Source organism: Marmota marmota, unplaced genomic scaffold, assembly GCF_001458135.2.
Source record: "Marmota marmota marmota unplaced genomic scaffold, marMar, whole genome shotgun sequence".
NCBI classification, from domain to species: Eukaryota; Metazoa; Chordata; class Mammalia; order Rodentia; family Sciuridae; genus Marmota; species Marmota marmota.
This window is the reverse complement of record NW_025999863.1, coordinates 4,394,535-4,465,376: the sequence shown is the minus strand read 5'-3', so window position 1 is coordinate 4,465,376 and position 70,842 is coordinate 4,394,535. Positions and strand designations below refer to the sequence as shown.

Genomic DNA, 70,842 nt, shown 5'->3' with positions numbered 1-70,842 from the left:
CCATTTAGTCACTCTTGCCATTATTTCCTGAGCTTTAGGGGTCCTATTGAGAAAGTCGTTGACCATGCCTGTATGTTGATGGGTTGACCCTATGTTGTCTTTGAGAAGTTGCATATTTTCTGATCTAACTCCTAGGTCTTTTATCCACTTTGAGTTTATTGTTGTGCAGGGTGAGAGATAGAGGTCTAGTTTCGTTCTTCTAAATATGGAGAACCTGTTTTCCCAGCACCATTTGTTAAAGGCTGTCTTTTCTGTAAAGAATGTTTTCAGCACCATTGTCAGGGATCAGATGACTGTAGATGTGTGGGTTTATCTCTGTGTCTTCTATTCTCTACCATAGCCTATCTATCTGCTTTTAGGCCACTACTGTGCAGTTTTTGTTACTATAGCTCTGTAGTTGAATTAGAAGTCAGCTATCGTGATGCATCCAGCATTGCTTTTTTGGTTTAGAATTGCTTTGGTTATTCTTGGTCTTTTTTTCCTCCTAAAAAAGACTTTAAGACTTTTTTCTGGGTCTGTGAAGAAAGTCATTGGTATTTCAAAGGTGATTTCATTGAAACTATATATTGTTCTAGATAGTATGACATTTTAACAATACTAATTCTACCTATCCATGAACATGGGAGGTTTTTCTATCTTCTTGAGTCTTCTTTAATTTCTTCCTTCAATGTTCTATAATTTCCATTGTAAAGACCTTTCATTTTATGGTTAGTTTTATTCTTAGGTATGTCATTATCATATATTTGGTCTTTTTTTGAGACTTGTGAATCTATACTTTTTTAAAGACATAGAATAAAATTCAGCATCTATTGAGACCACTCCTTCAGTCTTATCCCATTGATCAGGCACTGGGAACATTGGAGGGAGTTGAATTTTTTTCAAAAAGTGATCCCATAGAAGTGGAGAATAAATCAGTTTATCAGAGGCTGAGTGAACAGGGACTGATGAGGGGTGGGAGAGGTGGATCTATGGTGCTAAGTAACAGTTAGACAAGCGGGATTGACTGGTGTGTTCTTACCAAGAGGATGACTACAGACAACGATGATGACTGTGTCCTTGAATAACTCAGAGAAAGGGTTCTGCATGTTCTCACCATGTAAAGAGAGAAACGACTGAGTAGACATGTGTAACTGAACCTAGACACTAAACAACGCGTACGTACATGAAAACATCACATGGTACCTCATAAATATGGACAATTTTTATATTTTATCTCTCAGTTAAAACAATAAGTTTAATTTAAATTTAAGCCTTTGAAAACATTTCCTTCATTTAAAGTATCAGAACAAGTAAGACAAAATGCTTAAAGGTAAACAAAATTATTGATTCATTGTTATTAATTTAATAGGACAAAGATAAAAATCAATAATTGGACAACTCCAGCTGTAAAATTTCTCTGCTATATTTAGCCCATATCAAAGTAGTCCTTCATGGACTGAAAAAATATTTTTAGCAATTATTTATGGAAAAATAAAAACATTTGACCGTATGTTTTAGTGACAGAAAATATCCTTGAATAGCAACAATACAGATAAAATTACTGGAAATAATGGGAAAACAGATGTAATTAAAATAAAACATTGTTACTTGGTAACTGCTTAAAAATGTTTCACCAATATTCAGTTAAAGAGTTCCTACAAAATAAATGATTAATAAAAACCGTATATGGAAAATCACAAAATCAAACCATAAGCAACAATGGATATGATCTAAAACACCAATAATATAAAATTAAGTCTAAATAATTCATGAAAAGGTGAAGCTTTTTGAATATTTAAATAAGACTGCAATTTAAGATATTCTAAAAAAACTAGGTCAATTCTAAACAATTAAAAGAAATTCATAAAGATTAAACAAAATATGAATTCTGTTAGAAAAAAACAACAATGGCCATATTACAATTCAACAACCAATATTTTTGGAAAATCTACTTAGAGAAAAGCTTCAAATGTTCAAACATAAAATGAGAAAGAATTTACTAAAGAGAAAGGGAAATATTTTAAGTTGAGTAATCAGTTTGAAGACTATGGAAATAAATTGGATGTTCTCATCAAATATTAACTTTCAAAGAAAATATAATTGGATAAAACAGCTGTGATAAGACAATAGAGAAGAATATAGAAAGCATCCACTCCAAGTGCCCCATGTGGAATGGCGTAGAGGATCCTGATCCCAGTGGTTTGAAGAACTGGCAAGTGAGCCCCTTTGAAACACTTGCAGACACATAGAGTCCAAGTGCTTGAGTCTTGGGGTCTGCCTCTAACTAGACACAGACCACAGGTTGGGAAGCACCACGGCCTTTGCTAAAGGGTTTGCCAAGGGGAGAGTGCAGCCCTCACTCGCGTCCCCAGAGGAGGACACCTTGCTGTCTTGTGCATACGATGATGCACCTCCCATTTATAGGACACTGAAAACCAAATCTGCCCACTGGGCAGCTGCATGACCCAGGCAAATGTCACCTCACCCACTCATGATGCCCTGCAAGGCTCTCAGTTTGCTTCCTGAGGGGGAAAGAGCCACTGCATGGTCTTCCCGTGCTGGGGAACCTTCCTCTCACCAGCTCCATCTCTCAGGGAAGGAAAATCTCTGAGGTGGATGCCTGAGTCTAACCCAGATTGTCTCTGTGCTTGACAGAGGAGTTACCCTGGATGACATGATTGGGCCATTTTCTCTAATTCTTCTTCTGTGTTTAGCTGGTTTTGGAAGAACTACCAGTATGTGCTGGCTTTCTACTTTGCCATCGAGGAGATCAACAAGGACTCCCACCTGCTCCCCAACCTGACCTTGGGGTTCCACGTCTATAATGCCTTTTCCAGTGACCAGTTCACCTTGTGGAGCACTCTGCTTTGGCTGTCTGGAAAAATGCAGACTCTCCCTAATTACAACTGCCAGACACAGAGCAAGTCTGCTGCCATCATTGCAGGGACCATGTCAGCATTCTCGGCTGAGATTGGAACCCTTCTAGAGCTCTACAGGACCCCACAGGTAGGTGGCTGTAAATTCTGGAGAGAAATTTGGGTCTCTTCCAATCACAGTCCCTCATATCCAATCAAAGGGAAATTTGACTGCTGGGATTCCGTATCCCATGAGGGATAAAACAGATCCCAAGGAATTGTATAGGTTGCAAGATACCTCCTTTTATTCCATCTTTATTCCCACTACTTTTCTGGCTTTTCTGCACCGCACTCTTCTTCCATGATGTCCTGTCTCACCATGGACCCAGAGAAATGGAGCTGACTGTCTATGAACTGAAAACTCTGAAACCATGAGCCCCAAAGTAAACTTTCCTCCTCTAATTGTTGTTGTCAGATCTTTTGGTCACAGCAGAGAACATACTGACTGAAACCGCACTCCTTCCCTTTCCCCAGCAGTAATCCATTTGTGAGCCCTCACCTAGAAAATTCTGCCGTGCCATGCCCTAGAAAGCAACCCCATGTCCAATTGAACTTAGAATCTTGATATCTTTCTTTGCTCGTTCAGGTCACGTATGGACCTTTTGATCCCATGCTAAGTGATAAAGACCAGTTTCCATCACTCTATCAGATGGCCCCCAAGGACAGCTCTCTGGCCCATGCGATGGTCTCCTTATTGCTGCACTTTGGCTGGACGTGGGTGGCACTCTTCCTGTCTGATGATTTGAAGGGAGAGCAGTTCCTGAGGGATCTGAAAGCAGAGATGGTAAAGAATGGTATCTGTGTGGCCTTAACAGAAAAGCTCCCTGTCACTAAGATAATGTATGGGACAGGGGATATCACCTTCATGAGTAGGATCAGAGTCTCCTCTGCAAACGTGCACATACTCCACGGTGAAGCAGGGAGCCTCGTCACCGTGGACATGGCAGCAGACTTCTTTTTAACCACAGGGAAGGTGTGGATCATGGCAGCGAAGCAGGAGATCGTCCTGCATGAGATGAACCACATGCTGCACTCTTTCCACGGAGGCTTCTCCTTCTCACCTCACAAGGGGGAAATCCCTGGCTTCAGACACTTCCTCCAGACAGTGACCCCTTCCCGCTACCCAGAGGACTTTTACTTCACTAAATTGTGGTTGCACCTCTTTCATTGTTCACCGGCTGGGTCACTATGTGGACAAATTTATAATTGCCCTCCAAATGCATCCTTCGAGTTTGTGTCGGGAGTAATTGACATGATGACCCTGACTGACTCCAGCTACTTCATCTATAATGCTGTGTATGCCGTGGCCCACGTCCTACATAACATGCTTGTTCAGAAAACTGAAATGGGATCTTTAGAAGACCAGCTTAAGCTTCATCCCTGGCAGGTAAACCTCCTTCAGAACCAGGTCATGCATGCAACTGAGGGCATCCGTGGGTATTATACTGATGTATTGCATAGCCATGTTTTCATCTTAACATCAAAGAATCAGGAAAAATGAAATATCAGTTCTTTGACACTGGATATATTACAGATAATTGTCATATACAGATAATTGGATATGTACAGATACTTGTTATCTGTATCAGGAGAATTCTGCTAGAGGAGGCTGTGGTTTCCTAAAATTAAAAAAAAAATGTTACATCAAAAATACTTGCAAATGTAAGATAAAATTATGTAAAGTATCCAAACACAGCCCATGACAGAACAGATAGGGCAATAAGTAATCAAACCTATACATTTCCTTAGAGTGCACACAAATGTAGAGAATACTGACATGGTGGCCACATCTGTCAACAGCTGTTCCAAACTAAAATACTATGTATTGTCCCAAGTCCTTTAGGAGATACATTCAGTGAAAAGAGAAATGGCTCCTACATAGTATCCTAAAATGACTCTAGAGAATGAATCAATTTTGACATCACTATTCATCAAAAACTTGGAACAAGCTTGGGAAAGGGATTATGGTTCCGTTTTTAGATGTTATGCCACCAATGATACCTGTCAGCTCAGGCTATTTCCCTGGGTCCTGTATGGATTTTTCTGAATTTCCACCTGGCTTATCTGAATTCATAACCCATTCAAGGAACACATTTATAATCTCTCATGAAAAGGAACAAATTGTTTAATGAAATTTATCAAGTAAATCAATTAAATTTCATTTACAGAGGTGGTTAAATATGTACGTGTGAAATGTTATGCCATCGAGTTTAATTTACCATCCGTATATTTTGACTAACAATAATATTTGATATGCCATATTGAGTTTATTTAGATGTAATTCTAAGAAAACTAGTTGACTTTAACAAGATAAACTCAATGACATAATTGTGGATTATTTAGAATGCTTCAACTCCACAAAACTGAAGACTTAAACAACATTTATTTAAAGAACAACAGGCATTTACCTTCCCAACATAGTGTCACGGATCCCAGAGATTCAGTGTTACCACACTCTATGTAAAATCATTAGAATCTGGAGTTTCAGTTTTTCTATTTTAAGGCAAAGACCACTACCTGCAATATTACAAGATGGCGACATTTTCCAAAAAAAGGTTGAGGGCATAGAGAGAAAACAACTCACATCATGCTTTCTTAATCATTATCGAAGTATAATTGACACATAAGCAATGCTCATATTTAATGTAAACATCCTCATGATTTTTGACATATTCATGCAGTCATGCTACTAACACCAGCAACACATCAGTCCATGTTGTGACCATTTCAGTGTGCAAAGATTGACTCCTGAGAAGCCCTAAATGGATCTGATTGGTCAAGATTGCAAGGAGTCCATGCCAAGGCCACCCTGGTGACACCATCCTAGAATTTTTTGACTGGATTAATTCACTCCAACATTGTTTTCAGAGTAAGAAGGGTTTTTCCCAGTTGAATCCATGAGATGGTAGCCGCCAAACAGAACCGAGACACTAATGCCAGTGACTTCAGAGTGAGGGGAGGTGGAAGAGAAGGACTTCCTGGTACATATGGTTTTCCATCTTTCATTTGGATGCACTCCTCATGTCCAACTCTGCCTCCTGCAGCTGCATCCATTCCTGAAGAACGTCCGGTTTACCAACAGCGCTGGGGACCACATCTCCCTGGGTGAGAAGAGCAGCCAGATGGCCCAGTATGACATCCACAACGCTGTGAATTTCCCTGCTGGTCTTGGGCTGCTGGTTAAAGTAGGAGAGTTTGTCCCCAGGAGTCCACTTGGTCAAGGCTTGGTCATCAGTGAGGAGATGATAGAATGGCCTATTGGATTCACAGAGGTACGATCCCAGTTCAGTGTTGGGTACATGGGAGGGATCTGGATGGGGCCCTGAGATGAGCCTGACCGTGACCTTTAACCTGGCACTAAACTCACCCCTGCCATCTGTACTTGTAGTATGTTTCTTCCATTTGCATATTTTAAGCTGAGCTCTATACAAAGAGCAAGTTTATAGAAGCCACCACTTTTTTAGTTTTTGTAATTAGTTCAAACAGCAAATGAGAGAATGAAATGAACAAAGTTAATGAATGGAGATAAAGGGGTAACAATGGAGATGAATAAATACCAAAAATGTCCCTCCACAGATCCTTAAACCCTTTATTAAATATGGCCTGGATCTTCATTAAGCTTTTATGCCCTCTGAATATGAGTGAACTGTGGACTCACTTCCTTGTAGAGACCATTCCCATCCTCCTTTGGCATTTTATACCATTCAGTCCTCAGCCTTTCTTCTACTCAACATCCCAATGTATTGGCAAGATTTTATGTCATGTTTTGGCCTTGAGATGATCCCACCCAGTGTTCCAGGAGACTGAAGTAACAATCATGACGCACTGTTCACTGGTACCAGTGGTGCCCAGCTGGGTGGGGTGGTGCATGCACATAATCCCAGTTACTTGGGAAGCAGAGGCAGAAGGATCACAAGTTCAAGACCAGTGTGAGCAACTCTTCAAGACACCATTTCAAAATATAAAAATAAAAATGGCCTAGGAATAGAACATCATTGTATTTCAGTTGCCTAGAATTCACAAGACCCTGGCTTCGATCCCCCATACTGCAACCAACCAACCAACCAACAATCTATGCCAGGATGATGATGCCCACAGCAGAATAGACACAAGCCATGGTGTTAATGCCCCCTCATCACTTCTCTCTTGACCTTGCTCCTTTCAGCAGCTACTGTCAACAGTGCTCCTACTTTGCTTTATGGGTTCATTCTTAGCGTTCATTATAGTGGGATTCATTATGCCGTATTCATCCATGGCCACAGCATAGTTCCTCAGTCTCCTTCCCCAGTGCCTCCCTTCCCCCCTCCCGATTCCTTGTCCCTTGCTCTACTCTACTGGTTTCCATTCTCTTGACATAGTCATTTATTATTATTTTAATTAATGCATTCTACTTCCGCATGAATGACAGGTTCATTTGGGGCGTATTCACACATGGACAGAGCAGACTGACAGAATTCATTCCCAATACTTCCCGTGCCCACTGCCCCTCCTTCCTGTCCATCTCCCTTCTATTCTCTGTAGGTCTCCCTTCTATTTTTGTAAGTTGCTATTTTTATTCTCCCCACCTCCCAGCCTCTCTCCACACATGAAATAAAAATTTCAACCCTTGACTTTGACTCTGGCTTATTTCATTTAGCATGATGTTCTCCAGTTCCAGCCATTTACCAACAAATAACGTAATTTCACTCAACATTATGACTGAGTAAAACTCCATCATGTATATCTACCACACTTGTTATCCTTGTGTCTGTTAATGGGCACCTGGGCTGATTTCATAATCAGCTATGGTAAATTATGCTGCTATAACCTGGAATAGGTGAGTCATACAGTAGTTACATCTGGGTTTTGCGGAATCTGTAATAGTACTAATTGTCAACTTCCCCCACAGTGCATACATGGACCTTTTCCTCCACATTCTTGCCAGTAATTAATGTTGTGTGTGTTCTAGATGACTCCCAGTCTAACTGAAGTGAGAAGAAATCCCAGTGTAGTTTTGGTTTCATTTTTCCAACCAAGAATGAAGGTATGGTAAAAATGCCATCAGGCGTAGAAACTCTTGGAATCATCAGCACGTAGAACCTTGCATCCCAGAGCTCTGGGGGAAAAAGTTAAATACAAAGAGGGAAAAGGCTGGGGGTGCAGCTGGTGATGCAGGAAAGAAAATGACCAGGAACCTGGAGAATATTTAGTAAAACAAAGTCTAGGTAGCACAGGTATCCAGGTCAAGAAGCCGAGGCCATGTCAACACGGTGGGAGCTGGTGGACGCTGTGGTGAGGACTTCCTGCCAACATCAAGGATCTCTTAGGAGACACATGGACACCTTTGAAGCTGCAGGTAATGTGCAGAATCGTGACAGGTGCTCTTTTCCCTCAGACTCCTCGATCTGTGTGCAGCCAGAGCTGTCGCCCAGGATTCAGGAAGATCCCCCAGGAAGGAAGGCCCGTCTGCTGCTTTGCTTGTGTGTTTTGCCCAGAGGGACACATTTCCAATCAGACAGGTAGGTGATGCGGGAGGAGCCCATGGTCACTCTGCCTCCTGACCAGTCCTAAGTGAGGACACCAAGGCTGTTGGCCTCACAGTGGGGCCACAGCGCACCCTAGTCTCCATCTTCCCACTCACTTACTCTTTCACTCTTTCCATCACTGTTGCCACCCGGTTAGGTGTCAGCTCTGTCATCAGGGCTTTTCCTGTTAGGCACCCTGTGGTGTTGGTCCAGTGGTCACAGTCCTTGACCATCAGTGCGGGTGAGACCGTGTCCATCTGAGATTTCCCAGCGCACCAGGCAAAGTCTGTCCATGCGTGTAAGATGTCAAATGCACAGAGCTCCCTGGGGGTGCACAGAGGCCTTGAAACCAACACTTTTGCATACCAAATGATAAGTATATAAATCATCATAAAAAAATTCTATTCTGTTTTGTGCCACGTCATGAACTCTGAACAGTTTTGTGCCAAACACACATACTAAATATAAATATAACTATAATGTCAGATTATATAACATAGAACAAGAAAAGGAAGAAGTGAAAATATAAAGTCACAGCATCCTAACAAGACACAATCTGGGATCTCTGAAAATAAGTTCTGTACACATCTCCAATTTCAGGAATTTTATGTCTAAATTAAATATATTCCTGGAAAATAGAAAACATAGCATTACTCATTCAAAAATATTTCCGTTTTTCAAGATATCAATAATACACATTATAATGACTTGAACCCCCATAAATACTGTTCAGTTGCCATCATCTTAACAATAAGAATCATTTTATTTCAATCACATGGCAAAGTCAATAGTTGTCTTCAGGTAAAAGTTAGCTAACAAAATCTCACATTGAATTTTTTTAAAATACCAAATAAGTGTGTAAAATAAGAAAGAGAAATAAAGGCACACAGGCTCGGCACCCATTATGCAACATACACACACTTGTGTGTGCCAAGTCCTCTCTGAGACAGATGCCAGGAGCCCTGTTCACTGTGACAAGGAAGGAGAATCTCAAGGAATATGAGAAACAGTCACTATTGATTAGTTTGGAATTCTGTATTATTGCATGAGCACTTCTTATGAAACCTAAATAAGACTGTTAAGAGCAGGGAAACTGCCGGCTGGTTCTATCATAAAACAGATCGAAGCACAGACAGGGCCATTCGTGAGCCCACGGCAGAGGCTGCATCCTTGCTGTGAGAATAGGTGTGAGCCGTGGCAGGGGGAGCACAGGGAACCCAGGACAAGATGCCCATGACCCGCCACCTCACAAAGGAGGGTCGCCACCCACACTGTCTGTTTTAAATGAACAGAAAGGTTTAAAGATATGCCCTGTTCTTCAGTAACCACATTACCATATCAATTAATATAAAAATAATCACATAGCAGCCATATATTCCCATTCAAAATTCAAATATTTCAATCACTCTCTTCTCAGTACTTATATGGAAAATTAGAACCAAAATGTTCACAGGAAATTATCATTTCCAATAAGAAAAAATTTTGAACTATCACCAGAAATTATGGTAGTGACAAAGGTAGAATGTACCAGAAGGGCTGCATCACTGACTTCTCCATTGGGTGTAACCAGGAGAGCTTTCTTAGGGGAATAGTAAATGTCATAAGTGTGTCAACCGGGGGCTCAACAGGAGCAAGACTGTGGGCAGGCAGAGAGAGGGTGGAAGAGTCAGGTCCTTGGGGACACTACGCAGCCCAGGAGGGCTACCTCAGCCCACAACTTCTGAGGATCCCATTGGAGTGGGTGTGGTCTTCTCCTGGAGTCAGGAAGAGAGGAAATTCTCTACGTATCTCAGGACTATGTCAGGCAGCTGTTCTCACAGTGATAGTGCAAAAACAACCATTTCCTTTAATTTAAAAGTGAGGATTTTGTGAAAAAGAAACAATGAACCTGTGCTTTGTCCCCAGATGCAGAGCGGTGTGTCCAGTGCCCTGCACACGAGCACCCTAACAGTGAGAGGACTCACTGCATCCCCAAGGTGGTGACCTTCCTGGCTTATGAAGACCCCCTGGGCATGACTCTGGCCTGCACGGCTCTCTGCTTCTCTGCATTCACAGCTGCTGTCCTTGGGGTCTTTGTGAAGCACAGAGACACCCCCATAGTCAAGGCCAACAACAGGGCTCTCAGCTACATCCTGCTCATCTCCCTCACCTTCTGTTTTCTCTGCTCTCTGCCCTTCATTGGCCGTCCCAGCACAGCCACCTGCATCCTGCAGGAGACCACATTTGGACTGGTGTTCACTGTGGCCGTATCCACGGTCCTGGCCAAAACTGTCACTGTGATTCTGGCCTTCAAGGTCACTGCCCCAGGGAGAAGGATGAGGCAGTGGCTGGTGTCAGGGGCACCTAACTTCATCATTCCCAGCTGCTCCCTCATCCAGCTGACTCTCTGTGCAGTCTGGCTGGGGACCTCTCCTCCCTTTGTGGACACAGACACACACTCTGACCATGGCTGCATCATCATCACGTGCAACATGGGCTCAGTCACTGCCTTCTACTGTGCCCTGGGATACCTGGGCTCCCTGGCCCTGGGGACCTTCACGGTGGCCTTCCTGGCCAGGAACCTGCCTGATACCTTCAATGAAGCCAAGGTCCTGACCTTCAGCATGCTGGTGTTCTGCAGTGTCTGGCTCACCTTCCTCCCTGTGTACCACAGCACCAAGGGCAAGGTCATGGTGGCCGTGGAGGTCTTCTCCATCCTGGCCTCCAGCGCAGGGCTCCTGGGCTGCATCTTTGTCCCCAAGTGCTATGTTGTTTTATTAAGGCCACATAGGAGCTCTCTATGTGGGTCCAGAGAGAAAATTCACTGTGGGAGTAACAAGCCTTCTTGAATATTAACTCACATTTGCTAACGTTAACAAGTGGCCTTGAGAAAATTCTACTCAAATCTAAGAGTCTGATTTTAAGTTACAATGTGGGATTTCCTTCAAAGTCAAGAGACTCTCTCCTAATGCTATAGTCACTATGAAATACAGCCGTCAACTTTTCAATTTTCAATCTAACAGCATTTTTTCATTTCCTCCAATTCTTCTCTTACTGCTTAATCGTGTGTAGTATTCACCTTTACGTGTCTCCCACTTGGATTTTTTATATATTGTCTTGTTTTGCATCATTGATATCCGTAAAAATCCCTTTTCTTCATCTAGCCATAATTACCCAATGATTCAAGAGCATTTATAAAGCCTTCTTTCAGTCTTTCGGTAATTTGAAATGTTCCTTTTTAATACACAAAATTCCTATATGAATATCACCGTGTTTTGGGACCCCTTGATATGTTACATTAATTTAACTCAGGTTTTGTTCATAGAGAAACCATACTATTGCTAATCAAACTAAATTTGGCCCTAGGGGACCTCCATACAGAGTACGTATCATGATAAACTGCAACCTAGCTTAGTAGTCAGCCTAAGGTAGAGTGTACTGCTTTGTAGTAATTGGCTGAGCAGCAGCCAATCACAGCAGCCAAGCCCTTGGGGGGTCACTATTCAAACTTCACTGAAAAAAGGCAAATGCATATACTGATATATCTGATTGTTTTGTACAGGAATTTATGATATGGAAAGATTTGTTTTGATAGATGTCTAAATGTACACTGCATTTACCTTGCGTCTACTCTGCCCCTAGAAGCCCACCTTCCCTCACCATTTGTTAATTGGTGGGTGGGCCTCCACGGCCAAGCACTTACTGGAGTTAGACCTTAGGTCTGTCTTCCAGCCATTCCTCCAGGATTTCTTACCCTCTTACCTCTTACCCTATATCTAACCATTTCCTCATGCTTTCATTGCTTTCTGTGACACCCCCATGTTGCAAAAACATAAAGGCCCTTACAAAGTGCACCTTTTCTCCTGTTCATCCGTCATTTTTAGTTGATTTCTCAGGCCCCCGCCTAGGACACGGGATGGAGGGAAACTTGTTTTCTCCTGTAAATACAAGTGTGAACATAGTAGCCCAGGGTCTGTCTTTGAGAAACCTGTGGACACACAACAATTTGATTTCAGGTGGGCGTTGAAGGAAAACATAGCGTGCAGTATTAGAAGTTTCCTTCTGTTCTCTCCAAGGTGGTTTTTGCAGCTAAGGGGGAAGAGTCTCCCTGTGGTGGGAGAATCACACCAGCGACTTAATTATGAGTTTAGAAAATTGGGTCCTAGGAGCAGGCAGGGCCAGGGTGAAGAGGTAGAAAGAAGAGCATCAGGGCTGCGGATACAGCTCAGTTGGTAGATGGCTTGCCTCGTATGCACAAGGCCTGGGGTTCAATCCCCAGCACCACAAAAAAAAAAAAAAAAAAAGAAAGAAAAGAAAAGCATCACCAGCAGGAGAACATCCTAAGCAAAGGCCCTGAGGCTGGGCTCAGCTTTGAAGTGTGTGTGAGGAAGGCAGAGTGGCTGGAACCTACGGAGGGGAGAGAGGATATGAGAAGAGGTAAGTGGGGCACAGATTTACCCATCATTGTGAATTTTATTCTAAAAGCAAAGGAAGTCATCGGCAAATTGACAACAGAGAGAGTGGAAGTGGTTCTCAAAAATGGCCTCACTCACTGTATTTGGGTTTTAATGGACTTGGGGAAAAAAAAAATGTTTGACATAAAATCTCTCTTGAATGAAACCTGATGGCTTTTAGTTTAAAGATTACTAAAACAGGCAATACTGAAGATTAATTTCAGTAGCATGGTAAATACTATAGATGGGGTGGACATCAGTTGCTCTGGTTGGGATGCGGTTCTTCTCCCAAGGGTTCGTGTCTTGGAGGCGTGGTTCTCAGTGTGGCAGTGTTGAGATGGTGGGACCTCAGGAGGTGGGACCCAGTGGGAGTTTATCACTGGCCCTCCCCTCACTCTGGCCTCCTGTCCTACCATGTGGTCTCTGTCTCTCCCATGCATTCCCACCACTGTGATGGCATCCACCATGAGATGATGTAGCCAAGGGGACCTAGCCAGAGCCAGTGCAATGCTGGTTGGACTTTCACACTCCAGAACTGTTAGGTAAATAAACCTCTTTTCTTTATAAGTACCCAGTTTCAGGTATTTCATTATAGTAACAGAAAACTGACTAAAACATCAGTGGATATATATATCCAAAGAATGAGTATAACTAGCTGGATATGCTCAGTAAATGTTCAAAGAATAAGAAACTAGAGAGGCAATAACAACAGAACTGAGTCAAGTCCTCAGAGACATGGTACGTGGGAGCAAGTATATTTTAAAGACAAGGGAGGATGGAAAGCACTTGATTTCAGCAGGAGGCTACAAAAACTGAGCAACCCAGAGTCAGTCTTGTAAAATTATGAAGACAGAAATGACAGGGGCACAGTGGTAGAATGCTTCTGAGTGATGATCTTTACCTGGTTTGGTCAAGTTGCTGATGTAAACACTCTTACCTGTCTTTTGCAAGGTGATACCTGTGTTTTCAACTCTTTAGATTGTCAAGAGAAGAGTACTTGCTTGAAATTTTACCAAAGAACTCTTTTCTTGGATTTTTGATGAAAATAATAGCTGTAGAAAAATGAGTCTGGCTTTAAAAAAAATGCAAGTGAGGACTTTGAAATAAGAAACACAAAGATATACATATTCGGGTTGTCAAACATGTCATGAACTAAAATTCTTGACATTAAGAACTATATGCCCCTAATATATAACTAATTAGAATAAATAAAATAAAAATTTTTAAAAGAACTTTATGACCCAATGTGCATGTTAAGTCTTCTATTTTAGGGGAGAAGAGTCAGGGTATAGTGAGTTATTACAAAGATTTTTCTGAATGGGGTTAAAAATTTCATGAAAAAAAACAGTGTTCACATATTAATTATTGTCACCAGCCAATCTCCCAGAGTGACCCAATAGCTTAGTCATCCTCTCTAAATAACTATTGAAATAACTAACCAAAAATGTCACATAAAGCCATATCCATTGCTTACTGCAGGTCTTCTCCACGTTGGATGGTATGAGCCATCAGGGAAATAGGTTGCTTTACAAAAGGGAAGTACACTGTGCCCTTGTGGTGAGCAGAACGACCCCCTCAAGTAATGTGCGTGTCCTAGACCCAGGAACTTAGGAATATGGTACCTTCCTTCTGATTCCGTGGCCCCTCAGGAAGCCACTGGAGCCTCTCACAGCCTGGCCTACAGTAATCATCAAATATGGAGAAAGGGGAACTGTCCTGAGAACGTCAACCTCCTTTCTGTCCGTCCCTCTGCTGATGCGCTGAGGGAGTGAGTGGGGACCCCCATCTGGTCCACACTGTAGGTTGTGTGCTAAGAGGTTGCAAAAGTGGATCGCTGGGGCGGGAACTGTGTAGATAGAGAGAGACAGAAACGAGAGGAACGGGAAGGCAGGTGGCCTGTGGAGGAGGGTGACAGAAGGCAGAGGGCACGTGGAGGAGATTAGCCTTGCCAATGACCAGCGGCCAGGCCCAAGGAGGGGGCGAGAGGACTGGATGGTTCACATCACCTGCCACCAGGAGACAGTGGCCAGGTCTCCTGCAGGACACTGATGGCAGGAAAAGCCCGGGCAGTGACCAACCCTAATAGTTCCATTATGGGCACAACAGGGTCTCGAGAGACCCAGCCACCAGGAGCAACCCAGAAGGAAAAGGCGGGAAAGGGCTGGGAATGTCAGCAAGACGGAATCACCAGCCTGTCCTCTCCCAGGGGATGGTTTGTCCCTCCTGCGGGATTCGCGGCCTTTCCTTGCAATGACAGGTGAACTGCTCAGAGCCAGAATAGACGTGGGGGGAAACGATCATGAAGGACCCTTGGCAAGGTCGTGGTGAAGACGCAGCTGTTGAAGAAGGCAGTCGCCATCGGTGTAAGGGGGACAGACGAACGTGTGCCTGTTCCCTGAACGAGCTCCTCCGATGGGACCTTCACAACTCGTGGAATTGTATCTTTCAAATTAGGCGAAGTTCACACAGAAAATTCAGCCCTTGTAGCTGCACAGCTCGTGGGTGTCAAGCACACTGGCAGGTGTGGCCATCACCGCACCTGTCCCCAGAGCCTCTCCTCTCCCCGCTCTGTCGTCATTAAACACCAACCCCCGCCCCACCCTCTGCACCCTGCGTCTCTCTGAATCTTCTCACTTTCGATGTTTCAAAGGCTCATGATTTGAAGGTTGAGCCTCATTGCTGGTGGCTCCTAGTGAATCATTCCCTCCACGAAGGACGGTTCTCATGGGTGTGTGTAAATTTGTATTTAAAAACGTTCAGAAACTTGCAGCTGGAAGTGTGGCTCAGCAGCTTTTCCTGTGATGGACCCGACGTGAAGGTGGTTGGCTGGGTTCTCGGGGGCCACTGCTCAGCCCCACGGCTACGGGACGAAAGCAGCCATAGGCGACGGGCATGGCCGTGAGCTTCATGTGGGCCCTGAAATTTAAGTTTAAATGCCACTCACGCCTTACTAAATATTTTTCTTGTGAAGTTGTTTCCTATGATCAGGTCTCAGCCTCCTACTGCACTGGGAGGGACCCCAGCTCACGATAAGCTGTCATGTGTTTTGGTTAGGGGACGGAAACGCTAATGACCCCGACTTGGTCAGCACATATCACATACGTGTGTGGAAATATCACACTCAAGTATGTACGGTCTTACATATTAACCAACTTTATAACGTTTAAGGGGGTGGAATGCTGTTACTCTGAACTTATCGTCACACATTGCATACATGTGTAAAAGGTATCGACTGTACCTCAGGAGCACATGCTGTTAAAATGACAATCAAAAAAAAATCATAAAGCCAGGCATGGTGGTATGCACCTGTCATCCAGCTACTCAGCTGGGTCAGGTGGGTCACTGGAGCCCAGGGATTAGAGACCAGCCAGGGAAACACGGCAAGATCCCAGCTCAGAAAATAAAATCACAAATGCAAACCACTCTGACTGCAAGGGCTCTAGAAAAACAGACAGTCGACTGCAGTTTACTAGCTCTGGATCTAAAGGAATCCAAAGAAAACAAGAGAAATCTCCATGTAAAGGTAACACAGAGGTGGCTGTCACACTGTCACCTGGTGTAGGAGATGTGTCCTTCTCCCTCCTGGTTTCTGTCAGCACCTGGGGTAGGTGCAGGTCCTCAGTAACTACCGTGGTTCAGACAAGGGTCTCCCAAGGCCCACAGATGGAGGGTGGTCACCAGCCTGAGGAGCTCTGGGAGTTGGTGGAGCCTCCGGGGGCCTGGGGGAGAAGTTAGGTCCTGGGGACATTGGGACTCTGCCACTCCTTTCCTCTCCCTTCTACTCCTTGGCCACCACAAGGTGAGCAGCACCCCCACCACCTGCTCTTGCCAAGATGGGAGCCTCATCACAGGTCCAAAAGCCACAGGGCCAACGGAACCTGGACCAAGACCTCCCGAACCAGAGGTTGAGCAAACCTTTCCTCTTTACGCTTATTTATTACCACAAAGGAAAGGCAGCCAACAGGAGCATTAACCCTCTCCATCCACCTGTCCCCACCCCTACTCCCCTCCACACACATGTGCAGGTTCTTGGACCTGGAAAATCCATGTTGCAGATCCCATGTGGGATAAATTCCTATAAATACAACTTATGTTTGAGCTTTTAACCATCCAAGCCCTTTTTCTCTCAAAATCCCTAGGATTATCAAATTAAAGGTGAAATTCATCTGAGGGTAAAAACGTAAAGTGCTAACATTCGTATAAATATGGCCAATTTATACAGTCACATAAAAGGCACTAGAAGACCACCACCAAGTGTCCCCTGGAGAGCAAACCAACCCCCATTGAGGACCCTGCTTTAACTGTTATTCCTGTTCCCAGAGAAATTAAACATTGTGTCTAGAAATAAAGAAAAGTGGTAAAAGTATTGTACCTGCCTATTTCAACACGCACTTAGAAATCCAGATCTGCCGCTCTAGTGGAATAAAATGTAAGTTTCCTTGAACCAAAACAAAAAAAGCCTTTTAAGACTCACCACACAGGAAAAACTCAATTCTCTTATCCACAGCTCTGACAACAGGCAGGAAACTGTACAATCTTATTTGCTGCTTTGCTAAGACCCTCACGGTTTCCAGAGGGCAGAATTTCCACAGTTGGACCCAGTGTCTGGCTCACACACTGTAAGAAACACACAATTCCACAGGGTGTCACCCACTCATTGTTCCCCTTGCAGAACCTTCTGGTCCCCTCATTGCACACGGCGCCCAAAGCTAAAGGCCAGGCAAGTGGATAGAACATTGCTAACTTTGAGACGCTGTAACCAAACCAGCAGCCACAACACCAGCCCTGTGTGCTTAATAAAACTTTAATAAGTAAACTGCAGCCAAGCCACAGAACCAGACCTGGAATCCCAACCTGGCGAGCACGTGGGGGGCGGGTACGAGCCATGGTTGAGCAGGGACACTTCAGGTCTAGATGAGATCTGCCGGGGGGCAGTTGCCATTCCCCCCTTCGCATTGTCTTGGTGACACTCAGAAATTACCTTGAAATGGTCTCCTAACACTGGCCTGCCCAGCCCTGCCTGTTGGAGCACACATACGAACATCAGTCTTTCCGACTTCCCGATTCACGAGCCACTGAGGGCTTCACTTCTTGGTAGAACCGCAATCACCACGCTCCCTGTCGGAGTCACCCAGAGACAGCCTGCCACCAGCCTCTGTTCTTGCTGGGGAGTTAGGTGACTCAGGGTGAACCGGTCATCCCAGCTTTCCATGATAAAGAATCTCTCCTGTCCCAGTCTGGATTGTCTTTAAAGAAAAGGGGGACAATAGAACAACACGTCCCTGAGTGCCACCTTTCCATTCCCCAGAACTAGCCGAGCCAAGGGAACAGATGAGCAAGGCTGGGCAGGAAGTGCAGCAGGTGTCTTCCTGAAGGGCCCTGGCATCTCTCAAGCACACTGGGAACCAGGACAAGCGAATGTCATCTGCAGAAAGGTGCTTTTCACACCTACGCCAGGGCCGCTGCTCCCTGGGATTTGGCTCATCCAAGCAGACTGAGTGCGTGATGCTCACCACGCCCCTGCGCCTACGCCTAACTGAGAAGCGTCTGGGGCAGAGCGAGGGCCCTAGGGAAAGGAAACGCACCACTCACCAGCCACTGCCCCTGGGCAAATCCCCGTGAGGGAGGAAGGTAGGCAGTGAGGGGCAGGAGACTGTCACCACTAGACCTTCTCATAAACGTTTCTCAGTACAGCCTGGTGCCTTGAAGGCCATCTCTGGGTACTGACTTTGGCCTCTTGACAGCCTGTCCCACTGCCCTAGTCTGACTGATGCAGGGAACGGACAGCTGGTCACCCTAGCTAGATGCTATATGGACTGACATGAGCCTGGGGAGCAGGAGCAGGGGGAGAGCCACCAATCAAAAAGTCCATTCCACTAGAGCCTTTCTCTAGCCAGAACACAGAGAAGATGCCGGAAGACTCTCCGGCTGCTTTCCGCCATATTGAGGTTGACAGAGATGGCTAATGGATGGAGAGACCCTCTTCGACCTCACACAGGATTGTCCTCCTCTGGACTTCTCATTGTGTGAGATACTTAAATCACTCTATAGCTCATGACCATATTTTCCAATCAGAAACCCACTGAGCTTCTGAACCTCACAACTCAGCCTCTGGGGGCACCTGAAGGATGAATGAAAAGCACCTGCTTCAGTCATCACTTCTGTTTTGTGCATGAGGAAATTAAGTTCAGAGTAGTAAAGCCACTTGCCCAAGGTCACACAGTAAATTCTACAAGTAGGACAGGATCCCTGCTATGCCTGATCCTATAGATCTAGATTTCAGATATTACCTGACTCTTTTCTTTCAAGGAGACTTCAGGGAAGGCTTAGGTCCAGACGAGGCCCCCCTGGTCACGATCCCATAGCACAGAGCACTTGTCTTTCCTAATACTTTATACGCTTGTCTGCCTTCTCTTTGGGGTCAGGCTGCTTTAGCTGCTGCTCACACTCATAGAGGAGTTTGTGTCTGTCTATAACTCCCCAAGATCGCTTTTCTCAGGCCTAATTCTGGAGCCCCAGAGAAGGGGTTTGTTAGCCCAGGATGTCCAATCCTGAGCTAAACAGCGCGTGACTTGGCAAGAACAGCCGTTAGAAGGGTGTGACCGCAACACGAGCTGCTGGCCCAAAAGGGTAGAGTGGCTTACATACGACAGAAATTTATTTTTGTTCCATGTAAAAGTCCAGGGGCATCGTTCTTGATCTATATGGTAATTTCCCTCAACTCAGTAGTTTGCAGACTCTGGTGACACCAATGTGTGCCGCCCCAAACCTTTTAAGGTTGTCTCCATCCCCAAGAGCTGGGAGGAGGAGACTGCATGCAGAAGTGGGGGTTTGGCCCCACCTGGGAGCGCCACGTGCAGCTCTTATTCCTGAGCTGGCGCTCAGTTGTGTGACCACACTTACCTCTAAGGAAGCTGGCAAACGCACCCTGGCTCCAAGAGGAAGTGGGTTTTGGTAAAAGTTTCTTCCACTGTGGGGTGGGCAGTGCCCGCAGGACACTGGAGCAGGCAACACAAGGTCCCCCGCCACCCCTCCTGCCATCATGCCTAATGACCTTAGAGAGCTCCCTCAGGAGTTGCCTTGGATGCCCACCAGTGTTTGGAAGAGTCGTTCATCCCAGTCACATGCAGATCATCCCCTTAGAGGCCACCTCCCTCCTGGCCATGCGGGGGCCACAGGTGTGTACAGTGGCCACTGCCTGAACAAGCTTCATCAGCAGGCGTCTCTCCCAGCTCTGCCGGAGACACACGGGGTGTCTTGGTATTTAGTGATACAGGCATCCCCGTGTTTATAGTTCCCAACTGTCACCGTGTGGCACCAGCCTAGGTGTCCATCAACAGTTGAGTGAGTTAAGGAAATGTGGCGAGTAGGCACAGAGGAGCTCAGCCAAAACCAACAGGAAAATGATGTAATTTGCAGCAAAATGGATGGAGCGAGAGAGCCTCGTGTTACGTGAAAGAATCCAGACTCAGAAGGTCAAGGGTCATGTTTGCTCTCATACGTGGACGTGCAAGAGAAGAAACGGGAAAGTGAACGTCATGAAAAGAGAAGGGACCAGCAGAGTAGAGAAAGGGCATCGGGAGGGGGAGGGAGAGAAGGGAGGGGAGGGAGCGAACTTGACCAGATGAGCATGCACAATGGGCCTCAGTGAGTCTCACTATTGGGCATAATTACAGTGGACCAATAAAAAAAATTTTTAAATAATTTTTTTCCTAAAAACGTATATTATGTTGAGGCATAAAGGTTAAAAATGTAATTGACTTTTATCATTCTTGGTTCACTTTTCCACAATAGGGAAATAGAAGTCACAAGATTACACTCACCAAATTCCTTCTTTGTAGTTTTTCAAAATTAAATTTCCATCAAGAGCCTCCTACCAAGAAAACATGATGATCCCAACACTGAGCATGGGAGCTCATCCAGCGTTCACTCCCAGGCCCCTTGAGGACCCGTGTCAAGTTGGATGTGGAATAGAAGCCACAGATTTGCACAAACTCAAGCCCACCCATCATGGAATGAATAGCTATTGCCTGACTATTGAGCCAGGCATCCTGCTGCCTACCGTGTACTAAAGGGAACGCAGAATATGGAGAATGTGAAAATACACTGCTTTATCTCTGGACATTGAGAACCGGATTCAGCTCACAGGCTCTGCTCGCATATTTACAAGGCTTCTGTCTCCTCCAGATTGTTCAAATGCCAACCAGCAGCAAATGCTCATTGACCACACGTGGGTCTGCTGTGGCCTCGCCACACCTGCACGCAAGGTGCTCTGATGGTACCACGTCCCCTTAACACTCTCCTGCCCTGCCCTGGTCTCGTCCCCTTCCCTAGCAGCCCTGTTCTGCATTCAGGTTGCTTCCCCACCCCCACCCGGATCCCACACATGAGCAACAAGGACACTGTCCTTCTGAGCCTGGGTTCCTTTTGCTTAACATCAATCCTCCAGCTCCGTCCATCTTCCTGCAATGACCTGTCTCCCTGTTCTTGGTGGCTGAGCCCACTGCGCTCACATCCACATTTGCTCTGTCCAGTGTTCTGAGAGGCAGCCAGGCTGACTCCACAACTTGGACTTTTAAAACTTGTTGCCTCTTCTAACATTTCAGGATAACTGGTTTCAGAATGGTTCAAAGAAAAGGTAGAATTCAGCAGTTACCTAGTTCTTCAAAATTAAATGACAAGGTTACATGCTAGTGACAGACGTTCATATTACACAGTTTTAATCCCAGAAAGTAGATGGGGTCAGATTCTGCCGTCAAATGCACATTGAAAGGCTGTTCTTCCCCAGCTTTCCTGTTCGAAGCCACCTCGTAAGTCTGTGGTTAACACTGCCACTTTGTCGTTGGCTGGGAGCCAATCCCTGCATCGGGGCTCTTCATCAGCTTTGTTCCCCAGGGGAATGTTTGGAAGACAGTTTTGGTTGTCATGACTGGTGAAAACTGTCTTCACCATCTAGTTAATAGAAAATTGCTTATTTGGGAGCAAATAATGCTAAAAACAGTCCCTTCCAAATAAGCAATTATCCAGCCTGAACTATGGATACTGCCGAGCACTTTGGAAATAACAATTAGATGAAGGCAAAGAGCAATAAATTTACCATATTTTTCATTTTTGCTTCCAAGAAGTTTATAACCCAGGGAGTTGTGACCAGCACTCACACATGCCAGCATCTGTGACACAGGGCATGGCATGTGAGGGGCAAGTCAGGCTGTCCAGACCATAGTGAGCTGAGCAGCCATGGCAGAGTCCCTCGGGAGTCTGAATAAGGAAAGGGTTTAGAAAGGAGAGGCCAATGGCTCTCTAAGAGAAGACCAGGGATGGGAGAGGGAGGGAGGAGAGGAGCAGCCTCCGTGTGGGGGAGAGAGATGTCCAACACAGAAGCCAGGGTCCCGAGAGCTGGCCTGCTTTTTTGTCCACTTGTGACCTAGACCAGAGAGCATCAGCAGCAAGAGGGGATCAAGGACCAGCACTCACCGCCCTCCTGGGAAGGTTGCATTGTTTGGAAGTTTTATTCATCTAAGTCCTGACATCGCACAGTATAAAAAGTTGCTCTGCACGCACACGGTTCAAAAATATGTGATGCCCCTGAACTGTAACCTTAAGGGAATCACATAATAGCAAAGGGAGAGGTGGTCACAGCCTGGTCACATTGTTGCTACGAGCAGATGATATTTGAGCTCATTAAGCAATAAAAACAACAATCCTCTGTCCATGACCCAAAAAACACACATCAAACCACCAAATTTCAATTTATTTGAAATTTCCTCAAATAAACTATGGTGACTCTTGCCTGTGATTTTAACGTGGACAGTCGTTATAATTTAAAACATTTTTGAAAAATGTCCTCTGATAAGTCAGGTGACCGTGATGGGTTGATTAGTGTGCTGAAACAAATACACCCCAAAATCAATAACATTGGAGAAGAAATGAGAAATGGAAAATAAAACAAATAGCGCCAAGCCCTTGCCGTGGTGGGCTGAGACTTGTGAAAAGCGACACTAGGAGACAAGATGGTCTTTAACCCAGGTATACACGTAGGTTCAAAGATTCACCTGGCAAAGAAAGTTGGGGTGGTGGCAGTGACTTGCCCAGGATTTCTCCTGACAATGTGTCCCTAGACAAGGGTGGTGGCTGCTTCTGCCCTGCAGGAATTCAGCCCCCATTTCTGTGTTTCCATATGGGCTGTGTGGACCTGGAGCGCAGGTGCAAGACCTCGACACCAGCAGAGAAGCCAGATGGGGGTTGTGAGCGGCCTCCAGACCCCAGCTCCGGCATCCCAGGCAAGGTGGCAACGGCTGGAGGAAGAAAATCCACCAACTTTCCCCCTCAGTGAAAAGCATCTTTCCAACACCTCGTTGCACTTAATTGCACATGAATGTGGGTGCAATACCTCCTGCATACCCCGTTCTTTCTCTGGAAAGAAAAGCCAAATTAACCAAGTGCAGACTTTTCATGGGAAGGGAGAGAGGGTGGTGTTAGTCTAGTCACTGTGCAGCCACATGAGCGTGTGGACACAAGCCAGTTCTCGGTCCCCAGCTGAGGAGCGGGGAGGAGCTGCATCAGTCAGATGGACAGGGTGTCTTCAGTGACCGAGTTCCGAGGACTTCCCTGGCTCCTCCTACAAGGCAGAGGGCAGGGAAGGTAATAAGGAGAGAGGAGAAATCAATCCCTCAGAAATTAACCAAAACTTCCAGCTTCCCTAGAGATCAGCTAGGATTTCTGCAAGGCCCAAAGCTCCGTAAGGGCATCATGATACCTGAGAGCCTTTGGCTCATTTTAAGAGTCAACCCGGTTCTTCCCCTTGCCCTCCCTCCCCGTCCCCAGCCCCTTGCTGTGCCCTAGTGGTCTTCTCCTGTTCACTGGTTGGTTTGTTAATTGGTGCAGTAAGTGATGTAGAGAAGTGGGATTCACTGTCATCCATCCAAACACGTACGTGGTCAGTTTCATCCTGCGGCTCCTCCCCTTCCCACCTCCACCCCTCACCGTCCTCCACTTTACTGCCTTCCCTTCTATCTTCACAAGTTCCCCCATTTTTGGACCTTTTCACAAATAGTTATATTGGGCTTACCATTCTGGTGTGGGTAGTGGAGCGAGACATCTCTGTACTTTCTGTTTCAACACCCCTCTGCACCCTGCTAAACCACTTCTTGTATTCCATTCGCACCTAGAAGTTCGAGAAACAGAGGAGCTTGTGTTACAGACAGAGCTTGGGCCAAGAGAACGCTGATGACATCGGACACCATAAGGACTTGATATATGATGATGGTGCAGGTGATGGTGCAGGTGATGATGCAGGTGATGGTGCAGGTGATGATGGTGAGGGTGATAGTGATCATGATGGTGACAGTGACGGTGTGCTGATGGTGGTGATGGTGATAGTGATGATGGTGATGATGATGTGATGGTGGTGATAGTGATGATGGTGATGATGATGTGATGGTGGTGATAATGGTGATGGTGGTGATGGTCATGATGGTGGTGATGGTCATCCTCAACAGTTAGAGGTATGCATCATTAATCTGCAGATGAGAAAATTGAGGCTCAAGGAGAACAGGCATACTAGACTGCCCAAGGTTACATAGCAACCGACTCAGTAGTAGACCCGGGATAAGTGATGAAGTCTCTCTGAGTTTGTAGTAGATTTACCCAATATTCCAGTGTCCCTCCTCATTACAGGAGGATTATTCATCCCCTCCCTGGTGAGCTCAAATATAACCATGCAGTTTCCTTTGAACAATGAAATGGTAGCAGAATGGATGGACATGTGTCACAGCCAAGCAGAAATATTAAGTGGGGTAAGCTACATTTGGTCGTGATCTCTTTTCTCTCTGCCATGAGACCAACAATATTGTAGGCAGGGAGCCATACCATAGCCTGAGTGAAGACCATGTAGACCAAGCCATACTCATGCAGCATAAACAAGAAATGAACATTTATCATTGTAAAACATTGAGACTGGGGGGGGGATTATTAGGAAAGGACTATTTGTTAATGCAGCGTAGTCTACCTTATCCTGACTGACACATGTTCTTAAGAGATATGTCAGGATACTAAATGGGTGAAACCCCAAGGGCACAGCATGCTCAAGGAGCCCCTGAATCCCCTTCTCAAATAGAAGGCAACATCTCAGTACAAATATGAAAGGCCAAGGAAAGGCAAGAATGCACACAGCCATTCAATAGGACGAGGGGCTAGGCTGGGAAGACCAACACTTAGTCTTACCTGGCGATTAAGGAGGCAGTGAACCACGAAGAGCAAAACCCCCTGCAGGACATTGGTGATGGTGAACAGGTAGGCAATGACCAATCCCACCGTCTGCCCTACTTCTTCAACCATGAAGAAACCAAGGCCCCAGGAACATCCCAGCACAAACAGCTGAGCAATGGCCTTAAATGTCATGACCCTGGGGAAAGAGCAATAGTAGCTACAGCTTAACTGAACACGGTGAGTTTGGTGAGCACAGGGCCTCATTTAACCTGATAGCAACCTTCAGTTAGTGACTGACACAGGGTCTGCACAGCCTGAGGGTCAGGCAGGTGATGGTGATGGTTCTCAAACACCTCTGCTAAGAATAATGCTTTCTCCCACCCTCGGAAATGATTTTTCTGCAAAGTCTTCTACGTGGCCTTACTGGAAAATCTGCAGAAATGCTTTCTAAAATTTGTGTTGAAAGATTTTGGATGAGAGGGATGTCCTGTCTTCAGAACACAATGCAACAAAGAAAAATAGTATTCGATAAGATGGAGTGGGGCTGCCCTGGCCACTGGCTGGGAGAGTCTGTGTGTGTGTGTGTGTGTACACGTGTGTGAAGCATGAACCTTCACTTGCACATACACACGCAGGGGATAGGGAAACAGCAAGAAGAGAGAGGCTAACCCTCCAGGACTGAGGAAATGGAGGACAAGTGATGTTAAGTTGGTCGATAAGTGGATGAGACCAAAGTCAAGGCCCAAGGCTGGAGAGATTCTACTGCAAGTTGTACCCATATCCCTGCCACTCTTAGGGAATCGGGGCAGTTGGTTGGTTGGCTCATTGGGAAGAGTAATGTCCACCTCATAGGCTGGAGTTTATTGGTAAAGGCCAGTATCTACCCTTGTTGTGATGGAGAATTTAGATGGCACCACTGAGAACAGTTTCTACAATCAAGGAGAGTGGGTTCCAGAGGTAGTGGACTCTCAGAGGTTAGAAAAAGGATAATATTGATACTCTAGGTAGCAATTCAGTATGAAGAATATTATACCAAGGAGACATTCAATCAATGTTTCTTGAATAAAGAAATAAAGCAATGGATCAAACTATCTGAAAATCATGGTGTTTACTTCTTTTGGGGAGGGGGTCAGGGGGCATTTCTGGACTTGAAACTAGGCATTTGCTTGTGTTAGGCAAGGCCAGGCCTCCACCACTGAACGTCCACAGCCCGGTTTGTACTTCTGTAAATTGTCCCTCTTTGTCAGGAATAAGAACGTCTGACTTTTGTCTGGGGCAGAACCCAGGGCCTCTGTGTCTAGGCCAGCACCAACTACCACTGGACCACACGCCCGGCCCCATGTCATGTTTGTGAATAGACTTACTCTTTCCTGCCGGACAAATCCGTGGCTATCACCAATTCCAGTAACTTCTTACCTGGTGTCCTGAATGGTGGAGACCTCTTTATTGAGGGAGGAAAGTTTGCTTCTCAAAATCCACAGAATTTGGAAGTACAACACCAAGTTTATCTGTGGAAACAGCATAGAAAAAAAAATGGCTTGGAATTTTCTTTCAATTCCATTTCAAACAACCCAACTTGATCTGGAGCTGAGAATCTTTTTCCCAAAGGACACCAGCTCCGTAGGGTCACCAGGGACATGCTCAGGTCTATCACGTGCTGCCCAGGGCTCAGTCCTGCAGTGCTCCATAACTTATCATCCAAATGACACTCGGAGAGGGGGAGGCTGCTACCGACACCTACACCAGGCAGCAGGTGTAACCGGGACGTTCCTGGCAAACAGAAGACTGGGTTGCTCTGTGCATTTTATTGAATGAATGAGTGCAGGGCTTTCTAAAGGCTGAAAATGCAGCAAAGGGCTACGTTATTCAAAGAACAGCTGGTGCACTAGGAGAAAGCCGTAGCAACAGGACTGATGGCAATATTTTCAGAAACAGAGTTTGGTCATGTTGAGCTGCATTTTCTTATCTTTATCTCATTTCCACTTTAGCAGATAAGAAACACTCTCTATGCTAGGTCAACCCAGGGCCAGCATGCCCATAAATAACTACCACCTACCAAGATAATGAGGGCCACTGGCCCCATGAAGCTCCAGATGAATCCTTCATCGAGCTTGAGCCAGCAGCTGTGGAGCAAAAGGCAAGCATTAGCTGGGCTTCCTCCAGAGGGGAAGGGGTTTGCATAGAGGCTCCTGGAGCAAGATCCCAGCAGCCCAAAGAGCCACTGAGTTTAGACCCCAGGCTTTAGACATGACCTCATCTAACACGAGCTGTGTGCACCGAGTCTTGGCTTCCCTAAATGTAAAGTGCGACTAGTCAAAGCACTGGGAGATTAAGTGACTCACATGGCTGTGCACTAAGGCTTGAAGTCAGGTAACGCCAGTGATCCAACCTTGCCTTTCTTCAATACTGCACTGGCTATTCTGGGTCTTCTTCCTCTTCCATGTAAACTTTAGAATCACTTCATCAATATCCAGAAACACTTTGGTGGGCTTTGGATGGGGAATGCGTCAGATCTACAGACTAAGTGGGAAGAACTGACGTCTTGACTGCATTGAAACCTTCCTATCCATGAACATGGAATATCCTCTCCTTTTATTTCCCTCTTCTTTGATTGCCCTCACTAGAGTGTTGTCATTTCCTCACACAGAACTTGTACGAAAGATTAGATGTAATTGTGTGTGAAGCTTTTGGAGGCAGCTCCTGGCAAAGAGCTCAGGTTCCATCAATGTAGTTGCTATGGCAATAATGATTGTCATAATGAGAGGGAGAGTAAAACACAATAATTTAACTACTACCATAAAATAACCAACACTAATTGAACATTCATATCCAAAGCTCTGTGGCTCAACCACTGTGTGTTCTGTCATGACGGATGTTGGTAAAGGTAGTATAATTTATCCTAGAAGGAGACCTGGCAGTGTGAATCTGGAAAAAATAACAAGCCTCAGCTAACAGGGGGCAGAAAAACTTCCACACCTAAGTTCTAGCACAAGGATTGCAAACTAGAAGCCCAGGGGTTAATCTAAACTACCACTGTTTATTTTGAAACACAGCTGCACTGAGACATTGTTCTGCACAGAGCTTTGCAAACTTCTGCTGCGAGGCAGCAGAACACGGCTGCTGAGGGCACCGCCTGGGAATTCTGGCTTCCTCCCTTTGTAACTCTGATCTTGGGGAAAAGCATGAAGTGCGGAAAGCCCCCGATGCCTGTGCATGGGGTAGTAAACTGACAAGTTCATATTCGGTCAGGGTGAGAATGACATGAGCTGCCACATACAGGAAGCATGATCTCTGACCTGTCACCAGCCTTCGAGAGTTGAGACAGTCGTTATTCTTTGTGGTTTGGAAATTAATCTCAACCCATTCCACCTATTTTTTTCAAACTCCTACCGAACACATTGCCCTCAGGTTCTGTGTGGAGCCATGGATTTGCTTTACCTCTCCCTAAATTTCCAGAAGTTGTATTCAAATTTTTGTGTGCATATGAATTGGTTGGGGGAATGGAGCTCTGGTTTTCATTATCAATGGGATCCAACCCCAAAGATGGTGATAACCACTGCTCTAGGAATTGCCAAAGTAAAACAGTACTGGGGCTTCAAGAAGGACTGGTTTGAAGAATAATTCACCATTTTCATTTCGAAGCTCACGCGGACTGCAAATACCCTTCCCACCACAAACACACATCGCGCTTACTGAGTATATGTGCCATAGTTTTGGTGTCCAACTATCGCGGACACAATGACAATCACAGCTGGGATGCCGTAGCCCAGGGGGTACATGAACCTCTTCTTGAATCTTCCCGTGCTGGTGTAGTTGGCCACTTTAAGATTCCTGACGGTGAGGAAAAGGTGTAGTCCTTCCAGGAGCATCCAGAAGAAGGCGGCCAGGTAGAGGTAGTGCAGTACCCCTGCAATGATGGAGCACAGCATCTGGAAGGGAGAGAGGAGCTGGCTGGGGCCACCGGCGGCTGCACCTGACTGTCCACCTGACTGTCCTCAGCACGCACCGTTCCCTGGGTGCCAGCTGGGAGTCTCAGTTGAGTACCTGTGCAATACCTTTCTTGGGAACTTCTGCTGGCCATCGAAATTTGCTCTCTGAATGCACACAGCAGGCCAGAAATACTAAGGAACAAACGAGTGGGGAGCAGCCGCCAGGGTCCTAATGGAGGAGAGTGTGCTGACAAACTCTCGAGCGCCCTGGCCCTCTGCACATGCGCCCTACACTGCCCCCTGGAGGTCCTCCTGGAATGACCCTCCAGGGGCCACAGCGGAAACTCACCCATCCGTTGGCTTTCTGTCCGTCTGTCTCATTTCCCCTCTTGGGTCAATGTAGCCCAGATCAGTTCCAAACAAACAACTCACACTCAAATTCCCACTGCAGGATCCATCTTTGCGCAGAATATTAGCGAGTCCATGGAGAGCCGGCACACACCCTGCACCGCAGCAGCCTCAGTACAAGTAAATGAATTTTTAGGACAGTCTTACTTCACATTCCATAGATGGGGACACTGGGGTCACAAGCCAAGGACATTCATAAAAAATAGGTACTGGTGAATTTCCAAGCATGTGTCCACTTTTGATCTAGAAACATCTGAAGTACCACACTTTGGAAAGCACTTTACTAATTTATACATATATGTGAACTTTATGTGTATATATATATACAGCCTTTGAGGGACGCTTATCCAAATCACAGCACCCAGGAAAGTGGCATTTCCTTTTCTGCTTGAATAACAATCTTATATGTTCAGAAAGGCAGGGGAAACCGTGGTGAGCACAAAAAGGAGAAAATGGAAGACACAGCAGAGAACCAAAGCAATTTATTCACAGTTTCCCGCCAACTCCCCGCTTAAAGAGAGACTGAATTTTTTCTGACTTAATGACTTCCTTTTTCATCTTTGTTTAATTTCATGTGTCAATCTGGCTGAGCCACACTGCCCAAATATATGGCCAAACATTGTTCTAGATGTTTCTGTGAATGTTTGCAGATGGAATTACCATTTAAGTTGGTGAGCTATGAGAAGAAGCAGATTGGCCGCCACAGTGTGGGTGGGCCGTGTCCTATCAGTTGAAAGCACGAGTAGAAGAAAGCCTGGGTGCCCCTAGGCTAGAGGGAATCTGCCAGCAGGCAGCCTTCAGACCAGAATGGCAGGATCCTCTGGGTCTCCAGCCTCCTGGCTCGCCCTGTGGCTTCTGGATTTGACAGCCTCCATAATCCCAGGAGCTCATTCCTTAAACCAGATCCCTCCCTCTCTACTCTCTTATGCACATTCTACAGCGTCTGTTTCCTGGAGAACTTTGGCCACCACAACCTCCTAATTACCAAGTCCAGCAGACTCTACTTGACCTCTGGGAAGAACTCAGCTCGCCTCGTTGACGGTGCCTGTCCTTTGGCTCCAGGATACCTTCTGCTCAGGAATTCTCCTGACTCTGCTCATCTGTGAATATCTGGGCAAATCTGAGTGTTTAGGTGTTGGTCTTCCACAGGCTCCAGCCTGGATGCTCCTCACATCGCCCTGTACACCCTGAGCTCACCAACGCCCGTCCTGAACTGCCTCCTTTGTGGAGGACACCTGAGGTCACCCACACCCCAGTCTCTCGGGGATGGGGACTCCTGTTCCCAATTGTCCTTGTGTGTCTCAGTCCCACGTCCCCCCAGCACACCTCACTAGCAAATGCGGGCGGGGGCTCCTTGTCTGAAGTTTGGGTTTATTTTTGGTGGAACGTGATGACAGGGCGTATCTGTGGGTACAACGCTTACGTTGTGTAATGTGGTCAAAGGTCAGCACGTCCGGGTGATCAGCACGTCAGTCACCTTACTCCTGTGCGTGTCTTTGCCGGGAAGGTGCTGACCACCCTCTCCTCCTGTTATTTTAAATGTGCACGGTGCTAGCTGTGGTCACCTTGCTGTGCAGTACCACAGCGGGACTTGGCGTCCCCGAGTCTGTCCCACTGCCATGTCCTCTCTGCCCTCAGACCTTTCGCTGCAGCTTAGTGAACGACATCACCACCCCCCTCACCAGTCTCCCAAACCGAAAGCCTCAGACAGGACACGGCTACTTCTGCTTTCTCCCAAGCACGCCACTTCGGCGCCCATGGAGGCGCCAAGTCCTAACCACGTCACTTTACATTTCTTCTGTCCAACTCGCCCCCCCCACCCCCTCGGTTCCCACTGTGCCACCTCCTAGCGAGCCAGCCTCGCCTCTCCATGTTCTTTCTGCTGCTAGTTTCCTCTCACCCCGTTTTCCTTCGCCTTCCCTGGGTCCACCTGCAGCAGGACCCAAGAAGCTGCCCTCTGGCTTTGGGCCAGCTCCGGCCGGTCATCTGTTTGTGTACCTCAGGTCACTAGCACACACCAGGCCTATGGGCTGGCTGAAGCTGCACAGCCCGGGCCACGGGTGCGCAGAGCTGGAGGAGGCACCGTCTGGCCCTGCACAGAACTTGGCCAACCTGGAGGGCGAAGCCCAATCCTGGCCTTTCCGGCTCCAGAGCCATGGACTCCCCACATTCTCCCTGGAGGTTCCCTCGGATGCCCATTCAAACTGGACGGGCCACAGCCTCCTGGAACTCAGAAGGAGGGTGGCCAGTCAGTGAGGAAGCCAGCTGACCAGTGGGCCCGAGGCACAGGCCAAGTACTTCACACGCCCCCAAATCCTACGCTGACTCCTGCTTCAGATCCTCCAGGCCCGTGGTTTCTACTCCCTGGAAGCCTTTCTTCCTGCCCTTGACCCGTGAGCCCTAGTTTACCCTTGAGAGCCCTCGCACAGCCCTCGGTAAAGTGTGTCTCAGAGTCTCCGGCTGGTCGTACACTTGTATGAGTCCAGAACTAGACACTTCGGAGCTCAGACCTGCACTTCACGGGCCACACCCAGTATGGAAGAACCTTCTCAACAGCACCAGCTCTTAAAATGTAAAAGCTTAAGACGACAAGATGCCATCTCAAAATAAAAAATAATAAAGGACTAGGGAGACAGCTCGCTGGTACAGCAGTCCTGGGTTCGATCCCCAGGGCCAAACCGGAAGGAAAAAAAGAGCAGGGTCTCAATACTTTATTTCCATTGGCCGATAGGTCACATGGCCCAACCTCACTGCAAAGGACGCTGGGAAAAGCTGTCAGTCTCCTTCAGTGTCCTCCACACCTGGCAAACTCATCCACCTGATTGCCACTGAGTCACCTCATCTGCACTGGTGGCTTCCTCAGAACCCACAGGGACACAGCACTGAGGCCCTTGTATGTCACCCTGCACAGTGACAGTCCTCTAGGCTGCCTCACACCTTCCTAGGCTGAGAGCTCCCTGTTCACAAAGCAGTTCAACAAGTCTCCTGGCACACAAGGGTTCTCTGAATATCAATGAATGAATAAATTCAATAACAGGTGGGTGACTACAGAGCATTATATAAGAGCAAGACACTCTCAAGATGACCAAATTAGCTGGGCATGGTGGTTCACACCTGTAATCCTAGCGGCTTGGGAGGCTGAGACAGGAGGATCACAAGTTCAAAGTCAGCCTCAGCAAAAGCGAGGCAATAAGTAACTCAGTGAGATCCTGTCTCTAAATAAAATACAAAATAGGGCCAGGGATATGGCTCAGTTGGTAGAGTATTCCTGAGTTCAAACCCCAGTACAAAAAAAAAAAAAGATGATAAGTTAACTTTATCTTAACTAGAATATCACTTTTATAACTTTGAACACATTCTTTTAAAATCTTATCAGAGTAGTGGCTAGCACTGAGGGTGACCTCTGATCAAACCACCAGTGACTGTCAATGCATATCATCGTGAAATACCCTATGACAGGCTTTTTTGTAAAGGTCCACAAAGAAAATATTTTAGGCTTTTCAGGGCCATCTCTACAATATGCAAACAGATAGGTATGACTGTAATAAAAATGACATTACAGTACAGAGGGTAGGCCAGATTTGCCGGAAGCCTATTTTTTCCAATTTCTCCGTATATTCAAATGAGGAAAGTGAGGCCAAAAGAAGCTAAAATCATTCCCAAAGTCATACAGCTAGTAAAAGTAAACTGTATTTGGATCCAAACTGTCTCCAGAAACCAATTATTCTTTCTTTTTTTAAAAAAAAAAAATTAAGCAACAAAATGACGAAACATATATACTTATGGTATATAACAGGGTGTTTTGAAATATGTATATATACATTGTGGAATGACTACGTTCATTGACATGTCCAACACTTCACAAATGTACCATCTTAACTGCAGCATTTGTCTTCTCAGGAACAGTAAGTGTGCTTTGAAACCTTCCAGTTGGTGGACCACAGTCTTTGGGGTTAAAAGGAGCCTAGAACCTGTAGTTCTGGTCCTTCCTGATGGTGACTGGGGTGATGATGAGCATGGTGACTAAGGCCAGCTCTGGCCTTCTTCACATTCCTCATGCTCAGTCCTCACTGCCGGAACCCCACACCTAGGCCCCACCGCAGAGGGGAAGTCCAGAAAGGGAAGTCAGAGCAGAGCTGTTGGGCAACACGGTGGCTGCTGAGCAGAGTGACGTGTTGCAGCTTGGAAATAACCAAGAAAGCAGCTTCGCGTCTCCCACATCCAGAACAAGAGCGGCGGTGGGGGTGCATGTCCCTCAGCTCAGCTCAGCCTCGGTCCATGCCATGCGGCCATAGCAGAATCCCACAGTGATGATCACAGCAAACAGAAATGTGGCTCATGGTTCTGGAAGAACCAGGGGCCCACGTCTAGCAAGGGCTCTTTGCTGCATTGCCCATGGCAGAAGGGCAAAGAGCAAGGGGGGACAAACTTGTTCTTTCCCAAGGAGCCACTCTGTAGTAACAGCATTAATCCATGGACGAGGGCAGTGCCCTCCTGGCCTCATTGCTTCTGATAGGTCTCACCTCTTACTAAATATTTTATTATTATTATTATTGATTATTATATTACTGTCTCTTCTGTGAATCGTACATAGTTATGGGCACAATATGGCATTTTAATACATGTTCACAATGCATAATGATAAGATTGGGGTAATTACCATTTCCATCACCTCAAGACATTTGTCATTTCTTGTGCTGGAACCATTCTAGATCCTATTAGCAGTTTTGAAATATTCAATTAGTCCTTGTCAACCAGTTATTCTACTGCGCTGTAAGGGCCCACCCCTTAACACTGTTGCATTGGGGATTCAGTTTCCAAAACTTAAATTGCGGTGAACATGTTCAAACTATAACAAAACCTTTCCATGATGTGAGTTTCAAAACAACATGTTGTGCACAATAAATGTTACCATTTCCTTTGTTAATTTTAAATAACTTTAAATAAATAAGATGAGAAAGTCACTTCAACAAGGTCATGCAGAAAGTAGGATGATTAGTTTAGATCAGAGAGGCTAGGCCACTGTCCATCAGTGTTTCAGCTGCTCCCGCACCCCCTCATTCCAGAGCACAGATCTGTCTCTAGGAAAGGGCTTCCCAGCCAAACACTACATTTCCCAGAACTCTTTGCAACATTGTGCTACCATGTGACTGGGCTCCAGCCAATGGGATATGAGGGGAAGTGATATGCAGCACTTCCTGGTGCAGTTCATATTAACCTCCCCCTTGAACTCTATCACATGCTTTTTTCCCTTCCCAGTTGGCTAAAATAGGAGACACTACAGGATGTCCCTGGAAGCTGAATGGAAGATAACAGCCTCCTTCAGCCTGAGGGTGGTCAGACATCCTGCAGATTTGTCTGCTCACCGTCTGCTGATAGATAGGGAAAGATTAACTCGTACTGTGCGAAGCCTCTGACACTTTGGAGTTCAGTCGTTACAGCAGGTGATGTCCCCCTGTCTAACACCATCACTAAATGGGCACGCAGAAAGATGGTCTCACAGTTACACGGGGGGAGAGATGAACAAGGCACACTTCCCTCTCCCAGCACCATTGCTGCTAGTTAACATCTCCTCACTTAGGATCAGACGCTGGATGTGACTCTGACAAGGAGGGAAATCACCCACCTCAGGCTCAGTCCTGTTGATGCCCGTGAGGAACAGGAAGTGGGCCAGGAAGAGGCAGAGAGAGAGCTGCAGGTGGAGCGTGGTACTGGTGTTCTGGATGGGCCGGCACAGGAGGAAGGTGAGGACTGCCAGGAGGAGGCAGAGCAGGGAAAGCCCCAGTCCCACGTAGGTGATCACAGTCAGCACCAGATCCTCCTACAGGCCATCCGAGAGGGGCGTGTTAGCACTCTCAGCTCTGCTGTTATTTTCCTACAGAGTCATCGGGCTTCCTGGTCCAGTCCCTGAAACAAGCGACTTAACCCAAGACTCGGTGTTTGCAAAACAGGGAGAGTTAGAGCATTTTCCACGCTGGACTGATGAAGAACCAACCACTCACCAGATGGGCACTGCCCAATGGAGGTATTGGACACAGATACCCTGTGTGTTGCTGTAAATTTCCTAGTAGCCAAAATGAAAAATGTAAAAAGAAACAGATGAAACTAATGACACTCCGAGTTTGATTGATCGGTTACACCATCCACATTTCACGTATCTGCCTGTGGCTGGTGGTCTCATTGACAGCACAGCACTCGGCCCTGGTCTCCAGGGAGGCTGGCTGGGAACTGGGTCTTGTTCTGTGTCACATCCTCAATGCTCAGAACAAGTCTAGCACCCAAACAGTACTCAACAAATGAATGAAATGAGGCCGTGTATGTGAAGCACACAACACAGTGGGAGCTAAAAGGACTAGGGGAAGAAGTGAATTAAGCTTCTTTCAACCTGAGTTATCTCAGACTTGGTTGCGAAATTCAGAGAGCTATGGTGTGTCATCAGTGACAGTCATTGCCTGACTTCTGGTGTGACCAGGGAGGTTTGGCTGCAACCCTCTTTTGCAGGGTAATAGATGCTTTTGATCCCAGATCCCCTTGGACCTCACCTCTGGAGAGGCTGCCAAACCAACTTCCCAGTGGCCGAGGGCTTTCCTTTTGGCTTGAGCTCACCCCACCCATGCTTGCAGAAGTGCCCCCCTGAACACAGCTGAAGACAAATGACGACAGTGAGTGTATACATACCCCAGCTCCCTCGCCACTCAGGATGACTCTGAGGTGCATGTCCCACACTGCCTCCTGGATCTCCCAGGGGGAATAAGCTCTGCTGACCACAGTGGTCACTGGCTTGATAATCTTCTCTGCGCTGCCTTCTATCCTTTACCCATTTCTCTTCCCCAGCCCCTCCTGGTGTCTCTCAGAATCACCTCTCACGGAAGCCACCTGACTCCTTATTTTAGAACCTTTTTCTAAGCTATGCAGAAGATGAGCCCAGAGCTTCCAAGCAAGAGAACTCGGAGCCTTGGTACCTTGGGTGTCAGAGCCACGAGGACAGCAAAGCTGGACAGGTGGAAGCACTTGCACCTGGTGTGGGAATCATTGCTGCCCACATGGAAGCAGCCCTCCGTCGACCAGCTGCCCCCATCCTTCGACCCTTCCCAGTAGACGCAGAGATGCTTTGCCGTCTCACCACCAGGCTGGAAAGAGAAGAGCAGGAACGCGGATGTCTTTCCCGTGTCCCTATTTCAACGTTGTAGCTTCATCCAGTGTATTGAGTTGGAAAGCAGATTCAAAAAACACCTTTGGGGTTATTCTACATTTATTTATTCTCACTTTCTATGGCCAGCTCAGTATTCAGGGCATTGACCCTTAAGAACTGCTTCCCCCAGGGCTCTGCTGAGAGATCCCTGGGTGAGCACAGACAAAGGGTGAGTGCCTCCTTCACACTCTCTTTCTGCTCTAAGCTGTCTCCCTCTCCAGCGAGGTGGCCCTTCCTCCTGCCTGCCTCCAGCGCCCACCGTGCTCAGGAACACTCATGCCCCGTGGCCTTCCTAGCTTCAGTAGGGGAACCTTCATGCTGTGGAAGTCCCTAGGGGCCTCAGCATTTCTCTTCTTTCACAACTTCATTGAAATATGTTGACAAGTAAGAATGGTGCGCATTTAAGGTTGCATCACGGGGTCTTACTAAGTGTGTACACTATGAAGTGATTGCCAGGACGGAGCTAATTAGCCTATCCGTCCCCTCCCATTTCCTTTTGGGTGAGGACTCTGGAGCCCTGCTCTCTTGGGAGATTTTGACATACAACACATTACTATTAGCTCCAGTTGCCAGGCTGGACTTCTGCCGATGAGGCACCACGGCTCTGGCACTTGCCCACCCTATAACTTCAAGTTCATTCTCTTGGACCAGCATGTCCTTCTGCCACCTGGTTCTCTGGTGACCACCATTCCACTCGCAGTTACTGTGAATTTGACTTTTTCTAGATCCCATACCTAAGTGAGATCATGCAGTATCTATCATTCTGCATCTAATTTATTTTATTTAACAAAATGTGCTCCAGGTTGAGGCACGCTGTGGCAGAGGGCAGGTTCCTTCCTTCCTAAGGCTGTACAGCATCCCGTGATATGACCTTCACATTCCCTTCATCCACTCATCTGCTGGTGGACACTGGGGTTGGTTGGAAACAGTGCTGCCGTGAACGTGGAGTGCGGAGGCCCCCTCAGATGCTGAGCTCCATCCCTCCGTGGATGGACCCATGCTGGGCCCACTGGATCCTGTCCTAGTTCCGGCTTTAATTTTGTGTGGTTCCTTATCCTGCCCCACATGGTTGTTCTGATTCGCGTTCCCACAGTAGTGTGCTCAGCCTCCCTTTCCCCACATCCTCACCGGCAACCATTCTTTCGGCTGGGGATCTGCTCACCTGAGTGTGTTGAAAGGTCAGGAACGTGGGTTCAGACAGGTTGACCTTGTCACCAACGGTGCCACTCACAACCTGGGAGTTCAGCCTGGCTCCCAGCTTCCTCCTTCTATCACTGAAAAAGGATCCGTTCAGAAAATTCCCAAGAGATCGATAAGTGATCAGAGCAACTATGCTCTTGTCTGAGAAAAGAGAGGAGAAGTGGTGTTAGGGAGTGTCCACGTTGCTACCCGCATGTCTGACATCTGCTGTGCACACACTCCCTTGGAAATTCCTTAAGTGGAACATGCACTGTACTAGGAGAGGTGAGGGGTGCACAGACTGGGAAGTGTGAGCATAACGTTCACGTCATGTTTTAATAGGTGTACGTGTAAAACCAGTCCATCGATGGGCCATAAGATGCACATGAGCCCTCAGGCATCAAAAGCAGAGTCAGGTCAGGTGAGGTGCACAGTCCTGTAATCCCAGTGGCTTGGGACTCTGAGGCAGGAGGATCTCAAGTTCAAAGCTAGCCACAGCAATTTACTGAGGCCTTGAGCCTCTTGGTGAGACCCTGTCTCTGGGGCTGGGGCTCAGTGGCTAAGTGTCCTGGGTTTAATCCCTGGTCCAAAAAAAAAAAAAGCAGACTCACGAGGCAGGATGCTGGGCCTAGAAGGGAAAGTGGAGAATGGAACCTCAGTCCCCACCTTCCAGGTTCACTCTGGGACAGCCAACTCAGTGGAAAGGCGTGCGGGGCTGCCCATTCCACTAGATGAGCTCCCTCGCACTCTTTTCCTGTTCTCCCCCTCCCTCTCCTCCTCCCTCTCTGTTCCTGTCTCGCGCCCTCTCTCTTCTGCCTCCCAGTCCATGCATGGAAAGTTTAATCCATGTGTTCAAGATGCTCCGCAGCCTGACGGAGCCTCCTAAGCTGCTATTACTCATGGGCCACCTCCCACTTGGGGCCAAAGCCGCTTGCCACCTACATCATCATTAGCTCCATTGTGAGAATCCTCTCATTTTTGCTCCTTTCCTGCCCCACTCCCACCCCAAGCTCACATTAAGGAGCAAAGACTAAAGTGGCCAGGAACTTTCCAGAGTGGATTAGCAGGCACCTCACTCTCAGAGTAATCAGGTCTTTCTCTTTGAAGAGGTTCGTATTCATTCTTCATTCCTTCACCCATCAGATATCTATTAAGCATCTACTGTATGTCAGGCATTATGATACAGTCACGAGCAGAGCAAAGTCCCTGCCGCCGGAGAGTTGGCATTGCAACGGGAGAGATGGACAGTAAACCAACAAATAACTGGAAAGTTCCTACATGACGTAGGTGCTTTGCACAGACCTACAGTGAGGGGTTAGGCAGGGTGGCAAATCCAGCCTGCCGTCTGTTTGTGCAAATAAAGATTTATTGGCACAGCAGTGTTCCTTCTTTGACATATCTGCGGCTGTTTCTGAGTAGTTATGAAACAGATCTCCTGGCCCAAAAAGCCTAAAATATCTGCTGTCGGGTCCTTTTACAGAACAATTTGGTCAACCTGTAAGGACAGAGATAGACTGGGTGTCTGTTTTAAATAGTGTGTTCATAAAACACTTCCCAAAAGAAACAGAGGTCGAGGCAACAACCAGCCTCCACGGCCAGGAGCTAACTTGTCAGACCACCACATGGAACCGCTCGTGGCCCCACGGGGGTCTCAAGGAAGCGTGCGGGCGGACCCCCGTCCTGACCTCATGCGAGTGACGTCATCCCCCAGATTGCCTGGTCAGTAGTCCAGGGAGATCCCCCCATCCTCCATGCAGATCCTCCCAACTGGAAAACTTTGTGAGTCCCCCCACCCATCGGCCAGGCACCTGGAAATGAGTTAACTCCCAGAATCCGGGGCCTGGAGGATGCGCTTCAGACCCAGTACCTCTTGTGGTGTCCTTGAAGGCGCCAGTGCAGTTGAGGTCCATCGTGTTGTTCCCAGCCTCCAGCACAGTCTCCTCCCTGCACCTCTTGGTTTCATAGACTGGAAACGGCAAGAAAGTGACCTCGCTGGGCTGACCTCGCATGCTCAGAAGCCTGCAGAAGCCCTACTTTGGGGGAATTCCCTTTTATGCACTTTTCTCTGTACCAAGGAAGGCTGGGGATGGGCAGAGAGCTGGTCTATTCTCTTTTCCTTTTCCCTCAAATTTATATTTGGAAGAAGAGCCCTACTCATGATGGGTTGTTTGTGTGGCCAGTCTGTCACCCTGGGAGATAACAATTCCATAATCCGTGGGCACTCACTATGCCTGGTCCCAACGCCCTTTATGGTGGCCATAAGGAGTCCACTTAGTATTCCTTACCTAGATCAAACAGGGGGTTTTCGCCCTTTCCTGGAGAATCAATATTCTTATTCAGTATTTCCAGTTCCACACGCTTAAGTAGGATGGTAGCCTTTTCTGCAAAATCCTTTTGGCTCTTATTTTTCGACAGATCTTCCTTTTAAAGAAATAAAGCTAATCAGACTCTCAACAAAACTTAAGAAATCAGGAACACGCTACATCTGGTTGGGTGAGCCCAGCAAGGCAACCACGTTTGCTGCTCTGCTTCGAGGTGGCGTGGGCCATCCCCCCTGCGTGACCAAGGTCTTCCAATGGCAGCTGAGGCACTATAGACCATCCCAGAGCTTCTCATCTCTCAGGACATCTGGACCTGCACAGTTCCTGGTTTGGGGAGACTGCCCAAGGCGCCCTGGATGTTGAGCAGTATCCTTGGTTTCCATCAACTAGGTGGCCACCTCCTCACACTGTGACAATGAAAAGTACCTCCAGAGAATTCCAAAGGCCCCTGGGACAGCGGGCAGCTTTGCCCCTGTGAGAACCACTCTGTCTGAAAGCCACAGGGAGCCACCGCAGGGTTTGAGCAGAAGAGCATCAAGACTAACCCAGACCCAGACTTCACCTCACTCACCCAAACGTTCTGCTGTGAGTTCATGTTTCCATCCTCGTTCTCTGGGGAACAAAAGTAGCCATTAGTTGGGACATGGAAGAAAGCGTCTGGCTCACATCCCTGCTTCCAGTCAGCCTCAAATTGCGCCTATTCCTGACATTCCTCTAAGTCCAAAATGTGTTCTGCAATAGAATTTTAAAAGGGAACTAGGATGGGGCTTCCAGTTCAATCATTCAATCAACAAGATGTATGGAGCAGCTACTTAAAACCCAGCATGAGGCTGAACCACAAGGATACAGTGTAGTCAAAGAGACCCGCGGTGCTCCCTTTGGAACTTGCAGACTGCAGGAAAGTCATTAAGGAGATAATCACAAGTGAGCGATGAAGTTGATGCAATCGATGCTCTTAAGTAGGGTGAGGTGACTTGGGAGCACACTATAGAGCTAGCTCCCAATCCCTTGGGGGATGAGAAAAGGCTTCCCAAAGGAATCAGTGTCAAATAATAACAGAAACTGCTGCCTACACATCATACAAAAGTTTCCTTCACATACACTGTCTCATTTAAGGGAACAGAAGGTTCCAGAACAGGTCTACCTAAGGTAGGACCCAATGTTCATCGAGCCTTCCTGAGTGCCTAGGACTGCTGAGTATTTCACATGCATTAACACCGGAAGGGCAGGTGGGGTGTGCTGATTTGCCAGGGCTGCTGCATGTAACGTAGTGCCACCCACTGTACCGTCTCTCAGTTCTGGGGGTCAGAAGTCCTGTGAAACCTCTTGCCCTTGACTGTGGACTGGATCTGGGGACCCATTCTGATGAACAAATATAGGATGTGCCTTCTGAGACCAGGTTATAAGAGACCCAAACTCTAGCTCCTTCAAGTTCTCGCCTGCTACAAGAAAGAGAAACCCGTGTCTCCAGGTAGTGGGGGCCACCCTCCACAAACCACAGGGAGGAGCTGAGAGCTGCAGCAACATCCTTTAAGAAACGGAATCCTGCCAACAACCTGTGAGTGAGCTTAGACGCAGGCCCTGCCCCGGCCTAGTCTTCAGATGACACCGTGGCCTGGGTGATTTCTTCATTGCAGCTGTGAGACACCTGGATACAGAGGACCCAGCTAAGCCCTGTTGGGCTCCTGACCCACAGAAACTACGAAGCAATCCATTTCTGTACAGTTTTAAGTGACTGCATTTGGGGGTAACTTGTTATGCCTCGACACATCACTCACACAGTATACTCTGTTGCTATTCCCATTTACAGATTATTCGTTTTGGTCAAATTCCATACATAAAGGAGTCACCACTGAAGTGCAGTCAGCGGAGCTCAAGACATAGAATTATACGAGGACTGAACAAGTGACTACGTTGGGGGCACCAAGAGGTGAATTGCTTCTTTTTGGAGAAAGAAGCCACAAATGAGGGGAAGTCTAGAGCCATCCTTGGCATTGACGGGATTCAGAGTACAATGCAAGCTCACAAGAAGGTGTGGTATACAGACAGACAGACAGAAATAGGAATAGAATTTAAGATCAGTGAGAGGCAAAGAAATGGAGACGTTTAGAATACAACTGGAGATGTCCTGTTTGGAAGCTTGGGAATGAGACCCACATTAGAGACATAAATTTGTAAAGCGTCCACATGAAAATGGTTGACTGCTGCCCCTGGGCTTGGGGACATCTCCTTGTGAAAGATCATCAGGGTCAACAAAGGGATGCGGATGAGTTAGGAGAGGGCTCTAAGCTCTTGCCCTGGCCTGAGCTGTTACGGGAGCACATGTACATGCGTGCGCGCGCACACACACACACACACACACACACACACTCTCCTTTTCCATGGTAGAAAGCATTTGGGAATTCTCACCGTGACATTCTGCATGTTCAGTATCAGAGGGACCAGAGAGCCAGTGGAAGAAAGAGCGTTGAACCACACAGACGCAGAGGTAATACCCGATCTTTTTACTACAGAACATTTCCTTGCACTTTGCCAACTCGCTCCTACACTCGTCAGCATCTGTGAATCAGGAGAAAATATGTTTTTTATTCTCAAAGAACTATATCATTTTTTCCCTGCCCAAGGAATCTCAGTTGCCCAACATCGTTTACAAACACCAAATAACATCTCTTGTTCTTTAAAAGGATGAATCAACATTATAAAGATGACTTTAGAATGTTGCACATTTATAAAAATGTGCAAGTGTTTTATAGAGTGAGAAAAGTCGATTCTATCACGCAAGAGTAACCAGGAAGACTGCAAGGTGGGGAGCGGCTCAGCCCCAAAACTACCATGAACCTCGACCAAACAAGGAGACACTGGCACGTGAATAAAGGAAATGACGGTGGGATGCACTAGGAGGTCCCGAAAGAGACCCAGGGCATATGGAGCTTTGGGGAACGGAAGAGTAGTATGTCAAGTCGCTGGAGTAAGGGGGTGAGGCTTGTGACGCAGCGTCAGTTTGTGAAGTCTACTCAAAACCCATCCAGCAGCAAGGACCTGGAGTCGGGGGGAGGGTGCCCGCTGCTGGAAAAGGCTTCAGCCCAGGGGAGTCCTGGCTTAGGTCCTGTGTGTCCCGCCATCTTTCTGCTGACAGACCAGAGCTGAGCCCCCAAACCCCAGGGAGACCCAGACAGAAGCTGCCCTGGGCCAGTGACTGACACTTGCTCTCTCTATCAAAAGGACTCGGGGACAAGTCCCCCTGGAAAACAGTGTCCTCACCCATCAGTCTTCTGAGGAGCTCCGGGTTTTTTATGGGCTCTGAGTTTGTGCCTGGAGCAGCACAGCTATCACTAACGAGTGGCGGGAGCGGAACCTCACAGTCATTTACCATCACACTTGAGGTAGGATGTGTGGAAGATTCTCCCCAGCCACGAGTACTTGAAACCGTTTCTGCAAACACAGTGGGTGCTGTTGTAGCAGACAGCAGTTTCAGGGCAGGGAGGGCAGGAATCTGCAGAGATCACAGAATCTGATTACTCCTTTGTCATTCATTCATCTGGGAAGTACTCACTCACTGGCCACCTATGATGGACCAGAGGCGCTGGCCAGAAGAATGTGCTCTTGGGAAGCTTTTGAGTGTCCATCTCACTGCTGAGTAGAGAGCTCACAACGCCCGCCCCTCCCACTTCTGCCCCCAACACCAGCGCTGCCACTGCCAACCGCCAGCACTGGTGTTCTGTAAAAAACACCCAGCTTTGTTATTATTTTAAAAAGTAAAAACTGGCGTCAGTGAGGATATGGAGAAACTGGGATACTTGTGCACTGCTGGTAGCAATGCAAAATGGCGTAACCTCCTTAGAACTACTCTGGCGGGTTCCCTAAAATTTAGAATTACCACCTGATCCAACAAGAGCTGAAAGCAAAATATCAAAGAGATTTGCCTATTCATGCTCACACCAGCATTATTTACAAGAGCCAAAAGGTACAAGCCACCCAACTTTCCGTGGTGGATGAATGGACAAATAAATGTGGCATACTCATACCGTGGAATACTACTCAGCCATAAAAAAACGAAGGACCTTCTAATACCCCTCCAACATGGACATTATGCTGAGTGAAATAAACCAGTCACAAACAGACAAATATTGTGTGATTCTGCTCGTAGCAGATCCCGTGAGCAGTCAAATTCATAGAGTCAGAAAGTGTGAAGTGTGGAAGGGAAGGAGGAGCTAGCGGTTAGTGGACAGAGGTTCAGTTGGGAAGATGAGAGGTTCTGGAGATGGATGGTGGGGGACAGCTGCACAGCAGGAGAGTGCATTAATGCCCCAGAACTGTGCACGATATTGGCTGGAAAGGCCAATGTAAAGGTCCCATCCATACACACATTCCAGGTCCCAATCTCCTTCCTCCTGGCCTTTGGCCATAAACTCACGTCTAGAAGTCTGCGCCTCTGATCCTGATGAAGCCAGCAAGACACTGACAGCTGGAACAGAAAGAGGAGGGGTTAGTTCTGATGGGGTCCCTGGGGTCTTCCGGGTACCGTATGGCTTTGCCTGATACCTGGCCTATGTGCTATCCCCGCCTCAGGTTTCTGAATCTTGTTCATGACTAGCGTGTGTTTCAAAATTCTAAATTTTGAAGACTGCTTCATCAATCCTTCATTTACAAAACACATTTTGGGTCAAGCCTAAGGACACCTCGCACAGTTCTATGTCCTGAAGATCTCTTAGGTTTTTTTCCCCTATAATTTTAGCTTTCTGTTTTGCATGTTCACCAGTGACTCATTTTGAGGCTTTTTCTTTGCATAAAATGTGAGCTTTTGGTCAAGGTCTTGTGATGCTTGGTCTCCTTTGGATTTGCAGTTGCCCCAGAACCATTTGTTGGAAGGGCTCCCTGGGGATCCCACCAAGGAACTTAGAATGTGAGGTTACAACACAACAGGCACGTGCAGCTAGAGGTGGGAAATGACACATTTAGAGGAGAAAACAAAGCTAGGGTTTCTGCGGCACTCACCTGAGAGCAGGGCCAGACACCTGCTTCCCATAGCACCGGCGACCGGGAGCAGCAATCGAGGGTCTCTGGGGAGGAGGCAGGAGCTCCTGCAATGAGAAATCCCGAGAGAACCAGACTGTGAGGGTCACAGGGGTGACCATGTGCAGAAAAAAGAAGTCACAGACTGTTGGTGGCAATGTAATTAGTACAACCATGTGGAGAACAGTGTGGAAGTTCCCCCGAAAAACTAAAAATAGATCTAGCATGTGATCCAGCTCTATGGCTTCTGAGTCTGCGTCCACAGGAAATGAACGGCCCACCCAGAAGGCAGCTGGCGCCCATCGCTGTCACTTGCTATGTCGCTGTCCACCATAGCTCAGGTATGGAGTCCCTGGGTGATGGTTGAAGAAACATGGACCATATGCATCACACAATCTTACAGCCCCAACGAGGAAGGAATCCTGACATGTGCAGAGAAATGAATGGAACTGGGGGAAATGAGCCAGACACAGAAAGACAAGTGCCGCATATTTTCTCTCCTAGGTGGAAGCTAAAAAAGTGACCTGAATATGGGGTAGTGACTACTAGAGGTCAGGTGCTGCAGGTGGGGAGAGGGAGGTCACAGGAGGTTGGATCTGATCAGTGCACACTGTCTGCGGGGGTGGAAATATCACACTGAAGCCACTAAAGGACATTAACACATGCTAGTCATGAACAAGATTCAGGAAAAGAGTTCCTCTTCATGGGGACATTCACCCTGGTTTCCTCATCTGTCGATTCATGTGGCTGCTCCAAAGAAGCTGTAAGCATGATTGAGTATTTTTAAAGAATCCTGACCTTTCAGAGACTCGTGCTGAAACATTTGCTGGTGAAATAAAAACATGACCAGGATTTACCTAAAAAATAATTAGGTAGAATGAGTGTTTTAGGCAGCAAGTGGGAATAAAAAGGAAGCAAGATCAGCCGGCAGCGGATCACAGCTGGGGCTGGTGAGGGGTCCACGGGGTTCACTATGCTTTTGTTGCTACATTCGTACATGTTCAGAAGGTTCCAGAAGATGATCATGGAAATATACTACTAAGTAAATAAATAATTACCAAAAGGCAGTTTACATGCTAACATTTGTGAAAAATAGGAGAGATGAAATAGGAAATGCCAGCACACTATAAACGATTAGAAATAGGTATACAAGTATTAATAATGCATTTATGTAACAGGAAAAATATCTCCCCATTTTGCAAAAATGTTAGCATTCTGTATACAGTGAGATTATGCATGTGTGACGCTCTGTGCACCGTCACACACACACACATGCACAAACAAATGCACTGAATGCATAGCATATTATGCTTCTGTGTTTGCATAAAGTACTCCCAAAGCAAATTCACAAAAGAATTGCCATTGAGAAAGAGCTGTGGATCCAGGAAACTCATATTTCACCATTTGTTTTGCCTCTTGAACCAAATGAAAGTCTTTCATATTCAAAAATTCATTTCTAAAGGACAGAATAGTAGAAGTGCTCTACCTCACTCCCAGTGAGCCTTCCAACACTTTAAAAGGCATCTTATTCAGCCATAAAGAAGAATGAAATTATGTCATTTGTAGGAGGATGGGTGGAACTTGAGCACGATATATTACATGAAATAAGCCGAATTCAGAAGTCAAGGGTCTCCTCTCCTAGATGGAAGCTGCAGAGGAAAAGAAAAGAAGTTGTGGGGGATGAACCTCATGAAAATCTAAGGGAGACGAGTAGAGAAAAGGGACTTGCGGAGTAAGGGGGAGGTACAGGGGTGATACTGGCCAGATTGTACTGTTATGTGGTGTGCAGGTGCGGAAATGTAACCACAAATCCCGCCAGTGTGTACAACCGTAGAGCACCAAGAACAATGCGGGAAAAGGCATTGTGTTTGCCTAGTGGGTATCATTATAAAATTTAAAAAGCACCCTCCTGAGAGCATGTGAATGGAGAAAAGTTCTGGTGCATACACCAAGACAAAGTGCTGTGCAAACCTGCTAATCCACCCGAGTGGAAGCGGTAAAGCCGCCCTCAGAGACAGAGACGGAGCTGAGTAGGTGGAAGGGGACCCCCACCTGAAGCATTCGAGTCAGGGCTGAGCCAACGGCTGGAAACCGTGAACCAGGGCCACACGGGCTCTCAGAACCACCCTGGACGCACCTGAGATCAGCACAGGACGTAGAGCCCGATAGAGAATAGCACACTTCAATCACAGATGTTAACGGGAGAGGACTGAGTGACTTCATATTTCTTTTTATTAACTGTGATTCTAAATTTTGGGCATTGCCTTAGCAATAAAGCATTCAGTGTTTCCACGGCAAAGGAAACAGAACGAGTTTCAAACATGGTTTCCCTTGGCTGCTGTACCCCCCTCCCTGCTCCTGTTTGGATGGGCACATTCTGCTTTGCTCTCTGGGTTTGGGATCCATCAGGGCCTGCCTGTTGATAAAGCAGTTGTCTCCCAGAGCGTCACCCACTGGTGCTGGCCCCAGGCAGTTCAAGGGCCTCACACATCAGTACACAGGAGATCCTGAGCCCCAGGTCTGCAGCTACAGTTGAGCGGTCCTGAAGTTGTGATGTTGCCTCTGTTATGGTTCAGATATGAGGTGTCCCCCCGCAAAGGCTCATGTGTGAGACAACGCAAGAATTTTCAGAAATGAAATGACTAGGTCGTGAGAGGTGTGACCTAATCCCTGGGTTAATTCCCTGACGCATGAACTGGGCAGTACCTGTAGGCAGGTAGGGTGTGGCTGGGGGAGGTGGGTCACTGGGGCTTGACTTTGGGGTTTTATATTTCTCCCCTGGTGAGCAGAGCCCTCTGCTTCCTGGTTGCCACGTCCTGAGCTGCTGTCCTCTACCTCCTCCTTCTGCCATGACGGTCGGCCTTACCTTGGACCCAGAGCAACGGAGTTGGTAGACCATGGACAGAACCTTAGAAACTGTGAACCAAAATGAACTTTCCCTCTAAATAGTTCTTGTCGGGTATTTTGGTCACATCAATGCAGCTGATAAAACAGCCTCCTAGCCTTTGCTTCTCATCTGAAAAATGGAGCCAAGAAAAACAGACTTCACTGCATGTGAGATGACCTTCCATAGCATGCAGCACCTGCCTGCACATGGCAAGGACTGAAGAGGACAGTGATGGTGGTGGTGGTGAATGTAGTAGTAATGGCAATGGTGAGGTGATAGGGATGGTTGTAGTAGAGGGGGAAATCGTGGCTATGGCGATGGCAGATGTGACATAATGTTGGTGGTGGTGGTGGTGGTGATGAAGGTGATGGTCATGACGATGGTGGTATTGGTGGTGATGGTGGTGATTATGATGATGATAGTGATGGTCTTAATGGTGGTGATGGTGGTGATTATGATGATGATAGTGATGGTCTTAATGGTGGTGATGATGGTGATGGTGGGGGTGATGGTGGTGATGGTGGTGGTGAAGGTGGTGATGGTGGTGGTGATGGTGGTGATGGGTATGGGGGAAGGCAGTCCCCCTCCCTCTGTCTTGACAAGGTCACAGTGCACTTGTGGGAAACCAAAACCATGAGACCCTTTTTTATGTAATTGGGACTTTTTATTTTATACTCATAAACCTAACAGAAGGCATGAGTATACTTACTGCTAAACCAAATTAAATTCTAGGTGGCCAAAAATATAACAGGTGGTTCATGATTTAAAAGGCTGTTTTACTATCTCTCAGGACATTGAGGACAAAATAGAAAAATATCAACAATCATTCTGGGAAAAGCTACAGGAACTTTAGGCACCACAATTGATTATATCAACTAAGAAACCAAGCTCGTATCTTCAGTCTCTTAAAAAGCCTAAGCAGATAGTTATTATGCCTATTGTATGAAGCCCACCATATATAGCCTATTTGATTAAGGATGGGTTATGGTATTCATCCAGGGGAGAAAAGGCTAATAAAAAATATACTTCCCTTCCTTTACCCTCCCCAGGGATTTATGATAAGCACAGTTAATGTTAGTAGCAGGGGGATTGACATACAGAGCCTGCCCTTAGTTAAAGATTAGAAATATTTAAGAACTGCTGTACTTTGACTAAAGAACAAAGAAACTCTCTGAGAAAGTAGCTCAACCAGTTTTATGAGAATAAATGTAGGCACCTAGAATATATTATAAGATTGTTATAAGGAGACTTTAGATGGGATCTTAGAAATAAAGTACAGGTGTGCTTTAAACTTAAAGGTTAATGACAGGTTGGAGACATAGGGTCTGGTTGCGTAGTTTACATCTGTTAAACAAGGAAATGTTACATCCTGGGAAAATCTGAAAATTATAAATTGATGACACATTTTATTAATGATTCTGTACCCATAATGATGAGAAAAGGCAGAATAAAAAGAGACTCAGAGAAAGCAGTTTTAGAGCTTTCTCTCTGGAGATTCTCCAACAGGATGACTCCTTGTCTCATCCCTTGCGCCAACACTACTCATCCTTCAGGACCCCCTGGATCCCGCTGGGGCAGGACTCCAGCAGGTGATGGTGATGGTGATGGTAGTGATGGTTGTGATGGTGTTGGTGGTAATGGTGGTGATTATGGTAATGGCTGTGATGGTAGTGGTGAGGGTGATGGTGGTGATGGTGACAGTGATAAGGGTGGTGGTGATGGTCATGTGTCTCATACACCTTCCATGACTCTAATTACAGCCACAACTTTCACGCTAAAGACGGATCCCTTACTCACTGGTAGTGGTAATGAGAATTAACAAGGGTCCTATGAAGTCCCCACAGAACAAAGTCATGGTCTGAGGAGGCCCCCGTGGAACCTCTTTTTTATTTATTTATTTTGCAGTTCCAGGGATGGAACCCAGGGCCTCATGCATGCTGGCAAATCCTCTACCACTGAGTCACATTCCCACCCCTTAATGTTGTTGTTGTTTTTTTTTTTTTTTGAAACAGGATCTCACTAAGTCATCCAGGCTGGCCTCAAACTTGCCACCTCCAGCCTCGGCCTCCCGATCATGCCACCAAGCCCAGCTGGAATCCCTGGTTCTTGATGCGCCATAAATCAGCAGCATCTTGTGTGTTAGAATCCTGTGTGTCAGTCAAAGTTTGCTACAGATATTTCTCTCAGCTCTTCCATTACCACTTCCTGAAATCATTTCTAGAGCTTCACTGTGGGCCAAGCACCTTATTGAGTGCTCAGTTACGAAGTATTTAGTCAGGTGAGCTTTCTGTCATTGAAATCTCACAACCACTAATGATTGAGATCTTAATCATCTCCCCACTCTCCAGGTGAAGAAATTGAGGTTTAAGGAAACTCATCTCTTGCTTCAAGTTCACTCTGCTAGGAAACACCAAGCTAAGACTCGGATGAAGTCTGCTGGAGTTCCAGAGCTCAGGCAGGACCGTGTCCCTGAGGGCACACGTCCCGGTGCCTAGGCTAGACGCTAACCTGAGACACTAGGGAAAGCCGGAGACCCCAGGCTCTGGCTGGAGACATCTGCACTCACTGATTCCCAACACAGAACCCAGGAGGCGTCTGCTGGCACTCTGCCTGGGACAGTAGTGCCTGACTGGACCCTGGGGGCCGAGTCCTGGCCCTGAGTTGGCTGGGCACTTCCGCAGGCCTCCCCACCCCTCACTTGCTTGGCTCTTTGGGATTCATGCTTCTCCTCCTTTCAGAAAGAGCTACTCTAGAATGTGCTGTGGGTCTGAAACTCTCATGTGAAGAGCCCTTGTCCAGAGGTGGACAGCTCTTTCCCCAGTCCCCATCTAAACCAATCTAACTAAAGCTAGTGTTTTCATGTGGAGGAGGTGACAATGTAAGTCAGAGCAGCTGAGGCCATTAATGATATGCCTAACTGGAAAAATTGGGGGCCATGATCCCACGTAAACAATCCATCACACGGGGCTGGGCGAGGCGCTCAGTGGTAGCAAGCTTGTCCAGCATGCCGGAGCCCTTGGGTTCAAGGTTAAGTACAGCCAAAAAAAGAAAATTCATTTATGTGATAGAGACAGAGAGAGAACTGAACCAAATCTCAGAGAATGACCCTCACTGCCTGCAGCCTGTGATGCTTTAGAATTACAGTCCCTTTATTTCCTCTTGTAGCAATGCTGGTGTGACCCACCAGGCCGACCTCACGGCCACGCCTCCAGGGGTCCTCCCCAGCTGGTTCAAAGAGCTTGGCCTGCAAATGCCTCTGTCCATGAATAAAGGACACTGCCTTCCAAGGTGACCCTGGCATTTAATTGTCCTGATGTGTCAACATGGGGCAAGGTGTGTGGAAGCTGTGGATCCCTCACCCGACCTCGGTAGACCTGAGCTTTTAACTCTCTTTCCTCATTTAAACAACAAATTGGCTCTAAGCCACGTTTGCTTTAGACTCTTCTTCCTACAGTCTTGTCGTCTCACCTCTCCTGAAGCCCCTGAACGCACAGCTCGCCTGAATGTGCCAAAGCACCCCAGTAGCTCCCCATTGCCACATAACAACACCCACACTCCTTGACCAAGCAGGAGGGGAGAACACGAGGAAGAGGCCCATGCAGCAACTTTCAAGAGCTAACGTACACGGCGTGGAAGTCCTGCTTGACCCTCCCAGAGCCAGCCAAGATCACAAGCAGAACATCATCTATTTGCCATGGGAAGTTACTAAACCAGGACCTGCTTACCTCAAAGACGGAAAGTCCTTGCTTCTCACCCTGTCGGGTAACTTCTCAGTGCTAGTGAAAGAGGAAGCTTGCCCTACTTATCTCTAGCAGTTTCCCAAGGAATCTTGTGGTTGGGCAAAAGGGCTGGGTTGTTTGCTGGGGCATTTGCATAATGCAAGACCCATTAGTTCTCTCTTCCTCACCATAATTTAAACAGTGCATTTCCCAGATGGATCACAAGGGCCTTGGAAATAAATGTGGAAGTGGTGATGGTACTCAACGAGGGGAAGATAACAGAGTGATGTGAGTTCCCATCAATTCCAAGGAAATGGATCCAACTTTGAAGAGGTTCCTTTAATTCTTAATGTGAGAGCTGAAGGGCAGAGTGTGGGAGGGAGACAGGGCATCTCTGTGTTACCTGGCACCCATGGTCCCTTTCCCACGTTACCATTTTGGGGAAATACCCAAGGACTCGTACATACCCTTGGTCTTTGAGGTGGCCCACCTAATATAATCACGCTCCTCGATTAGGCTGGTAAATCTCTTCAGTGGTCTCTAGAGTGGGGCTGGGAAACGGGTCTGGGTCCACATTTTAGTAAACTCCAGCACAAATATGGCAGACACCCCTTGCCTTGGCAAGCCCAAAGACACACCTTGCGATCTTCTCCTCGTCCTGAACATCTTCATTTCTGTTTCCCACTTCATTCTATGAATTAATGAGTCTGTGCAATAAAATATTCAAACAATCTTCCTAGGCTGGTAGTGAGCACCTCCCTGCGACTCTCAAAGTGTTTGCCACATCGTGTTTTGAAGGGCACATGAAAAGGGTTCTGAAGTGGAGAGTATCACTTTTTCAAAATGCAAAACCGAAATGCCCCAACCCAGGAGGAACTCCTGACACCCTTCAGATGTCTGTAAAAGGACTGTCATTATCAAGTTCTGGGTGCTCAGAGCACAGTGCAGCATGTGCATGATGCCCGCCCAGGCGATGGGAGAGTTCCCACCTTTGAGCGTGGTTGTCCCCACCCCGGCCTGAGCTTGGTCACGACTGGCTCTGACCAATGAGCAATAGCTGACGGGGAGGAAAGGGTGCTCGCCTGCGGGAGGCCATGGGGGAGAGGATCAAGGCACGGTCCCCAGCTGCCCTTCCCTCGGTGGCCAGCCTGCCGACCCCCAGGTGTGTGAGAGAGGCCCCGTCAAACCATCCCTTCAAATCGATAACCCACCAAATGGCCACAGACCCAAGAAAGAGCCCATCACAGGCCATCCGAGCCAGTCCACCTCAGAACAAAGGCCCATCCCCACCCACAAAATCATGGGCAAAAACGATATAAAATAAATAAAACATCAGAGGTTGTTTAGCAGGGTGTGGGGTTGTCTAGGAATCAGTATTAGAAACAAATATTCGTGAAGATGAGATGCGGAGAGCCTTGGGCTGGGTCCATGGGGGCAGGTTGTCTTAGGGTTTGCAGTGGTTACCTGGAAGAGCTTTCAAAAAAAGAGGAATCCCAGTGCCTGGGGGTCCTTGGCAGCTCTGTGTGGCGCCGAGATTAGGGCTGTAGAGACTGTCTCCGGTCCTGATGTGTGTCTGCCCTCTGAATACCGCACCACACCCCATGTCCCTCCCTTCCTGCTTCAGATTGGAGCCAGCGTGGGTTGAGCAATAAGCCCACTGCCCCATTTCCTTGAAGTCTGAGCCCAGAATTAGCAGGCAACAGGGGGCTTCCCTGGGGGGTGGGCACACAGAGCCCCTCCGCGTGGGGCCAGCAGAAGTTGAGTGTGGAGTGACCCGGGAGGATGAGGCAAGCAGCCGGGACGCAGGAGACTCAGGTGAACAGAGAGTGGCCAGTGGAAGCCACCTGTGGCTGCCCTTCCCAGAGTGTCCGTGTCCCTCACAGCCAGTGCTGGGTCCTCTCCCAGGAAGACCTCAGTTCCACACAGGGACACCCCTTTACTCTCTGAGGCTCAGTTCCTCTTTCCTCCCCATCCCCAACTTTGAAGTCATTCTATGGCAAGCAGAAATAGCCCATCTAAAGGAGTAGGCCCCAGGTGGCCTGACTGGGGACAGGTCAGCTGCCCCTCTCCTGCCCTGATCGTCATCTGGAGAGACAGTCGTCATCAGCATTTGCCCAGAGAGTGGAATAGGGCCTGGCTTCTCCCTGAAGGCACAGGTTAACTCAGGGGGAGGGAGGTGGCTCCTTGGAGCCACACGAGGTCTGGGGTGCTTTGGTGATCCTGGTTTCCTCACAGAGCTTTTTTGCCGTCTACCCAATTCCATCTCACCAGTTTATATCCCCACTGGGGCAACTCCTGGGCATGGACCCAAACACCACGCTGTCTCACTGGGGAGTGAGGTCCTCTGCACCTGTAGGCATCTTGGTTGCTCAATTTGCTTTAGGGCCTGCACATCTGGTGTGTGTGTGTGTGTGTGTGTGTGTGTGTGTGTGTGTGATGCTGTTGGTGCCATCTGTGTGCCCCTCTCACTCTGGCCTACACTTGTGGGCACACTTCAGTGGGGACATGCAATACTTATGAATCGTTGCATGATTTTAAACATGAATAAAACTGTTTACAAGGGGAAAAGTAAATGGGGAGGGTGGTCTGTTACCAAGCCTGAGGTAACTGATCTGCTTCCCGTGGTGGACTGGAAGGAGTTCTTTGCACGTGCGCTGTCAGCCCTGGTACTGGGGGCCATCACCTCCCAACCACAGCCAGGGGAACACTAGTTGGTCCCAATGTCAACCAGCAAGCTGAGGGGCAGCCAACCAGGGAAGTCCTTCTGGAACAGGGGTCTATATTGGTGTCAACTGACCGACCCGCTCAGCTTGTCTGTATTGAGAATTTGAATGCAAGGCCACCGAGAGAGAGACAGACGCACAGTAAAGTGACCCCTGAGCCAGTGAACAAACCAAGAGATAACAAATGCAGAAGCCATCAGATAAGGTCTGCTGAGGACCTTCCTTCCTCGCTCCACTTTGGGCATTTCACCTTGCCTGGGTACACACGTCACAGAACCGTGGCCATTCCACAAACTCGGGAGCAGATACTCGGTCTAGGAAAGGTTTGATATGATGGAGTCACCTCTCAGAACTTAGCGACTCTCTAACACTTCGCTTTGGACAACTGTGAAAATAAATCTGCTCCCCACCCTCTGCACCCTGCTCTGCACTGACAGGTTGTATTTACAAACTTCATCACCGGCCCCTCGCGTGCTCTGTTCTGCAGCCGAGTTTGGCCAATGGAAGACCTAGAAGGGCAAGAGGGCTGGAGGGGCAAAAGGTGGGTGTTCATTTCCCAGCTCCCTCCTCCCTGCGGGAACCGCACATTGAGCAGGTTGTATTCTTCTCTTACAGACTAAATCCCCCTCTGCACTGCTGTAACCCTTCAGGCCAAGGAGGGGTAAGATCCAGCACACGCCTACCTGGACCCATTTCCTACGCACCTGCTCACACCTAAATAAGTATCTTCTCATTAAATCCTCCTCGTTTTAACTCATCCCACTCAGCCAGCTGCTTCTTCCCAGGTCGGTAACTAATCCACACCCTCCCGTCAGCTCTGTTCGTTCTAGCCAGAAACCAACCTCTCTTATCAACTGTCATGGAAGAGGAAACCACACTTCAAGAAAAACAGAAGTACCCTCATTCCACCACATGGCCCCGAAGCGCACAACACAAATGCCACTTCCTCCTCACCCGTGTTGATAAAGGGTTGTTCCTTGGCCCCTTGCAACAGTGATATCCAGTGTGTGGACTGGCCAGGAATATGGTGCAGGAACAGGGTGAAAAACCCAGTAGAGTCCAGAATCAGAGTCCTGCAGAATGGCAGCCCAGACTTGAGACCAAAATGGTGCTGTTTAGTGTATCTTCCAAACGCTCCTTGCAGCTGTCTCCCTGGATGACGATGGATCCTGCCTGCAGGTTAGATCATCACCCGTGTTTCACACCGATCACTCCTGCCCAGTGTGCTTGGTGCCTCAGGTAGAATTAAAACGTGGCCACACGCTCTTTGACATTCTTCTCTCTGTAGCTGAAGTCTATGTCCCTTCCCCTTGAATCTGGGCTCCGTGACTCCTTGGCTAATAGGAAATGATGGAAGGTATTCTAAGCAAGCTTCCAAGGCCAGCTCTTAAGACAGCAAGAGCTTCCACTTCTTTCTTTGGACCTGTTCTTGGGACACAGCCGCTATGTGGTGAGGAAGCCATGCAGCCACATCGAGAGACCACGTGTGGGCGCCGTGGACAGAGGGACCAGCTGAGGCCTCAGCCATCAGCCACAATCAACGCCCAGACACATGAGCAGCAGTCCCTCAGGTGACTCCAGTGCCCGGCTGGTGCTGCTTGGAGCAGGGACCAGGTGTACCTGACAGACCAAGCCAACATTTCTGACCTGCTGAGTGCAGCCACACACTAAGAAATTGAAGATGACTGTAAGAAGGAAAAAGGAAAAGATAAGGGTTGGGAAACCTTCAAGATAATTCAAGGTGCTGAATAAAGCATCTTTACTCAGTGCTTGCTATGTGCCTTGGCACTGTTCAGCGGACTTTGCATTTACTAACTCGTTTTGTTCTTAACAACTATGAGGAACTCATTTTTCAGGTAAAGAAACTGAGATACAGAGGGGCTAGGGGCTTTCCCGGAGTCATACAGCTCACTGGAGTTGGCTGCAAATGTGTGGTCCTGTTTATTTCCTCCTCTTTGTAGTGAACTATTGCAAGGAGCTGCCAAATCTTGCTACATCTGCCCTTTTGCATCCCATTCTCTCCTCAAACTCACTCTGGTCAGGATTCAGCCTGTACCATTTATTTAGCTTGTACCATTGCAAGGAAACTGTGCTCATCAAGGTCACTGTCAAGGTCAACACTGAAGGTCCACTTTCATTTGCCTTCTATGTACAAATTGTACATGGATAGTTTTCAAATGTATTTCTCCACTCTTGGTCTCCTAACCGAGTTCCTAACTGAGTAAATGCACACACTTGTTTACTTACTGGATATTCCCCAAAAATAGGCATCTCCACCTTAACTGAAACAGAACTCCAGATTGTCCTCTCCAAACCTCCTCCCCCTGCCATGATCTTCCACGTGCCAGGAAAATGTCAGCCCCTTGCATCTCACTGGAACCCTCTCAGGAGGAGCATCCTCCACTTGGACGAAGGTATCCATTCAACATGAGAATCTCTGACATCAGCACATTTCAGGAAGAGAGTGACCCCAAGTGGTCAAGTGTATAAGATTTCTAGAGAGGAGAGGGGACCCATGCACCATTACGGACAGTGTGTGCCTGAGGTACTACAGTCCACAGATGTGAGCTGGTGTGGTGGGTGCACACACCTGGGCACATGCTCCCTCCCACCTTAGGCCATCTCTAGTTACTGTTAATGCCTGATGAGATGGAAATGCTGTCTAAATAGTTGCTGTGCTGCATTATTTAGGGACATTTTTCTAAGCTTAAAAGCACTATATTAAAAGTATGTTCACAACTATGAAAACCACTGCATTCCACACTCAGCAAATCAGTGGGGATATTAAATGACCATCAAGATCTTTAGGAAGAGGAAGGAAGGCTTTCCAGAATGTCTAAGAAGTTTGCAGCAGCATCTGAAACACATTTTTTTTTTTTGCAAGGGTTTGGCAGTGCGAGGGATTCAACCCAGGAACATTCTGAACCACTCAGCCACAACCCCAGCCCTTTTTATATTTTATTTTGAGACATGGCCTCACTAAGTTGCTCAGAGCCTTGCTAAGTTGCTGAAGCTGGCTTTGAATATGTGATCCTCCTGCCTCAGCCTCCTGAGCTGCCAGGATCACAGGCATGAGCCGCCGTGCCCTGCTGAAACATGGATTATTTAGGAGTAGGCTAATTGTTTCATCGAGATTGATTTTTTTTCTATATAGTTCTCTTTGTGTTTTCATTAGTGCATTATAGTTATAGTGACAGATGGGTTCATTTTGGCATAACCATACAGGCATGGTATGAATTAAATGCTATACAAGAACTGTTCCATGCTGCTCTAAACCGTAGCATCTTGACCTTCAAACAGGTACTTAAGGTGCTCCTGAATTTAAGGAATGCTTTCTCCTATTGAATGGTCATGGAAGTGTGGTCTACACTGTTGGGACCCCCTCCTAATCCCCATTGGGGCCCCCTGTTGCTTTCTCCAGAGAACTGGCATGGCAGAGTAAGAACCCCCTCACCTGGAGGCCGCACACCACCCATTGCCATGGGGACAAGAACTGACTGGCACGGCATAGGGGGTGCGGGGCCCCCGGGTCAACCTGGCTGGTGCTGGCTGGCGACTCGTCCTCCAGGGCTCCCAGGGCTCGGGGTCACAGAGCTTCCACAGCCTTCCCCAGGACTTCCCTCACCCTGCCACCCTCACCCCCTACGCAGAGCACTCTGGAAGTCCTGAGCACAAAACCCCACGCCGGCCTCTGCTTTCAGCCAGCCTGACCTCACCGTCACGCGGAGGTGTGAGTTGTGAGAAATGTTCCGGCAATCTCACTACTAGGTGAAGATCATGTCCTAAAACCGAGGTAGAACACCTGCTGCACACCTGGCTGCACACCTGGCTGCACACCTGGGCTAGCTCATCACTGGATGGACATCACAGAGTGTGCTTACACACCTGGATGGTGAGCCTCTCCACCCCAAGGTGTAGCCTGAGGCCATGATGAAGAAAAGGCAGGAGATTAAATCAAGCACAAGGAAAGAACGCAATGGTAAACACATGATATATGAGCTGCTGCCAAGAAATGGCAGATTATTTTAAAGTCAGCATTTTTATATGTAAACTCAGTACACTAAAATAACAATTAAAATCACAGCCTAAATGGATAACCAGGGACAGTCAGTTATCATCATTATCAAGTATTTTGTACTATCCATAATTATATTTGCTATAGTTTTTCATGGTGCTGGGAATAGAACCCAGGAGTGCTCTGCCACTGAGTCACGTCCCCAGCCCTGTTTATTTACTTTTTTAAAAAATTTTTTAATTTTGAGACGGAGTCTGCCTAAGCTGCCAGGTTGGCCTCAAGCTTGTGATCCTCCTGCCTCGGCCTCTCAGGAGGCTGGGCTGGCCAGCGTGCCACCAGGCCAGTTCTTCAGCTCCACCATGGTCTTTCAGGACCACCGTGGTATGTGTGGTCCCTCGCAGACCAAATGTAATGCACACATGACCGTAGCAGTGTTATTAACAGAATTAATACAGAGCCATTGTTTTTTAGAAACGTAAGCCAAAGGGACCCTTCTGGATGACCTTGCGAGTCTTGCCATTACCTCTAAAAGCAAGGGTGGTCCCCCAGAAGGCAGAAATGCAGAACCACATCCTGTTCCCGTGCAGCAGATCCACGTTCTTTTCCCTGGATGGGCTCAGTCCACAGACATCACTAGCCAATCAGTGACCTCCGTCTGCGGCAGGCAACAGAGCCACAGAGATAAGCCAGACAAGGATCCCAGGTGGAAATAAAATAAATGCACCTGCCTGCACCCCACATGCTGAGTATTGAAGACAGAAGAGCCCTGATTTCAGCAGGATGGGAGAAATGTCAAGTCAGAGGCACTGGGAGGGCGTGCAGCTGATAACAGAAAGCCTCCCTGTGAACCGTGGAGAGCCGTGGAGAGCTTTTTGTATTCATCACCACTTGATGGACACTTGGGTTGTTTCCAGGTCTTGTTATTGTGGACAATATGGAGTATTGTGAAATACTGTGGATGTGGCAGCGTAGGCGTCTCTTGGAGATCCCGATTTCATTCCTAAGTAAACTTCAAATTACCATCTTCTGATGGCAAGTTGTGTGCACATTGAGGAAGTGTCGGCAGCTTGTGCAGAGTTCCAAATGTCTTTCTTTAATCAGTCACTAAGGGATGCACATCAGCTTCCCCTTCGGTGATCTATTAGGAAAGTTCAAAGCACTTAAATAGTCGTCTTCAAACTTTAGCTTGAAGATGTTCTTTGCAGTGTGGTTTGTGGCTCTGAAAACTCGGAAACTGGTGAAATACATAATGATGTTTGGACTTTGAGGACCCTGAAGCCATCCAGAAAGTAGCGCCCTAGAAGGCTTGAGGAGTTGAAAAGGCGTTCATGTCATGACAAGTAGGAAAAGAAAATTCCAGACCAACCCAGCACACCTGCCTGAGCCACCCCGCGAGGACTTCTGCTCTGACAGCAGAGTTTCCCTTTGCCCGTCCTGCACATCGCAGGTGGGACAGAGACTAACAGCAGCGGGTGGTGAGTAAGCAATGCCAAGATGCTGTGTTTTCTGGAAAAGAGACTGCAGATCCGCCTGGAGATATACGACAGGGGCAGGAACAAGGCACCAGGACCCCCAGCCACAAAGTTTAAGGAGACCAAAAAATGAGTACTGAACAGATTCTCTGCCAAGGCAATAGTCTAAAATACCAAAATCCACGCAGGAACGTCTACCCCAACCCAAGGCCTGACAGTGACCTCCCGGTCATTACAGAACCTGAGGTAAACCCATATGCGTTTCAATGTGTCTGTTTCTATTTTTTATACCTAAAGTACACACCATGATGGATTTAAATTTATTTTAACCCACACAAAGAAAATTGAAGTGCACATATTCCAGGGCACCCTGAGATGTTTCAACACGTCCATATTGTGTAGGGTTTAAGTCGGGATGAACAACTATCTTCTCAAACATTTTCTTTCTGGAGGCCTCTACCCCTGGCTCTTGGACTCTGGGGATCTGGAATACTGTGAATGAGGGTGCGTAGCTGCCTCTTTGGGATGTGAATTTCAATTCCTGTGGCCACATACGTAGTAGTAGGATTGCTGTATCAAGCGGTTGTTCAATTTTTGAGACTCCTCAAAAAATTAACACTAGAACTATATTTGGAGGTTCCTCAAAAAATTGAAAGTAGAACCATCACATGAGGTTTTGATACACAAGGCAAGATGGTGACAGTCAAGAAAGCCAACGTAGCCGATTCCCCTGGAGCTGTCTCGTGTGCGTGTGTCTGACAAACCCCTCCAATCCTCTCTCAGCAAATTCCAGTCTGCGTGATTGTGACCTGCAGTCCCCATGGGGGAGCCTTGGGCTCATCACCCTGACTCCACTCTGTGCCTCTCACCCACGCCCGCCCCGGGGTCTGCCCGCCCCCTCCCCTGCTCTGCCTCCATTCCTGGGACCTCCACTACGTCTGCCGATGGGAACTGCAGATGGGCGATGCAGTGAGACCACGCGGCATTGTCTCTCTGTCTGTCTCATTTCACTCAGCAGAGTGTCTCTAGGTTCATCTGTGTTCCTGCAAATGGTGGGGTTTCTTTCTTTTTTAAGGTTGCTTAGCATATTTTATTTGGGGGCGCTGGGGAGAGAACCCAGCAAGCACTCTGCCTGGACCTACACCCCACACCCAAGGCTGAATAATAATTTTAATGGTTATTTTTTTCTCCATAAGTTGATTTTGTAATATTACTGATGGGGTTAACTTCTATTAGAACCTGGAAGGTACCATTTTAATAATCATGGTTTGAGGATGAATGAAATATTTACATTTGAAACTGTTTTGAGTCCTAAAACCTTTACTTTTCAATTTTTCAATATTTTTTCACCTACTTTAATGTTCTGAGAGACAGTCGACAAATGTTTCTCAAGTATTGTGGGTTGGGAGGGGACCATGAATTGTTTGGATTATGACAGCCATTGTCACAAGGGGAGAAACCTTGCCGTTTTGTCGCCTCTTCCCCCCTCTAGTGGTGACAGTTGAGATCACAGGGTTCAAAGGAACTGGCCTGCTGATGGGAACTGCAGATAGACACACAGTGGGGTGTTGTTCAGCCGTAAAGCAGAAGGGAACCTGTGGTTTGCAGCACCATAGGTGGAACTGGAGGTCATCATGGCGAGCGAAATAAGCCAGAGTCAGAAGACAGGTCCTGCAGGTTCTCACTCGCGTGTGGGTGTTCAAAGAGCCGAGGGATGCACAACAGTGATTACTGGGGACTGAGAAGGGAGGGGACGTTGGATACTGGGTGCGAGAACACAGTCAGGAGGGGTCAGTGCTGGTGTTCTGCAGCACCGTGGGGTGACTGGCGCTCACGGCAGCCTGTTGTTGAGCTAGAAGACGGAGCTGAACACTCCCGATATGAAGTCGTGGTAAGATGAAAACTCTAATCACCCTGATTTGGTCAGTACGCACTGTACGCATGTTCTGAAATGTCACAGCTGGAGAAATAAAACCCAGAATCAGCAGGTGGGGTGGCATCAAACCAAAAGCCTTCTGCTTAGCAAACGAAGCAAGAGTGTGAAGACGACCTACAGAAAGAGGATCCTTGCCAGCTGCTCCTCTGAGAGGGGATTAATATGCAGAATATATAAAGAACTCCAAAAATCAGCACAAAATAACCCAATCAGTAAATGGGAAATGAGCTTAACAGACATTTCTCAAAAGAATAAAAATACAAATTGCCAACAAATACATGAAAAATTTTTCAATATATTTGGCCATCAGAGAAATGCAAATCAAAATATACTGAGATTTTCTCTCTCCCTGCTTAGAATGGCAATCATCAAGAATACAAATAATAAATTCTGGCAAGGATGTGGGGAAAGGTACCCTCGTACATGGCTGGTGGGGCTGCAAATTAGTGCAACCCCTCTGGAAAGCAGTATGGAGATTCCTTGAAAAACTAGGAATGGAACCACCATATGATATCCAGCTATCCCACTCCTCGGTATTGATCCAAAATAACTAAGAATCAGAATACTATAGGGAAAGCTGCATTTCAATGTTTCTTGAAGCACAATTCACAATAGCTAAGCTATGGAACCAGCCTAGGTGCCCATCAACAGATGATGGATAAAGAAAATGTGGTGTATATACACAATGGAATATTACTCAGCCATGAGGAAGAATGAAAGTACAGCATATGCTGGTCAATGGATGGAACCAGAGAACATCACACCAAGTGAAAGAAGCCAGACCCAGAAGGTCAAGGTCAAATGTTTCTCTCGTGGGCAGAAGCTAGAGAGAGGGAAGGAATTTTAAAACAGGGATCTCATGAAGACAGAAAAGAGAAAGGCCACCATAGGAAGGAAGGGGTGGAGGGGGACGTGGGCCAAGAGAGGAGCTGCGGGGTGGAACAACCTCCCTGTGCTCCCTGTATGTGAGAGTGTCACCGTGAACCCCATGTTGGGGTATAATGATACACTGGTCAAAAAAAAAAAAAGTCCTACTGTGTCCCAGAAGCATGTACAATTATTATGCTAATTTTTAAAGGTTTCTTTAAAAATGTTTAATGAAGAGGAAACATTAGCCACCCAGATTTGATCAGGACCCTTTGCCTACATGTATCAAAAGATCACGCTGTGCCGTACAATTGCAGACAATTATCAGACAGCAATGAAAAATGCTGTTTAATGAGGGAGAAAGAGCCACTGCCCTGACTTGATCATTATGCACCGGGTCACGTACTGCGTCACCACACGGTACCCCTACAGCTATGCAATTAAACTTTAGAACAAGATTTCGTGTGGCTGCCGTCACAGCTTACCTTGGAAGCCCAGAGTTCCTGAAGGTGACAGCATTTTGGACCAACATGTGACAGCAGCGTGGAGCCAGACCAAGCCCTCTGTGAGTCAGGGGGACAGTGGTTAATGGACTGTCCATCCTGCTGGCTCCCAGGAAATGAGGCCAGAGACCTCCTCTTAGCTCCAAGCGCCTCTACCAAAGGCAGGACTCCCCAGCCCAATGGCCACTTGCTGTGTCCTTCGCAATTGCTACAAATACTGCCTCTCAGCAAACCACTGGAGGCTGGGTGTCCCCAAGCAAAGACACCATCGCAGCCACCGCATCTTGGTGGCCCCGTGGGGCTGCCAGGCTGCTCACTGTGCCCAGCTGGAGAATGCCAGGCTCACCTGCACCCGCCCACAGGTGAGCTTGGGTGTGAAAGGAAAGTGACCACAACACTCGGAGCGACCAAGAGATCTTTTTGCAGCAGTGCAACAGAGGAAAAGAGAGAGAGAGAGAGAGAGAGAGAGAGAGAGAGGAGAGCATGCGCGCAAGGGAGACAGAGAGATCAAGAGAGAGAGACAGAGCAAGAAAACAAGAGAGCAAGAGAGAGAGGGCCCAGCAGGAGGGAGTCTTTATAGCCCAAATCTAATGGGGCCTCTGGGTCTGCAAGCTGCCTTGTTGGCACAAGGAGGGGTTGAGTGTTGAGCCTTGAGTGGGGGTTGAATGTTCAGCTTTGACGCAAACAGGTGATAAAGGACCAGACAGAGGGGGGTTTGAGTGCGTGGGCCATCCTGCAGCTAACATTTGTTCGGCCTGCCCTGCACCTAACAGGGTGGGCTCTCGCCACCAGGTGAGGATGCAGGAGTGGACGCAGAGAGAGGGAAGCGCGCGCACACAGGCACATGCACACAGGGTTTTGAAACTTCTGCCTGAGCCCCACCTGCTCCCACTGTTGGCCAAGGCTGGCCGCAGATGCAAGCCCAGGCTCAGAGCAGGAGGAAGGGGTGTAGGAGGCTGAGGCCATCCTTGGAGCCCAGGACCCACTCAGCCTACCACCACTGGCCATGGTGACATGCCATCTCCTGCTTCCATGCCCCTTATATCTGTCACCTCTACATTGAGCACTCTGAACACAAGCCAGGAAGGCCCACCTGGATCACATGAAGCCCAAAGGATCCACCCAAACTCCTGCACTGTAGCCACCAGAATAGCAGAGGCTCCATCTGCTGAGTTTCCTGTTATCAAAGAGTTCAACACCTGATGTCACTCAGATGTCTCTCAGCTAGTGCATTGCTACAGTCCTAAGTGCCAAGGTGACTCAAAGTAAATGTATAGTATCATCTTGCAAAGGGAGAAAAGGGAAGGGATGAAAGGTCTGGAAGAGGAGCTTTGTGTTCAAGAACTCAGAAGCCAGCTCGGACACCTGTAGCTGTGTGACCTTGGGATAGGCTTTTAACCTCTCTGAGCCTCAGTGTTCTCATCTTCAAGAATGAGAGTGATCATCCGTTCATTCAGTCAGTCATCCAACATCTTTATTAAGAATCTAGTACGTGCAAATATCCATCCTGCTGGAGACACATTTTAAGTTGGACACACCAATAAAAGAGAAAGTACAATACGGGGTGACAAAACATGAGGTTCATGGGGTCGTTCAAAGATGATACCGCATCCTACCCCAGCCAATGCAAAGAACTCTTCCTACTAGAAGCGTGATTAAACCAAGTCTCAGGGAAAGTAGAAATTAGCAATTTTGAGGGGAGGTTTCCAAGGAAGAGAAGCCAGGTGCAGAGACTTAGATTCAAGAGGAGAAGGCTTTCCTCCCGGCTTCCAGGATACACCTGCTATCAGCCTGGTGAGCAGAGGGACGTCCTGACACCTCAGATGCCCAAGTTCATCCACATCTCCTGGGGTCACGTTAAAATTCAGGCTCTGAGCTGTAGGTCCGGGGTGTGGTCTGAGGCGGGGCTCGTTTTGCCAGCAAAGCTCTGGAGTGATGTGATGTTGCTGGTCCGTGGACCACACTCTGCATAGGGAGGTTTTCGAGTGCCCACTGAAGGGAGGTTGTCTACAATTTGAATTCTCACCCCTCTTCTCTCCCCTAAGCACCCAAGATTTGATGAACAGGGCTGATAATTTTCTGAGCAGAGAACCCTACCCAAGTCACAGGGAAGTTTCTGCCAGAAACAAGGGGGTATTGGTTCCCTGGACACCCTGGAAACCAAGGCATTTGCCAAAGGGTGTTGTCACCAAGTGCTTCTCTTCAAGAAACACTGGACTCTGTTCCATCGAAGGCTCCCAATCACCAGTCAAATTCTGTTAATTTTCTGTGTGAAAGACGCCTCTGCCTGTGTACGGAGGAACTTCCACCAGGTTTTATTGATCATTTCTTTAAAAGCAGGGAGAGCATGTGTCTCATGGTAACTCGCTCAGACAACCAGTCACTTCCTGAAACCTGCTCTATGCCAGGCACGTGACATGTGCAGAGGCCACACTCAGACCCCTGAACCAACCAACGCAGGAGAAAAACAATGTAGCCACCTGTCCTCAGTCCTACTTTGCACTGCGATCATTTCCAACAACTCTGGAAATACAGGGAGTTGCAAGCTACAGAGGATAAACAGTAATTTGCAGCAGAAACTCTTGATTCTCACCAGTGCATGAGACCCCCGTCCCCACCCATCCCGAGAGTTCAGAGCTGGTGGGATCTTGCATCTCCATAGCAGGCAGAGAAGGGAAATCAGACCAGGCTCCTGCAGGCACTTAAAATTCTCGAAGGCTGTTCCAGGATAGTGTATGAGAAAGCAGGAAAGCACTTTAACCCTGGTAGAGAGAAGAGAAAACTTCTTCAGAGTCTGAAAGTGAGTACAAAGGTCGTATCTACAGCCATGGGTCTTTCCAAAATGCACGGAGATAAATATAGTGGCAGAGACGACAAGGATAAACCTGCTGAGAAACCATTGCCCTCAGATTGGCAGGCACTGCTAGCTACCCAAAGCCATTCCCAGCCTCCCCACCCCAGGTTTCTCCCATTCTAGAAGCTATAAATCAAACACTTGTTTTGTTTTCAGATTCCTGTGCAAGCAGCAATGGTCACATTACATAGTTCTAACCAATTAAGTGAAGAAAAATCTGGGAAAGTTTTTGCTTCCTGCTAAAGAGAGAAGCAAGAAAAGAGAATTGCTTCTGCCCCATTCCTCTTCTTGCCTTGAGCATAGCTGTGATGTCTGGAGTTGTGACAGCTATGATAAAAAGTCAACATGATGATGATTAAGGGGAAAACTATGCAAAGCCTTCCTCTCCCGCTGCTGGCGGAACGTCACACATGCAGAGCATTGCTGTGTCGCTGAGCTACACCCCAGCACACAGACCCTAGATCTTTTACAACATCGCTAAGAAATAGAAGCAATTCAACAACACCTAATGCTGGACTCTTTTCATCAAGAAAAATAATTCCTGTATAATTAAGCCACTGGATCTTGGTGACATCCAGCCAAAGCTGGCATCCTCCTGTGGTGTGATAAGAGGTAATCAATTCTCTTTGTGCTGTCGTTCTTGCAACTGTTTTCTGAACATTTCTGTACCATTTGTCTTTGTATTATTGCAGGGATCATGTTCTTGGCATTTTTAAAACCAGTTATAACATCGACCTGGGCCCCTTGTTGATTAATGAATAGAATAAAACCCTTAACCCATGCTCATCTTATATCTGTGCAAGTCGAAATTTCACCCTTTCTTAAGTTGCTCAGCTAGTGCGGGGCAGAGCCGTGATTCAAGCCCACGCAGCCTGGCTCCTGCCCTGGCCTCCTGGGGCCGCCTGCTGTGGTGATGCCCAGCGTCACAGCGCAGCACCCATCCCTCTGACCAGTGCCCGTGGAGCACAGCAGACTCTCACCGTCTTGGACGAGGAGGGCATGGAGGACAGCAGGATGCCCGAGGTCTGGGACTGGGAGCTGGGCTTGGTCTTCCTGGTGAGCCACCTCCTGTACTCTTCTCGTACCTGAGACAGAGACACAGCACGGGAGGACAGGAGGATGGGTACTCCTGGACCCAGCAAGATTCTGCCCCAGGCATGTCAGGTGGGTGGATGTGGGCGGAGGTGGGTGGAGGGATGGAGGTGGAGGGGGGTGGATGGGGGGGCAGAGGTGGGTGAAGGGAGGTGGGGTGGAGGGTCGGGTGGGTGAATGGGTGTGGAGGTGGGAGGTCTGGTGGGTAGAGGTGGGGGCATGGAGGTGGGGGTCTAATGGGTGGATTGGTGTGGACGGGGGCTGCAGCCACATACCTGGCGGCTGAGCAGACAGTGGATGATGAAGATGAATGTCCCCTGCAGGCTGTTGATGATGGTGAACAGGTACGCCATGATGCTCGCCATCTGTCCAATCTGGAAGAAGCCCAACACCCAGGGGCAGCCCAGGATGAAGAATTGGGCAAATGCTTTGAAGGTCAGCAACCTGTTGGGGGAGAGTTGCAGGCGTGTGATCATTGGGCTGGCGCTGTCCTGGGGCCGCACTCCCAGGGCTGTCTGAGCTGCCACCTGGCGAGGACACAGCTGGCCTGCAATCCTCATGCTCAGAGATGGAGAAGTCAGATCCCAGAGGCAGTTAAAATGCAGCCCGCCTAAGGTTCACCTGGTACAAAGATGTGTGGGTACATTTAACAAGGTTTCATTTGCAGTACTGAAAGACCTCAAGGACCCACCTTCTAAACGGCACATGTTAAATGAACTGTGGACCCATATATAAGATGACATGAAGCATTTCTTTTATTGAGGTAAAATTTGCCTAAGATACAGTTCACCATTTTGACTACTTAAAGTATGCAATTTAGTTGACACTGGGTACATTCACAACTTCATGCAATCATCCCCACTCTGTACCTCCACCTTGATTTTATCATCTCAAAAGAGAAACTCTGTAGCTATTGAACAGTCATTTCCCATTCCAACTGCCCCAGGAGGAAACCACCCAAACACAACAGATGAGTGGATAAATAAATGTGGTATATCCATTCAGTGGAGTAGTATTGCACCGTGAAAAGAAGGAGCTCTGACCCACAATAGGCGGTGCGCGAGCCCTGCAAGAGAGAAGCTGACTCAGACCAGCCACTGTGCGGGTCCATTATGCAGAACGTCCAGAATAGCGGGTGCCTAAGACAGACAGGGGTTCTCAAGCCACTTTTAAAAATGAGACAAGAGCAGTAATCGGGTATTTGGGGTAAAGATCCAGATCTGGATCAGGCGCCTGCATTCCTCTTCTGACTGATCCCTTCACTCGCTCAGGGAGTTATTGACCCTCACTTGCCTCAGTTTCCTGGCTTTGATAAAGTGAGGATCATACAAAGGCTTGCTCTAGAGGTAGGAAGGTGAATGGACACACCGCCGGGTGCTTGGAACAGAGATCCGCACAGAACACGCATCTCTGTGGGTTGCTGTCAGCTGAGATGACCGTATATGAGCTGTGTCACAGCACAAAGCAAACCTCAGAGCAGCGTGCACGGGGCCTCTCCCCTGCGGGAGGAGGGCACGTGGGTGGCGTAGAATGCTTCACCTGGCCCAGACCTGGAGACCCGGGGCTCCCAGGAAAGTGCTCACAGGACGGAGCTGCCTGGGTACCAGGGGCTGTGAACACGCCCGGGGAAGCAGGCTGTCACCGTGGGTGCCGAACTCTGAACGTACCCAAAGCCACCTCTGAAAGGTTGAAGTGGGGAATTTCACTTTATATGGAGAAGACTATTTAAATTTTTGTTCTACTTATGTTTTAACTTTTATATTACTTTAAAATTTTTTGCAGTGGGTAAAGAGGAGTTAGACATGCACAGGGAGAGAAGAAAAGACTATTCCAAGATCACCGACCATCAAGTCTAGATAATGTCTGGTTGTGGCAAGATCTGAAGATGAACCTAGCTGAGCGAGGAAGTCCAGGGACACAGAGGATGACCATCTCTAACATGAGATGGAAAATGGAACCCGACAGTGAGATGGTGTACTTCACCTACTAAATCAGCAAAAAAAAGAAAAACCACAGAAACGACCGTAAGCCCAGTGCTGGCAATGCTGCAGCTAAACGGGCACTACTGGGACTGGACGAGAATTTCCTGGAAGCTGACCTGCAACCTGTATTTAAGGCATTTTGATTCAACTTACTCTTGGATTCAAGCAGTTTCACACTTAAACTGGTAGAATTTAAAAGCCACAATGTGCAAAGATTCACCTACCTGGGTAGTCAAGGTAGTATCATTTATAATAGCAAAAACAATTCAGAAATAATTTATATTCATGAATAAGGAATGATTTAAATAAGTTCTGCTTCTTCCTTACACCAAAATGCCAAGCATAAAATACCCATGTTGTAGAAGAATCTCTAGTTTAAAGTGGGAAAGTAGCCATGACATCATTAACAAAAAAATACATATAAAAGTAAAATAATATGAATCTGTTTCTTATGACTATGCACACGTGCGTACTCACAGAGAATGTATTATTTGTAGCACTCTATGAAACACTGTTCCTAAAACCACAGTAAATACATTATAAGCCACATAAAGCGAGAAATGTTAGTGTCCCCCGTCTGCAGAGGAGGGAAGCAAGCTTTAGGGAGTTTTGGAACCGCACCTGGTGTCTCTGAGCTTGGAGACCTCAGCGTTGACGCTGGAAAGCTTCTGCCTCAGGATGCACAGCGTCCAGGTGAGGAGGACGAAGTTGATCTACAGTGTCAAGCAGAAGGGGTCAAGGGATCGGCACATAAATGGTCAGCGGCTGGCATCGTTGGAACCAGAACTCTGACCCCTAGTCTCTAGCAAGCAATGGAGCAAGCCGGTGGCCCTGGCAGCAGTAGCCCAGCCCCCAGGGCTTAATACCCATGGCTTCCCTGCTCCCAATTCAGAAGACAGAAAGCGCCCCTATCCAGCACTCGGGACACCCGCTTCCCATCAGGCGGCCCTGGCTTCCCGGGCCGGACGGCCACTCGGGGCATGCCCAGCTCCTTTCAACATTTCCACACTCGGCTGCAGCCCCCCCACGCCCCTGCCAGCCCCAGGCTGTCCCCAATGCAGAGCTCTGTGGACTCCCCGGCTGCCCTCCCACAGCCATCTCAGAAGGAATCGCCTGTGAGCGTTCTCTCCTGTGGACGCTGGTCACTTCCACAGGGTGCGCCTCACAAGGGTGAGCTCGGGGAAAAAAAAATTCTGGAAAACAGAGGAGCAAAGTGACATTTTCTGTTGCCTTTAGCTCTTCACACAGAGGAGAGGGGAATCCAAGAGCAGGCAGGAGGAGAGGAGGAAGGCGATGTAACTCTGGACGCCCATGAGTGAGTTCAAGTCCACACGGCCTTCCTGAGGCTGGGAGGTGCTGGGGTGCAAAGTTTATTTAAAGTTGTTCCGCACTGTTGCTCTCTGTCACGGGGCGAATTGGATCACTCCTCCCCCAAGAGACGCATCGAAGCCCTGACTCCCAGGACCTCAGGATGGGACCTTATTTGGAGGCAGGGACATCACAGGGGGCATCAAGTTAAGATGAGGTCACCGGGGTAGGTCCCCATCTACATAATGGGTGTGTCCTTATCCATTGGGGAAATTTAGTGACAGAGACAAACACAAGAGAGAGAAGACCGTGTGGGAGACACGGAGAGAAGATGGCCATCCACACCAGGGTAGCCATCCTCAGGCCCCCAGAAGAAGAGAACCCTCCTGCTCTCAGGGGTGTGG

General features: G+C 47.6%; 3 protein-coding genes across 5 annotated transcripts in view; 1 reads left to right on the top strand and 2 right to left on the bottom strand.

Annotated features, from left to right (window-relative positions):
• The first annotated feature begins 2,144 nt into the window (after window positions 1–2,144).
• Window positions 2,145–11,239, top strand: LOC107157469 (vomeronasal type-2 receptor 116-like). The gene is made up of 6 exons (XM_048811020.1): window positions 2,145–2,191; window positions 2,694–2,985; window positions 3,481–4,281; window positions 5,939–6,166; window positions 8,269–8,392; window positions 10,304–11,239. The coding sequence occupies exons 1-6, from the start codon at window positions 2,145–2,147 to the stop codon at window positions 11,224–11,226; spliced, it is 2,415 nt and encodes an 804-aa protein (XP_048666977.1). The 3' UTR covers window positions 11,227–11,239.
• An 11,327-nt stretch (window positions 11,240–22,566) lies between these two features.
• Window positions 22,567–51,797, bottom strand: LOC107157335 (adhesion G protein-coupled receptor E4-like). 3 transcript variants are annotated; one of them, XM_048812823.1, is made up of 18 exons: window positions 51,693–51,752; window positions 46,567–46,729; window positions 45,063–45,148; window positions 44,482–44,532; window positions 43,438–43,560; window positions 42,477–42,626; window positions 40,639–40,679; window positions 40,032–40,167; window positions 39,614–39,712; window positions 37,730–37,908; window positions 36,338–36,505; window positions 35,002–35,196; window positions 28,732–28,967; window positions 27,095–27,161; window positions 26,455–26,546; window positions 25,054–25,234; window positions 23,900–23,995; window positions 22,567–23,449 (listed from the first exon to the last, which is right to left on the bottom strand). In XM_048812823.1, exons 2-18 carry the CDS (start codon window positions 46,602–46,604, stop codon window positions 23,414–23,416), a joined length of 1,974 nt encoding a protein of 657 aa, XP_048668780.1. In that variant the 5' UTR covers window positions 46,605–46,729; window positions 51,693–51,752; the 3' UTR covers window positions 22,567–23,413. The 3 variants fall into 3 exon arrangements, with proteins under 3 accessions (XP_048668780.1, XP_015359181.1, XP_048668790.1); XM_015503695.2 differs by lacking the exon at window positions 46,567–46,729 and having other exon boundaries at window positions 51,693–51,797; XM_048812833.1 differs by lacking the exons at window positions 45,063–45,148; window positions 46,567–46,729 and having other exon boundaries at window positions 40,639–40,677; window positions 51,693–51,748.
• A 12,857-nt stretch (window positions 51,798–64,654) lies between these two features.
• Adgre1 (adhesion G protein-coupled receptor E1) overlaps window positions 64,655–70,842 on the bottom strand; it is a 38,321-nt gene continuing 32,133 nt past the window's right edge. The window contains exons 19-22 of the mRNA XM_048811004.1: window positions 69,752–69,843; window positions 67,424–67,592; window positions 67,037–67,141; window positions 64,655–65,964 (exon numbers count right to left, since the gene is read on the bottom strand). Coding sequence (XP_048666961.1) covers window positions 65,959–65,964; window positions 67,037–67,141; window positions 67,424–67,592; window positions 69,752–69,843 — 372 coding nt within the window. The 3' untranslated portion in view covers window positions 64,655–65,958. The remainder of the gene's footprint in view (window positions 65,965–67,036; window positions 67,142–67,423; window positions 67,593–69,751; window positions 69,844–70,842) is intronic.

Coding starts and splice junctions, on each gene's coding strand:
- LOC107157469 (XM_048811020.1), top strand. CDS start 2,145: ATGTGGAATGGCGTAGAGGATCCTGATCCCAGTGGTTTGAAGAACTG. Junction 2,192..2,693: donor CCCAGTGGTTTGAAGAACTG/GCAAGTGAGCCC, acceptor TTCTGTGTTTAG/CTGGTTTTGGAAGAACTACC. Junction 6,167..8,268: donor GGCCTATTGGATTCACAGAG/GTACGATCCCAG, acceptor CTTTTCCCTCAG/ACTCCTCGATCTGTGTGCAG.
- LOC107157335 (XM_048812823.1), bottom strand. CDS start 46,604: ATGCCTTTTAAAGTGTTGGAAGGCTCACTGGGAGTGAG. Junction 36,506..37,729: donor TGACCTTTCAACACACTCAG/GTGAGCAGATCC, acceptor TTCTCTTTCCAG/CCTGGTGGTGAGACGGCAAA. Junction 27,162..28,731: donor AACTATGGCACATATACTCA/GTAAGCGCGATG, acceptor TTTGCTCCACAG/CTGCTGGCTCAAGCTCGATG.